A 72,089-nucleotide genomic window follows, 5' to 3' on the forward strand; every position below is an offset into this window, starting at 1 on the left:
TTCCGTCTGGCAGGCTTCAATGGGGAGGAAGGGGGAATGGCCTTGGATATGCCCACAATGGTATTTTCCTCGTGCGTTGCAGATTATGTGGAAGAGGCATAAACATTCATAAAATGTACAGTACTCATTGAGTCTTTTCAAAGCTTATGTTTTCTACATTGTTAGTGCCTTTTACATGGCCATTTGAAATGCGTTACCTATATGTTAAGTCTTTAACAACCACAACATTTTGTTACATTTCTATAAATGCACGGTAAGCGAGGTAGTAGTAAGTTTGGTGGAGCACGCAGGAACAACTGGCCAATGAGACTGATGGCAGTGACACATGGTGAGCTTGGACATACATATGGTGCATTTTCGTGCACCATTTACATGAGCTCCCAATGGGGTTGAATTTGTCTTCATTTGCACTCTAGCAGCATTAGTTCAGTTATGGCATGGGACCTTGGGGTGCATTCTTCTCGTCGAAACATATAACATAAAAACCCCGGGACACTTTTACCATTTGCGCATAGCTACGGGGATGTGGGTACTTCAACCAGAAGGCCATATAAACACACATTCTGCCATCTTCATGGAGGTTACATGTTTTAGTCAAAAAGGTCATGGAGGGAAGAGTTTCATCACAGGTAGTTTGCTCATTAGTATTTGGGGGCTCTGCTTTTGTCAGGGGACCATTTTACAGTTCTTTTCCACCCCGGCCCTGCTGGCCGGGTCATACTGAGAAAAGTGATACACTGCGGAAGGTGAATGTTACAGTGTTTGCATCTAGCGCTAGCTCATGTCCGTCTGTTCGTGGGAACGGGCTCTCAGCGGATCTGCCGGGGAGCTGCGGCCGCAGGGACAAGTGAGACTCTCCAAGGGTGGGGGCCGCGCTGTGGTGCACAGGGCTCATGCCATTTTGATTTCACAAAATGGTTTCCAGGGCCTAGCTTAATACAGCACGTTTGTTCAATGTCTTCAGCCAGTGGTCCACCCGCCACCTGAGCCCTGGTGGCAGGGGGTACCCCCGACGAGCCATGGACTTCACAAGGGGGAGAGGCAGCAGGGGAGGGGGGTCTCTTGGACCAATCCTCCCATACACTTTCATGGCTCGAATAATGTTCTGCCTGGCCACTCAATTGTGCACCTTATCCTACCCTTCCCCTTCTACCTCTTTCCTTCCATCCTTCTCCCCTCCCTTCCCTTTCCACCCCACCGTCCTATCACCCCCTCTACTATCCTCTAGTATTGTCAATGTATTCCTTCATCCTGTTCTACCCCTCCCCCCTCTAACCCCACCACTCTACCCACCCACTCCTCATACCTTAACCTCCTATCCTGGAACCAGTAATACCTACTAATCTACCATCCTACTCTCTCCTCCATCCTCCCTTCTTCCCAGCACCCCTCCATCGTTTTTACGTTTCACCCCACTATTTAATTGTATGTATTTGTATAGTAGTTTTTCTGTCCCCCCCCAACCCCTTTTCTTTTTTACCCCATTTTTTTTTAAGGCACTTGGAAAAATTAAGGACTGTCGTCAGACATGAACGACAATGTTATATGTATCACATGCACTTTTTTTCTGCACTTCCCTGCTTTTGTTGCAGGCTTGTTATCATACAGAAATTCAAGGGCTCTGGATGACTGTTGTTTCTCCCACTGTTCCCCACCCTCCTTGAGCGCTTTGAAACACTCTTATGTGTATAGGCACAAACAAATAAACAATAAATAAAATGAATAGAAGCTCCTGATATTAGTATAGAACTGGGTCCTCGTGCCGTTGAAGCCAAGAGTGTGCTATGCTCGAGTGATCCGCATTGTCCCGTGCTGAAAACATGGGAAAGGGAAACCTACGATCTGATCATCCTGACTTACTCTTTGTGAACACTTCTTTATTATTCTTGAACATTATCCCACACACTTTGTAAATTAGTAGGAAGGATTGGCAATAGGTGTTTTAGTATAGGCCCTTTTATTTTGACCAGACACCACCAGGACTACGTTATTATTATTCGATGGTCGTAGTTTGCTCCCATCTTAGTTTTAGGTTTAGATAGGTGTTTATCACACCCTTGTTAAGCGTTTAATAAACACCCTGGAACTGTGGTCACTTGCGTCTGTCTTACTTCCAATACCATGCCTTCCTTACACTACCTTCTGAGAGGCGCCGCCTTTTGGGTCCACCAAGTCGCCTCTCGCTTGTGCAACCTCCGCTTCCGTAACCAAGTGGTATCTTTTCTGATCCCACTCAAAAATCAGCGCAAATGGATGCCCCCACCTATACTTTACCCCTTTCTCCTGCAACCACCTGGTCCACATTTCCTATGCCTCAACAGCGTATTGGCCAACCGGTCCTGATAATAATGGCCACCCTTGATTCTCCACACTCAACATTCCCCATGCAGTGCTGTTTCTCCAGGACCCTCACTGTGTCACTGTAATAACGCAATCGCGGCAAAACTGAACACGGACCCCTGCTTCCCCCCCATCCTGGTGCACCCTGTCCAAAGTTACTCGCTCTCACTCTTTGGAACCCAGCACCATTCCCATATTTTCCTGGATTTTCTGCTCCAGGCTCTGGGGGAAACCCAGTCCCCCTCCCTCAACCCAAAAAAACAAAACTGAGGTTATTCTGCCCCTCCCGATTTTCAATGTCCTCCACCTTGAGGCGCAGATCTTCCTCCCTTCGCTCCAACTCTGTGCCTCTGTCTGTGCCTCTATGATCCCCACTGAGGCCTGGTTGGCGTCCACCCCTTCCACTGGACCAGTTCTGGAGGATCACCTGGGTGAGGGGTCTTCGGGGAGTGGAAGTGGGACACAGAAGGGTGAGACGCGGTACCCCCTTCTTTATGACACCTTTTCCCCATCCTAACCCGTAGGATATCTAGAAACTCAACCCCCCCTTTCTTGACACAAACACTTTCTCACAGAACGATTACCATGAAAGACATCAGAGCTGTATACCTGACATGTCCCAACACACCGATCAGGCAGAGTCAGGCAATTGCCGATAATTACACACACCTAACTTCCCCTCTCTTTCCCCATATGGATAGATGGCGGAGCATGAAAGCACACTCTGTGCAAGACCAAACGCACGAGGAAGCAGCTATTCCAGAATGGCAATTCAAACTGAAGAGAAAGGCGGCGAGACCTGAAGGACAACGAGGAGGGAATTGCCCTTGCTCTTTTCAACCCAGACCCGCAGAGCCTCGGAGTAGGGAAACATAAGACTCGGAATTGCAACTGGCGAATGGTGCGAAGGATGTCAGCGGTACATGGGACCCTCCCGCACTGATAGCCAGGGCGGATGAAGCGGTTGCCATCGTGGTACCATCCTTGACTCCAGAAGCAGGAGACGTCAACAGAGGTTGCCACAGCCGGTGAGTCGGAAAGAGCTGATAATAGACTGGACTGTGTTGGGCTCAAGGTTGCGAAGAGCAACACTGTATGAAAAAAGAAGACTAAAGTACAAAGGTCTTTTGTGAGTAAAATTGGCATCAGAGTTAGAGTGGTCTGGCGTCACGTGGGCGCTCATTTGAAGGACTCTAACTGGCGCCCGGCTCCTGAACAAGGAGAATGTGTTGAACTGAGATATCGAAGTGGTCCTGCAGCAGGTTATGTTAAATCTTGGGCACAGTCTAAAGTCTTCGGCTGTTGTAGAAACTAAAAGTACCAAGAGCCAGCCTTAGGGGAGGCTGGCATAAGGTGTCAAAGTGTCATACGAGGGTCAAGCCAAACCCCTTTGACACGTTGTGGAAGCAAATGTGAACCCAACTGAGGGATGCCTGCGAATAGAAGTGAGCAGTAATACACCGGTGAACATTGTGACAAGTATGAACACGACTGAGGGAGGCTAACATTGAAGGGTCGGAGCCCGGCTAAGGGGGATCAAAGGGTGAAGAGTAATCACCCGACGTGAAGATTAACAGAAGAAACTTTTTTTTTTGTTGTTAATGGCAAATCAAGCCCTCTGAAGCAAGAGACTTTGCATGAAAGAGACTTGGACACAGAAGGGCCTGATATTGAGGAAAGGAACTGTAATCTCATGCCGGAGAAGCCCAGGGGTTTGCTGTGCTCAAGAATCCTGCCTTGTCCCGTGCTAATAATGTGGGGAAGGGAGACCCCGGCCATAACATCCTGACTAATCCTTTTTTGAACACTTCTTTCTTTGGAACGTTATCCCACAATCTTTTGTAGCATAGCGGAAAGGATTGGCAATAGGTTTTCTTAGTATAGGCCCTTTTATTTGACTAGACTCCACTAGGACTGTACTATTATTATTTTTTGATGGTCGTAGCTTGCTGCCATCTTAGATTTAGGTTTAGATTAGGCGTTTATCACACCCATTTTATAGTTTAATAAACACCCTTGAACTGTGATCACTTGTGTCTGTCTTACTTTGATACCATGACTTCCTTAGAGTGGTCCCTGGGGAATTCATCATGAATGGCTCGAACCACACTAGCAGGTATTACTCGTTGAACGCAAAATCACAGTCTTCCATGAATCCACCATGTAAAGGCACGATATGCCACAAGTCTGTACCACCTGTGTAAGAGATACAGAAATAGTTTACTTGAATGAACCAAATAATTGATTTTGTTTTTGTTTGCACTACCTTGTAAAATGTAAGGCATTGTTCTGCTTTAAAAAGTACTTTTTCGATGCAAAGTAGTACTTGTGATTTCAAGTAGGGATCAATTAGAAATGTGAACGCACATTCCAGCAAAACGGTTTGGAAGATACTTCCAAGTGAACGAAATGTAATTGTTTGGACGATAAATCTAAAGATGAACACTTTGGTTTCAGATTAGAATGAGTAATGTTTTCAATTCACAGTAAAATTATTTCATCAGTGATCCATCTGAGTTATATTGATTTAGGAGAACAACATATTATGTTAGCGTTTGTTCCTCAAACACACAACATATATAGAATGAGCTTACACGTTAATTGGATTACGAGGGCTAACTGTAGCTTGAAGTTTGTGCGCAAGGACCATCATCATTCGCAACACGGATCTTGTAAAATAGGCGGCACTGAAGTCATGCAGCTCGGTAACGCATAGCAGTGGTGACTTCTTCAGCAATGTAGGCCAAGCAGCCGGAGGTTCCTCTGCAACACAGCAGGCATAAGCTCACAACAATGGCAGGGACACCAGGTGGAAACGTCTTCCAAGCGACTGGGTTCAGGCTCCAGTGATTGATCCTCATGATTTTCTTCTGATTCCACATCGCCTCGAGTTTTTTCTCTTTCAAGGATTTCCTCTTCTGAATATTCGGGCTTGTACAGGTAGTGCTGAATTGTTGCCATAGTTCCTGAATAGTGAAGCGGCACTGAATCAACAGTAAGGTAAATAAAACACGTGTTTGTTTGTATACAGTAAAGAAAAGAGGTTTCCCATTAACATTGAATGTTAAAGAAAGACAAGCGCAGAAACAGCCAGAAACACATCGGGAAAAGACAACAATAGGCTCAAACTTTAAATGTTTGCAAGGACACATGTTTAAATATGGTTTGGTAAAGACATTTGTCCATTATATAAGAAATGAAAAGCAGCTACTGAGTTCATTCATTTTTAGGTATAAGTATTAGTTTCTCAGTGTGTCGTACTTGGCAGATAGCTTAACAGAGCAGTGACAAGACAGGGAAGTTCGAAATTAAATACACTGACACGAAGGAAAAAGAAACTCCAATGTTGTGTGATCAGAAACGGTTTGTTTTTGCTTTTTGAGGTATGCCGCTTCTTGACATTTCCATGGAGACACATCAATAGATTGCGCACAGAGGATGTTGTCATGAGACGTGCGTTGGTGTTGTGAAATGGGGTGTGAGCGTCTAGTGATGTCAGCGTTAGGGGCGGGTGATCTGAATTAGTGCTGCATGATGTCTTGAACACAATCTAATTGTGCGTTTAAAATATCCAAATCCCACAAATTTTTGTAGGATTTCTTGCTGAGATGGGCCTCACCGATTCCTGGAGGCTTTCCCATCCTACACAGTTAGAGTACACTTTTCACTCATCTCCACATAATGCACTCTCCCGCCTAGATTACATCTTCTCCTCCAAATCCGATACCAGTACTATTATCGATTCCTCAATCTCTAATATTATTATTTCTGATCACGTCCCTGTTTGCACCTCCTTTATCCTTCATGATATTAAAAAAATTTCATCCAAATGTAAATGTAAAAATTACTTTTTACAACAACCCCAGTTTATTCACTCTGTTCAGTTGTTCCTACAACATTTCTTTGCCGTCAATCATGATAGTGACACTTCTGTAATGAACAACTGGGATGCGTTCAAGGCTGCTCTTAGAGGCCATATCATGGCATATTCAGGTAATTTAAAAGAATTGCGCAGAGAACGTCTTGACAACTTTTATATTCAGCTATCCTGTGCTGAAAAACAGTATTATCAAGACTCCAACACTACTAACCTTCGTCTGGTTATGGCCCTTCGTTTCCAAATCAACAAGGAGCTCACCGAATTGGCCGCTGGAACTATATTGAAATACAAACCAAAATCTATCAAACTTTCAATAAAGCCGGTAAATCACTTGCCTCTTTTCTCAAGAACAGAAAAGAAAGAACATATAAATCTCACATTAAGGATTCATCTGGCACGTCCCATAAACACCCTAATGAAATTTTAAAATTGTTTTAAAACCTTTTTCACTGATTTATACACTCCTGACAACTCTGTCCCTCCTGAAAATATTAATTATTTTCTCAACAATATTAACAGATCTTCATATCCTCAAACTAACCTATTTCATTTAGAAGGCGATATTGAACCTTCTGAAATCTCTTGCACCATTAAAGGGCTAGATAAAAGTAAAGCCCCTGGGGCGGATGGTCTTTCCACAGAATTCTGTGACAGTCTGGTCCACTCCCTCACTCCTAAACTTAAATAGCTATTCTCCTAATTTATAGCTAAGAATTCTCTTCTGGCTCCTTTTCTGAGGCTCTTCTCATATTGTGCCCTAAAGTGGACAAAGATCCCACTCTTCCCAGTAATTATCGGCCGATTTCTCTCATTAATGTTGAAAGTAAAATCTTTGCTAAAATCCTCGCCAAAAGAATTGAATCATCTCTCCCAGCCTTGATTAAATCTGATCAAGTTGGATATGTGAAAGGGCGTAACATCTCTGCTAATGCCAGACTATTACTTGATGACCCTGCACATAGTCTCCAAAGATAGGAAAGACCAACAAGGATATGCTGCGATCAAACTTGAAAAAGCTTTTGACCGGGTCAACTGGGACTTTATGTTTCAGTCTCTCCGATGGCATGGGTGTGGCGAACAATTTATTTCCCTTGCCAAACTACTCTACTCTTGTTCTAACAGACTATCCTCATCCTTCCTTCCCCTACGTAGAGGAACTCTACAAGGCTGTCCTCTCTCACCCATTCTTTATATCCTCTCCCTTGAAACCATACTAGAACTCATTAGAGCTGACAGAAACATCCCTGGTATATCGTGCGGGAAATCGCTTACTACGGTTGCAGCGTATGACGATGATGTTCTTATCCTAATTAAGAACCCCAAACTTCATCTTCCTCATCTGCTCAACAGACTCCATAAATTTGCCTTAGTATCTGGCTATAAACTTAACAAAGAAAAATCAGAGATATTACCCCTCAATTCCTTTTGCGTTATGCAAGACTTGGATGTCTTTGGTTTCAAGTGGCGTTATGATTCTATCAAATATCTTGGTATTCGTCTTGCTCCCACAATACCTGACACTATTAAACTCAACATGCAAATACTACTAGATAGACTTAATGGATTAACCTCCATATGGGCTCCCCCCTACCTCTCCTGGTGGGGTAGGCTTGACACTATTAAGATGATGCTGTCCCCTATTGTTTTATATTACTTACAACTTCTTCCGGTCCCATTATCCCCCTCTTTCTTTAAATCCATTAGCTCTGTTCTTCTTAATTTCTTATGTGGTCATGGTAAATGTAAGAGGATTGCGGTTGCTAGGTTAAAAGCCCCATACGACAAGGGATGGGTCAGGTTCCTAGACTTCAAATCAATCATATCATCAGCATTCCTTCTTAAACAATCCCACTGTTGGTTTTCTTACCCTGATACTTCAGACATCCCCTCCTTGTGTTTGTTAGAAAAATAACTGGTTCATTCCTATGAAATTGGTGACCTCATTTATGTATTGAACTACTCCTCCATGACCATATCAGATCCCATTAAGGCCTCCATCTCTGCTCTAAAAGCATTTATTTTCCCCCCACACGAAAACCCCTTCAAAGTCCCTCTCCCCGCTGCTTTGGCACAATGAAAATATCAATATTAACAACAGAGCCTTGTTTCGTAAATGTCCATCCCAATGTCAGATTTCAACTTTTATAACAACCTGGTTAATTCTTGCCTTGTCGCACTCCACCATTTCTCGAATACAATCCTTATACCCAAGGCCTCTAGACTATTACAATTGACCATGGTTTCCGATTCCAAGGCCTCTAAATTTTACAATGTTTTGACCTCAGAGATTAATATATGGCCTGCACGTTTGCTATGATATGATATGATATGGCATTTATAACGCGCCTATACACAAGTGTTTCAAGGCGCGACGAGGCAAGGGAGGGGGAACAAAGGGAGGGCAGACAACCATAATACTAGGCCAGGTGTCATTCAGATGGCGTAAGTGCATGGGAGGGGAAGGGGAAAAAGTGCAGGGGGGAGAGGGAAGGAACAGTGCAGTACATGGGAATAGAATAATAACAATAAGAAAAGGTAACGGCCAGCAGGTGGCAAGTGCAAAGGTGAGTGCAGACATCAGGTGTCAAGTGCTGGTTGTGGGACTGTAGGGATACAGAAAAGGTCCCCGAGTGCGGGGGTTGCCTAAGCAGGCAGTGCAGGTGAGTGTGACTGGCGGGCGGGGGACCTAGGCCCGGGATCAGAGGGTGGCCAGTTAACCAGTGCAGGTTCGGAATCAGCCAGGAGGTCAGCAGGGGAGAGAAGGAGAAAAGGCAGAAGCAAAGAGAAAGGTTTTGAGGTGCCTCCGGAACCGCAGATGGTTCTCCTCAATTTTCACGGAGGCTGTTCCAGAGGGAGGCCGCAGCCGAGGAAAGAGATCTACCACCAACTCTGGGTCTCATATGCTGATTGGTCAGATTGGCCAAATAGAATTGAAGGGCTGATTTGGCTGAGAATATTGGGGCTTACATCATATACCCCAGTCCAAGCCATACGACTTGAGCTGGGTCTTATCTCCTTGTCCTCTCGGGTTGAACAAAATAGAGCAATGCTTGATATCAAAATTATATATGCACGGCCTGATACCTTATTAGCTATACTTCGATACGAGAGGGCTTAGAGGGAGGTCATAATAAAGCCCTGAATGGCTTTCATGAAAGAACATAGGAATATGGTGAAGGTGCAGTTAAGCAATCCCACAAAAACTCTATTGAGAAGTCGGATTAGATGGTTAGTAATGAGAAAGTATGCTAAGATGCCCTGTGAATTCCTAAAACCTCCAAACGACCTGAAACTGTGTCCTTCCCAATCCACACACAGAATATTCCTGGATATTATATTCAATCGACTTAATGTATTAACTATTAGAGGTGCTTGGACGAACATCCCGGCTGATAAGAGGACATGTAGATTGTGTCTTGAAGATAATATCCTTGAATCGGCGAGACACATACTTACCTGCTGCCTGAAGATGAGCCTGATAAATGAAAAATATTTAGCTAAATTTGAGTTTGAGCAAGATTACATAAAAAGTGAAACTTTTTGGCTTAGATGCTTAACGGGATTTAGTAAAAAGTCTTATCATTGCCATAACACAGATATGGAAGAAGACTGATGAATATTTACGGAAATTTGAGGATGAGGTTAAATTACTGACTGATCTCGACAGGTAGCGTTAATTAATGATTAATAATCCTCTCCTTGCATGGTGATCTGGGTACAGGGCTAACCCTAAGGCCTAATGCCTATGCCAAAGTGTTCTATCTATCTACCTACCTTTTATGATCCAGGCATCGTGTTTCTGACTGCAATGACAGGTTATATAGTAATATCTATGGATGATTATGCTCATGCGATATGTATGCACATGACTTGTCTGGGTGATATGTCTACTTGTGTGCTAGATTTGAGCGATACTATAGATATGAAGTTTTATTTCTGTTTGATGGATAACATTTATAAGCGTACATATATTTTAGCTTTTTTTTACATGAATTCAAATGTGAATTTGGTTTTATCTAATTTGTTATATAACTGATAATTATGAATGTGAACTGTGAATTATGAGATGTGTCTAAAATTGTAATTAGATATTATCGATTTTGTGTTAAAGTCTAACAACTATATACACTAATAAATAAATAAATTTAAAAAAACAAGATGAACTTTCATTTTGTTGAAGGAACTTTTGTTTTGTTATTGAATACGTCAGGCCCGCGAAGGCAAGAGACTTTCAAGAGAAACGAGACTTGGCCATCGACGGTAGCTGCAAGTGGAACTGTCGATGCTGGGAAAGCTCGACTGTGTGCTATGCTCCAAGTCCCATCTTAGCCCGTGCTCAATACGTGGGGAAGGGAGATCCAGGCTACCGCATCTTGACATATTATTTGGGAACACTTCTTTCTTTTCTTGAAACCCGACTCACACACTTTTTGTATTAGTTGTAAGGTTTGGCAATAGGTTTCTTAGTATAGGCCCTTTATTTTGACACAACGCCAGTAGGACTGCCTTGTTTTCATTTGATGGTCGACGCTTGCTGCCATCTTAGGTTTAGGTTCAGATTAGACGTTTTTCCACCCTGCATACAGTTAACAAACACCCTTGAACTGTGATCACTTGTGTCTATTTTACTGTTGACACCATGAATTCCTTGCAGGGCAAAGTATATACGACTAACAAGCAGGGTTATTTGCCCGGTAAAAACACAAGTAGGTACAACACAGTGATGCACCCCTAGTGAGGGCTTGGGATTGCACTCATAAGGGGGAAAAAGGTTAGCACAGCAGAATAGGAAAAGCACAAATGTAGGGGGATCATGCACATTTTGAAACAATGATGAATCCTTTTTCATGATTTTAAAAGAAAATCCATAGAACATAAAATGCAGCCATGCTCTGGCATAGAAAGGGCATGACGATGGATTGTGCAGATGTGTTCCCCCTTTTCAGATTTTCCAGGCGTTTGGCAGGGCCGCCATTTGCCACCTACTGTCATGTACCCGGCAGAGGGGCCTGAGAGATAGACTGGAAGCTCTATGGAAAGGGACTCACAGAGCATGCAATACTGCAAATGCATCCACTCCAGGAGGCAAAGCAGCGCAAATACAGGTCTTGTCTTCTTTGCATTCACTTTGCCATTACAGGAGGAGAAACCCTGCAGCCGCACTTCTTTTCAAACCCATAGTCTTGCCTCTACCCCAGCCTTAACCACAACCCTAACCTTACAGCTAACCACAACCATATCCCATGCGCCTTAAGCTTACACCAACCCTACCCTACTCCCTTCTACCCCAACTCTCCTATCCCCAGTCCTTTCCTTGCCCCTACCATTAAAATCTAACCCCAACCTGATATGAACTGTAACCTTGATCCTATCCCTTACCATATCTCCAACTTTAAATCTTACCCTAAATTATACCTGATACTAACTCTAACCCAGATCCTTACGCGACCACCCCTCTTCTAAAATGCAGTTTTTCATCACAGGGGGAGACCACCTGTAGCCACCCTTATTTTTTACCCATATTCTCACCCTTAACCATACTCCGGCTAACCTTGTCCTTACCCTTACCTTTAAATCTAAACTCTTACCCTAATTCTAGCCCTAAGCTCCTCTCTAGCAGTAAAATCAAGCTTGAGACTGTGAAGATGCGAGGGAAGTCAAAGCAAGAAAGCGTGACCATCTGAAGAAGGGGATACAGAAGACGATGCCATGCTGATCACCCGCTGAAAGCAGTAGAAGAGGGGCAAAGCGTCTCCGGTCTTGTCTAGTTGCTATCGGGTTAGCTACAAAAGGATTGGTGTCTCAAAATGTGAGCATTAACTTCCAACAAAGTACAGTGGAGCCAAAGGACTGCAGGTGGATACCCCTAAATAATGTCAAAGTAAAAGCCAACTCCATTGGTTATGGCAATGCTGGTATCTCTTCTTCAGTGCAAGTTCCCATCAGCCTGAAACACTCCTGACTATCTGCATCAACAGCAGTGAGCATTACGCTTCTAACGGATCCTTCGGATAAGCTCTGAGCTGAGTGAAAATAATCCTTAGAACAACCATTCAAGCTAGGACTGTGTATAATAAGATACAAAGCACAACTTGATACCGTTCAGAGAGCAATACTGAGGTGGTAGCAGGCACAAAAAGACAAAGTGTTAGAGGCTTTTGTCACCTTCCATCCAGTAGCACTGAAGGTCTTTCCTGCGCTCCCAATGGACACCGTCCGCTCCCACATTCCGGGCAGGGATGCTGCATGGAGAAGAGAAGTGATAACATGATGGAGCAAGGACAGAGAACAGCAGAATGGGACAAGGTCACACATGTACCTCTCACCCCAGACACACACCCACAACCTTCCCACACACACACCCACAGCCACCCTCAACCTCCGAGCCCTGCTCATACTACCTGCCACTTCATCGGATCATGTGGAGGTTGGAGACTGCCTGACCTTGTGAGCCCCCTCAAGAGCAGGGGGAGGACTATGCACAATGCAGGGTGATGAGTTCATCACCCAGTGGCAAGGCATCCTTCAGCCAAGCGCTTCTACAACAATGCTCCTTCTCATTCTTTTTCTAGAAGCGCAGAAATAGTTTGCATTTGTTCACAGCTCTTCCCTGTGTGGAACTGATGAAAGAACCACTTTGTGATCATGTGTAGGTAGTTGGTGAGCTTTCATCTCTGTGGGGATTGTGGAAGTGAGATTATCCCCTCCCTCCTACCCCTCCTCAGAAATAAGTACCTAAAAAATGTGTAAGGGTTTATAAACCAATGCAAGACTTAAAGATCTGCAACAGTACCTAAGCAAATAACTCCTGTGCAGAAGGAGTGAAGCTGTGGTTATTCCCTGTTGAGTGGCGGGCACTGCTCACAGGCAGCGCAGAACATGTTCTATGCCACTAGAAAGAGCAAATATCACTTCCAAATGTATGTTTATGATATGCTTTACAAGATGCCTTTGCAATTACATACAATGATTGTTAAAACACACAATTCAAGCCATCAGTGAAATATATATAATTCCAGGAACAGTATTCCCATTTAATTATTTTAAAATCAATTCCACACATTTTAAAATCGATACATCCAAAGAAATGTCATTGCCGTTTAAAATCTTAGACCAAAATGATTCTGTAGTCAAAAAAAGCTCATTAAAAAGAAATTGAGCAACAAATTGAAAACGTAATTCATGAAGTTCACTGCAGACAATTCCAAGCACTGTTCTGGCTTTGAAAAGATTCATGGAAGAGAGCGTGGAATAAAAGATGGCAATGAGTTCAGGGGCCTGTGGTGCATGGCGCAGGGCAACTGATGCAAGGATGAGAATGGCAATTCCTGCGCCATTGATAGTCATAACCAGCCACTTTAACACGCCCAGCAAAAGAATGGGCAGGGGAAACACAAGGCCACACAGAACCCAGTCACACAGGTCCACTGATAGGCTGGGCTGCTGGCAGCGAAAGGCCAATCTTTCAATAGTTGTGCAGTAGCAGCTGGAAATAATGGAACATAACAAGATACCTGTTCTAGAGTTAACTCCCTGAAAAACCATTTTACGTCGAAGTTGAAAAAACAGGAAGTAATACATTCCCACTGCTTGTAACCCTGCTATAGAAAGTGAAACGACTGGGCACACACAATCTGGTTTATCGCTTTGCCCAGCCTTCCTCAAATGAACAGCCTCACTGAGGTCGCACAGGGTGCCCCTTAAGACATCATTTAATATGTACATATGATTTCCTCAGAGGTTAAAATCAGCACTGTTCAGAGGTATAAGGGATGGCATGCCTTTTCCTGACCCCGTGGTCCTTCTGCAATTCACTGATAAGATGGGTAGAGTCTCTCAGCACAGAACAGGTTACTCTGCAGAAAGGCCTGCAGCAGCTGCAAGGGATGGAGGGCCTTCTCCTGTATCCCGGGGTCCTTCTGCAATTCACTGATAAGATGGGCAGAGTCTCTCAGCACAGAACAGGTTACTCTGCAGAAAGGCCTGCAGCAGCTGCAAGGGATGGAGGGCCTCCTCCTGTATCCCGGGGTCCTTCTGCAATTCACTGATAAGATGGGCAGAGTCTCTCAGCACAGAACAGGTTACTCTGCAGCAGCTGTAAGGGATGGAGGGCCTTCTCCTGTATCCTGGGGTCCTTCTGCAATTCACCGATAAGATGGGTAGAGTCTCTCAGCACAGAACAGGTTACTCTGCAGCAGCTGTAAGGGATGTGATGCCTTCTCCTGTATCCTGGGGTCCTTCTGCAATTCACTGATAAGATGGGTAGAGTCTCTCAGCACAGAACAGGTTACTCTGCAGAAAGGCCTGCAGCAGCTGCAAGGGATGGAGGGCCTCCTCCTGTATCCCGGGGTCCTTCTGCAATTCACCGATAAGATGGGTAGAGTCTCTCAGCACAGAACAGGTTACTCTGCAGCAGCTGTAAGGGATGGAGGGCCTTCTCCTGTATCCTGGGGTCCTTCTGCAATTCACTGATAAGATGGGTAGAGTCTATCAGCACAGAACAGGTTACTCTGCAGCAGCTGTAAGGGATGTGATGCCTTCTCCTGTATCCCGGGGTCCTTCTGCAATTCACTGATAAGATGGGTAGAGTCTCTCAGCACAGAACAGGTTACTCTGCAGAAAGGCCTGCAGCAGCTGTAAGGGATGGAGGGCCTTCTCCTGTATCCTGGGGTCCTTCTGCAATTCACCGATAAGATGGGTAGAGTCTCTCCGCACAGAACAGGTTACTCTGCAGCAGCTGTAAGGGATGGGATGCCTTCTCCTGTATCCCGGGGTCCTTCTGCAATTCACTGATAAGATGGGTAGAGTCTCTCAGCACAGAACAGGTTACTCTGCAGAAAGGCCTGCAGCAGCTGTAAGGGATGGAGGGCCTTCTCCTGTATCCCAGGGTCCTTCTGCAATTCACTGATAAGATGGGTAGAGTCTCTCAGCACACAACAGGTTACTCTGCAGAAAGGCCTGCAGCAGCTGTAAGGGATGGGGTGCCTTCTCCTGTATCCCGGGGTCCTTCTGCAATTCACTGATAAGATGGATACAGTCTCTCAACACAGAACAGGTTACTCTGCAGAAAGGCCTGCAGCATCTATAAGGGACGAGGCGCCTTCCCCTGTATCCCGGGGTCCTTCTGCAATTCACTGATAAGATGGGCAGAGTCTCTCAGCACAGAACAGGTTACTCTGCAGAAAGGCCTGCAGCAGCTGTAAGGGATGGGGTGCCTTCTCCTGTATCCCGGGGTCCTTCTGCAATTCACTGATAAGATGGGTAGAGTCTCTCAGCACAGAACAGGTTACTCTGCAGAAAGGCCTGCAGCAGCTGTAAGGGATGGGGTGCCTTCTCCTGTATCCCGGGGTCCTTCTGCAATTCACTGATAAGATGGGTACAGTCTCTCAACACAGAACAGGTTACTCTGCAGAAAGGCCTGCAGCATCTATAAGGGACGAGGCGCCTTCCCCTGTATCCCGGGGTCCTTCTGCAATTCACTGATAAGATGGGCAGAGTCTCTCAGCACAGAACAGGCTACTCTGCAGCAGCTGTAAGGGATGGGATGCCTTCTCCTGTATCCCGGGGTCCTTCTGCAATTCACTGATAAGATGGGCAGAGTCTCTCAGCACAGAACAGGTTACTCTACAGCAGCTGTAAGGGATGGAGGGCTTTCTCCTGTATCCTGGGGTCCTTCTGCAATTCACCGATAGGATGGGTAGAGTCTCTCAGCACAGAACATGTTACTCTGCAGCAGCTGTAAGGTATGGAGGGACTTCTCCTGTATCCCGGGGTCCTTCTGCAATTCACTGATAAGATGGGTAGAGTCTATCAGCACAGAACAGGTTACTCTGCAGCAGCTGTAAGGGATGGGGTGCCTTCTCCTGTATCCCGGGGTCCTTCTGCAATTCACTGATAAGATGGGTAGAGTCTCTCAGCACAGAACAAGTTACTCTGCAGAAAGGCCTGCAGCATCTGTAAGGGACGAGGCGCCTTCTCCTGTGTCCCGGGGTCCTTCTGCAATTCACTGATAAAATGGGCAGAGTCTCTCAGCACAGAACAGGTTACTCTGCAGAAAGGCCTGCAGCAGCTGATCACCAGAAAAGAAACAGAAGGTACAAGAGGCCAGTCTCCTTCAATGCAAATGCATGTTTCCTTAACTATACTGTACTGCCTGCATTGCTCATTTGTCCTTGTTAGGGAGAATTCTCTTATAAGGCTAATTTCCCAAACCTAGTGAGTCCCCCAGCAGCTTTGCTGGATTTTTGGGGTTTGTTTTTTTCTCCTGCTAAGAGTGAGGCTCTTTTCCTCCCACTCTTAGGCATGATTTGAGGTATGTCTTTGACTTATTGTGTTCTTATGGGCTATGGGGTCTTTTATTCCATAGGGTATCATCTGTTTTAGTGTATGTGTTACACAGCACCCTCAGTGCAGTAACACAGGGGTTTCATAGTGACCCCCACACATAGTCTCCATACCCTGGGACTGACTACTGTCTCCCAGGGCATGTAAAGTCACCATTGGCTTTACTAGTCCAAAATTGTGAACAGCACCAGTACAAACCATCATATTGTGGAAGTACTGGAAGGGGTTAATCAGATTGCCCCTGGGTCTGTTTCCAAGGGGGCACTGCCCAGTCCCCCCTTGTCGAGTTTCTGCCTGGTGGCAGTGGGTACCACGCAAAATATTCCACCTGAATATTTCCTATGGGATTTTCCCATTGGTTTTAAGCGCACCACTTTTTGGTGCAATGTTAAAGAAACTGCCGGTTTATTTATTTAATATAAAGTTTAGTTTAGTTTAGTTTAGTTTATTATTTGATAATGCGCTCCAAAACCCAGGGGTAGCCGGGCGCAGCAGTTACAAGAATACTTAGGCTTAACGTTGAGTACATACAAAAGGATACATACAGAATATGCATTATATGAGTTATTAACATATATACAAAACCAATATACAAATATACAAGAAATACAGGAATGTGAAACCCTCTCATAGGTCTGGTATCGGGGGCGTCAAAGGTGCTTATGCGCAATGATAGGGCCAGGTTCAGTGGGTTAGTTGTCGTTACTCCAGAGCCAACTTTTCACCTTACTCCCGAAACTAGAGTAGGGTAGATTAGCTCTCAATGCCATAGGGAGTGAGTTCCAACCACAGGCCGCTCTAACAGGGAAGCTAGCTCCTCCGGTCGGGTCTTTTCGCCAGAACTCTTTTCCAAAATGGCGTTTGTGTCCGTCTCTGTAACTCCAACCAAGGTCGGGCCCTTTGTTCCACTTTTAGGCGGGCTTCTCCACAGAAGCCCTCCAAGTGGTGCCACTCTGTCTGGGTTCCACAGGATGTGTGGGTGGGGGAATTGGCACCCTGGACTGCGTTGCCTTAGCAACTCAAGTCGCACTCTGTTCTGATTGGCCCAGTGGTGAGCCGCCCGGCTCACCACTTAGCATGTATGAGTGACAGCTAGGCTGTTGAATGGGGGTTTTTCTGCATAAAAGCAGGGCTTTTGGGACTGGAACTTCAGAAGTCGCCAGAGGACCTAAGAAATACGAAGAGGGGAGAAGCTGAGCCATCTGCAATGACGACCTCACCACTTTCCCGACGACAAGAGAAGATCTTCTCCCTTTGAGCTGGTGGGGACAACCAGTTAGACATTCGCCTTCCAGGACGCCCTTTGATCGAATGCCAGTGCCAAGCACCCGGCGGCCGGATAGCCAAGCTTCAGTCCAGCCGGACCACGAATAAAAGGAACGCACCTTTTAAACGAACAAACTCCGCTATGGTTTCATCCCTGGGCAGTGCAACGACTCCATGTTTCCTCCTTGACGAGATCTTCTCCTTCCCTGGTCGAAACCACGAATGGCACCCACTGCCAGGAACAACTGCCACCGCAGGAGCTTCCTCACTTTTAAAGGTACTGTGTTCCACCTGGCCTCACTTTCTACGGTTTGCTAAAGGTGAACCTTAAATCCTTGGCTTTCCAACTGGGCTGGCCCCCAGACCCTCTAACTTTATCTTTCACACCGAACCAACCCCTTTTGAACATTTTTGCAAAGACTTGAGTGCATTTCTAAACTGTATGATCTTGGGCACATTTTGCCGTGCTCCATTTAAAGTGGGCCTGGCCTATGAACTTTGGCTCTACAGTAGACTCTGCCTTCACTAACTTGCTCTGGTCTTAGACAAGTGTTGGGAACTGTTTTATTTTCATGACCTGCCTTTTTCTCTCCCTTTAACTTAATTATTGGGGTGCCATCTAAGTTACGCGCTCACATCTGTTTTTACAAATAGTGGTGTTTTGACCTATACTTGTCTGATAATTATTAAGGGAGGTGTGTATACTTTTCTGATTGTGTTTGAACTTGCTTTGATCTATAGTGCTTAGTGTATTTCCTAAAGTGTGTTAAATAAATAATTATATACTTTTGATACCAAGCTCTAGTCAGTGTTTGTTTGCTCTACTGTGTCTTTAGCCCTATTGTGTATACTCTGTATACTGTCCTACTCTTCTTGAGAGAGGTCTGACTGCTCAGCCACAGCTACCAGGTAAATCTGGGTGGTGCAGACTGCTACCAATTGGGTTTACTGCTTACTCATGTAGTCTTAATCTCCTTGCAGTGTTCCCCAAGGGAACCGCACAGGATTCTGCCTAACACTCCTTCACCCCAAGGAATGTGCTCCTGTGCCCCCTACTCCCAGGAACTCCTGTGGCTGGCCTCCAATACCAGTGGGCAGAGCTCGGCAGAAAGTGAGGTAGGCACCTCTGGGGTCTGCAGCAGAAAATCTCACAGGAATATTTGCATAGTCCAACCCTATCCTAGGAGAGTCTCACAGAGTCAAAGGGGGCACTGGGGGCCCAGTGGCCAAGAGCTGAGGGTGAAAAGGCAAATAAGCAACTATAATGCCCTGAGAGCAACACTAAACATCCCCTACAAAGAGCATGTCACTAAATACAGGAAAGAGGCTAACTGGCTAAAAACAACTGATAGAATCCTACTCGAAACAGCCTCCCTCACCTCTAAATGTCTAAACAACCTAGCCCCCCCGTACCTTATGGAAAAAATCAATAGGAAAACCTCCACGCGATCCTCGAGATCTGCCAACACCTTTAAATTAGAGACACCTAGGTTTAAACATGCCACTGCGGGAGGAACTAGTTTTCCGGTCAAAGCTGCTCACTGTTGGAACAAGTTACCACTCGAGCTCAGAACGGAACAACCGTACCCTACATTCAGACTCAAGATAGTCAAATGGCAGCGTGCCAATGACACATAACCTGACCTACACCCAGCATACTCCCACCGTTGCCCATACCTCTTCTTCTGCTCACCTTGACCTCCCCACCCCTAAATTAGCCGAGTACACATCCCCCCCACCTACCTAGCTTATATATGACTCTAGGCTTATAGCCTGACCTATAAACCTGAGCATACAGCCATCTGCTTAGACAGCCTCGCTAGAGTGACTCGGACATCCTAAAATATGCCCTAATCTCGTACATATGTGTATATATTCCTGTATATATTTGCTCTGTCTTGCCTATGTGTTGTACTTACTCATGCCAAAAACAAACAAGCTTAAGTTTTCCTGTACACTCGGGTTTGGTGCGCATTACCAAATAAATAAACAAATAAACAAACAAAATAAGCTGTGGAGCAAGCAGAGTCTATGAAGAGTTCTTTAAGTTATAGGTGAGTTTCAGTTCGTTTTTTTGGTAAGGAGCACAATGCGAGGTCCACCCCAATGTAGGCCTGGGAGGGGATGCAAGTAACAGCATAAGTGCAACCCTCCAAAGCACAGGAACAATAAAGCAGGCCCCAGGTAAGTATTAGCGGCTGAACAGTACATGTTAAGCGAAGAAGCTGGTGGATTCGGATTCGTGGCCTTGGCAACTGAAGAAAAGAACTGGCAATGGATCTGGAGGTTGCTCGAGTATTGGCTTGTTGGTGCCTCTTTCAAGGCTCGGTTGAAGAACGGTTGTTGTGCGGTGGAGTGTACGCCCTTCCTCAGTTCTAATCATGGCTAAGGGGACTTTCAGGAGCGAGATCCAGTTACCAGGGGTCCAGAAGGATGCCTACCAAGTTTCAGACGAAACCGGGCTTTGGAAGACATTGCACTGCATAATGGTGCAGGACCCCGGGCAATGAGAAATTGCAGGGCGTGGAGAGCGCTGTTCGTACACGGATGGTGCAAAATGCAGATCGTCTTGGGACTGGTTAGGCCCACCAGTCCGGGAGGACGTCGTCCACTTCGGGGATTCACTGTCACACAGAAGGTGAGGTCTGGACTGCAGCAGCTCTGGCGGTCATTGGAAGTGGCTGCTGTGACGAATCCTTGATGTCGCCCCTTCTCCCCTAGGGGGAGACTCTTCTCATGAGGCCAGGGAGGTGAGTTTGCTACTCCATGCTCCCCCTGGGGGTGGTACTCAGCGGGTCGATCTCATTGGGAGGGATCCTCCCTATGGGACTAGGGACGACTATGCAGGTAGAACATGGTATGCCCACACTGCTCCACAACCTCCCTCATCCTCTTACCCTATACAGGGTACACTAGTTGCCCACACTTCTTTGTATTTCTGTAGGGTAGATAATACAACCCTCATGAGAAACACTGAGACAAGGAAGAGTAGGGACTACGTACCTGAAGTACACTGGAAGACTGGTACGAGGAAGAGTCCAACTAACCCAGTCGAGATTGACCATACCATACTGGGACGAAGAAGAAGTGCAGAGCAATGAGGAACTCATTGGAACCAAAGTAAACATTCCAGCCAATGTGGACACTGTATGAGCATAACAAGTGTGGAGGGACTCAAAATGTTGATCAACCCTCCCTGGAGGAATCCAGAGAGAAGTCATCCCTGGAGGAGCCAGGATCGTGAGAGCGGGAAAGCGGAGGAACTCTAAGACGATGTCTGGGACGCTTACAGACCTGCTGGGAAGATTACTCACCGTTCGCTGAGGTTGGATGGCCCGAAAGGCTGAGACAGCCCACCTCCAGATGACGAAGACCGCTGGACGTCACTGTCAGAGGTAGAGACGCTGCCAGCAAGGGGCAGAGTGCTGCAGAGCTGCCACAGCACACAGAAAGGCGAATGAAGACCGCAGAAGCCTGGCCGGGGACACGACAAAGCCGCACACCACTCAGCTGGCATAGGCAAGGCCCTCACAAGTACCAAGGTTGCCAGGACACTTGGTAGGGCTTTGGAAGGGTCCAAGAGACACAGCATCCTTAGTTCCTTAGTTGAGGCAGGGAAACCCCTCCTAAAGTTAGCGAGAGATATGTTTCCGCTCTATTTTACTAAATGAAAATGCATGCTACCTGTGTGTCAGCCTCCTCCTTCTGCACCCTTACACTGCGGACGTCCTTCTTCTTCGGATCTTCAGTTCCAGGGGTCGACTGAGTTTCTGCTCCAGGACCCTCTACCTTTATGCAGGAAAACTGGCTGAGCCCACCAATCACCAGACATGCATTCATTCAAACCTGGGGTTGAGGGGAGTAGCTGTCCAATGGGAGCAGCCAACCTCCTGACACAAACTGTTTCCAGGCAGGCACACTGCAGGACAAATACCATGGGAGTTTCGTTCACCTCCTCCACTTCCTGTCCTTCCAGGCACTCAGAGTCTATGCGGGCTATCCAAGGGAAGCCCGCCAAAGACAAAAGATCCATCAAGACCTCTCCCACCCAGGCATTGTAGAAGAAGGCTCAAGAAAGACCGAATAATCAAGAACAGGGCTTGGAAAAGTGAAGCCACCATTTTAGACAAATGGTGACCTGTGTGTCCCTTACTGCAGCTACAAAGGCAGCCTGCCGTAGAAGTCCACAAAACATCGTGCAAAAAGGTACACTGCCACTAGCCTGTCAGATGAACTTGGAACAGTAACTAAAACTTACTGGAACTAGCGAGAAAAAGGAGACTATGTTTCCCTTTAGCACTCCACTTAAGGTGTCAGAATTATCAGAGACGCTAGTTGATGATACAATTTCCCTGCTGAACATTACAGGGGAAATGAAATACACCACTAACAGGATTTTTAGAAGAACAAGGAATATGAACAAGCCTAACACAGGAAACGACTTTAAAACCTACATCTAAATTCATACCAGGTCTATCGTGAGAAAATGTTATTGACCTATTTCATAGGGCAGTTAGCAAAGATTTACGCAACAACTACCTCAAAAATAAAAGAAACTAGGACACGAGACAACTTAACAAAAAATGAAAAACTTGCCCTGGAAACATTAGCCAAAGATGACACCATAATAACTAAACCTGCAGATAAGGGCGGCAAAATCATCCTAATGAACAGGAAGGATTACATAAAAGAAGCAGAATCACATCTATTTGACAGGAATTGTTAACAGATATTATTAAATGACCCCCTTTTAGATCTTGAACAGCAATGGAAATCCATGAGCAGAACCTAGTATGAGAAAGACCTTCTGGAATATCTCTACATGCCAAGTAAAGACTCTGTTATGGCCACCATTTACTTCCTTCCAAAAATCCACAAGCAATATGCCAACTATCCATCATTTCACCCGATAATAAATGGAATAGAATCTTTAACAAAAAAACCCCAAAAAAACGCCCAATATATCGACATCCATCTCCAGCCACTTGCATCTGGACTAGCTTCTTTTGTCAAAGATACTAAACACATCATACAGCAGTTACAATCCATACCCTGGGAATTAAACTTCCGCTTCACAACCCTAGATGTAGTATCGTTTTACACAAGCATACAGCATGAGAAGGGTATAACAAGTGCAAGGTATTTTCTAAAAACACGATCTGTATCCTATAGAGAGCAAAATGAAATGATTCTCGAAATGTTGACATTTTCACTTGAAAATAGCATTTTGTTTTGACAAAGAAATATTTAGGCAACTCCAAGTCACTGCGATGGGGTCTAAGTTTGCCCCACCTATGCCAACCTATTTATGCGGTTCTTTTAAATCAAACATGCCTGGAATCATGCATCTTTCATCAACAACATAAAGTTTTGGGGCAGGACAATATTCTGATTATCTGGGACGCAGATAAAGACACTCTAGATGTATATGTAGACTACTTAAACACCACCAATGAATACAACCTTTCCTTTACAAAAAAAGAGCACAAAAACATAGAATTCCTAAATTTGGAGCTCTACGTGGAAAACTCAGAAATTCAAACAACACTTTATTCAAAGCCCACTGCCGGGAATAGCCTATTTGCGACCTCCAATCACCCAAAACATGTCATAAACAATATGCCGTATGGAGAGATCCTTAGCATCAAAAGAAATTGCAGCAAGAATACAACATATCAAGAAAACCTAGCCAATACTGTGTTTAAATTCAAGCAACGTGGATATCATCCGAGAGTCATAAATAAAGCAGTGCGCAAAGAATAAAATGTTTCTAGGAACTATCTACTGACTGAAAAACCAAAGGTGGCCATTAAAAATACTAAACCAAAGTTCATCACAACCAACACGGAAGCAAAAATAATTATCAGAATACTAAAAAGACATTGGGCCTCATTACGACCCAGGCGCTAATGGGTTAAGGGCGCAGTAAAAGGCTGCGGCGCCGTTAACCTATTAGCGCCTAATTACGAGGGCCCTTTGCGGGACCCAACCTTAACGGCTGGTGTAGACCAGCCATTAAAGTAGGGACCCGCAAAGGGACCTTGGTGCTAATTACGGTGCCGCAATTTGCGGCACCGTACTTAGCGCCTTCCCATTCCCATTGAGCCCTATGGGGCAAAAATGCGAATGGGAAAGGGACATGGAGGAAGGGGGAATTACCGCCCCGCCAACCTTGTAATGGGGTGGTAATTTCCCCTTTCTCCATGGCGGAGTCGGTAATTTACCGGCATGGACCATGGTGCTAATAGCACCATGGTCTTCCGCCAGGGTCGTAATGAGACCCATTGGAACATTCTCCAGACAGATCCTAATGTAAGGAAACACCTGGACAGCCAAGTATTTGCTAACGCCGGGCAACAACAATTAAGAATAAAATCAGCCCAAGTTTCCGGTACTCCACAACACCAAAGTTACCATCAGAAATATTTACACAGAAGGCGATCATAGGAAACTACAAATACGGAAATTGTAAATGATGCCCTCTGATATTTCATGGAATGAAAGACATAACACTCCCGAATGGACATTATTTTGATGACAGCTTATTTTGATGAATGCAGTTGGCGCAAAATACAACTATCCCCTCTCTATAAATATTGAAACTTTGTAGTGAAGCAGCCTCACTAGTGGGATATACTATTTTTGCATGACAACTACCCTAAAACCAACAAGTGTGGAGTCTCAATGTGCCAGCTATTTAAGGCTGCAAACTGTTAGAAACACGGTGGGACAAAGACCATGGGAGTTTTGGTCACCTCCTCCACTTCCTGTCCTTCCAGGCACTCAGAGTCTACGCAAGCTATCCAAGGGAAGCCCGCCAAAGGCAAAAGATCCATCAAGACCTCCCCCACCAGGCAGGTAGAAGAAGGCTCAAGAAAGACCAAATCATTAAGAACAGGGCTGGGAAAAGTGACGCCACCATTTTAGACAAATGGTGACCTGTGTGTCCCTTACTGCAGCTACAAAGGCAGCCCGCGGTGGAAGTCCACAAAACATCGTGCAAAAAGGTACACTGCCACCAGCCTGTCAAATGAATTTGGAACAGTAACTAAAAGTTACTGGAAAAGCGAGAAAAGGGAGACTATGGGCCTCATTACACGGATGGCGGTAGGGATTTAACGTTACCGGTAATGTATACCGGTAACGTTAAATCCCCATGTGGATTACGACCCGGCACACCGCTATTAGCGGCACCGCTATTTACGGTGCCACTAATAGCGGGCAGGCCGCGTGTGCGCGACCCTCCATCCCGTAAATTACGCTATGCCGCTATTAGCACAGCATCACAAGGCCAGTGCACATGCTAATAGCGGCATGGTAAATCCCCCCAAACCCCTTACCGCCATGGTGCTAATACCGGCATCGCGGACCACCCGTTAAGGGAAATGAGCAGTGTTCCCACCTGCCATAGGTGGACCAAATCAGCACAAGTGGAGGCAATGGAGACTGTGGCAGCTCAAAAGGAGCACACCACACCCCTTCCCACACCAAGATGTTTCCAATACTGGCAGCATTACATGGCCTGGAGGACCTCATTGCAGCGCAGCTGCTACAACAACAGGCAGCACAAAGGAGACGCAGGAGGAGGAGGAGGAGGGCAAGACAGGCACAGCAAGCACCACAACGGCACCTAATCATACCACAGAGGCACCCACCAATACCCAGGATCAGAGCCAGTCCATTTAACCTGACCCCTGAGCAGATACACACCCTGTACTGTCTGGACAGGGTTACCATCACCAGCATCGTGGACATGATCCACAACGACATTGTGACCTCATAGACATCAGAACTGCCATCCCCCCGCTACTGAAGGTGGTGAGTGTGCTCCACTTCCTGGCCACAGGCACCTATCAGCATACAGTGGGACAGATGCATGGCATCTCACAACCAGTATTCTCACGGACGCTGAACCAGGTACTCGATGCACTCCTGAAGCATGCACCTGAACACATATCCATGCCACAGACTGCCCAGGAGATTGCAAACACAAAAGTTGGCTTCTATTCACTGGCAGGCATCCCAAGTTGCATCAGGGCCATCGACTGTACCCATATGGAATGGTGGTCCCACATCACAATGAAGTAGTGTACCGAAACAGGAAGCAATTCCACTCTATCAATGTCCAAATAGTATGTGACGCCAACAAGATAATCACACATTGCTGTGCCAGATTTCCAGGATCAACACATGATTCCATGGTTCTGCGGAGCTCAACTATCCCACGCTACATGAAGCGACACACCGGACAACGTTCGTGGCTACTTGGTGAGTAGCAGGGCAAGCACATGGCAACGTGGTTTGGGGGGGGAGAGATACATACACCAACTGGGTGTGAATGGTGGGGGAGAGATACATACACCAACTGGGTGTGAATGGGGGGGGATACATACTCCAACTGGGTGTGAATGGGGGGGAGAGATACATACACCAACTGGGTGTGAATGGGGGGGGAGAGATACATACTCCAACTGGGTGTGAATGGGGGGGAGAGATACATACTCCAACTGGGTGTGAATGGGGGGGGAGATATACATACTCCAACTGGGTGTTGACTGGCGTCCGTAGGGAAAATGGACATACAGATGTACGCCAATGTCCATCAGGGAAGGCCACGATGTACTTGAGAGGAACCCACATGCAATTCGAAGGTGCACAACATTGAGAACAATGCAGGTTGCAAAATATTACACATCCATCCACATTGCACATCATGCCACGCCACATATTACACAAATCAGCAACATGGCGTCAAGACAGTAATACAGAATCAGTGCAGCACAACATCAATCCAGCAATGCGCCCTTGAATGCATGCAAAGGGATCACCCCTAGACATAGCACTGAACCACACACCTATGGCACCACTGAAGTGATGCTTCACAGCATGGCAACATCGGTGTCAGGATGTCAGTACACTAGCAGTGTGGTACCAAATTTGGCTGGGCCAGGGACACCTAAGACCTGGCCTCACCCAGGACATGTCAATTACTGTTGGAGGCATTAATGTGGCATTTCTACTTGCAGGGTCGACCTCCCCCTTGCACGTTGCTGTCACACAGACCATCTGCATGTATGCTGTCGATTTAGTACTTGAATTACAATGCAATGTCAATTTGTGTGATGTGAACAGGCCGCTCTTGAGGTGAACAGTAACAGGACCCTGTTCATTCCCCCATACAGGTGATGCGGGCTATCCCCTGAAGACCTGGCTCCTCACACCTGTACGGAACCCACAGAACAGGCACGAGGAGGAATACAATCGTGCACATACCCGTACCCGCATCGTGATCGAGCAGACTTTTCGACTTTTGAAGTCACGTTTTAGGTGCATTAGCAGGTCTGGTGGTGCTCTCCTATATGGACATGAGAAGGTGGGCAAGATCACCATGGCATGTGTCATGCTGCACAATATGTGTATCAGACGGAATGTGCCACTGCCCCCTGACGTTGAAATAGAAGCACCTGATGAGGATGATGATGGTGATGAGGATGGAGGTGAAGGGGATGCAGGTGTTGCAAGAGGGGATGGCCAGGAGGGACGTGCTGTGAGACAGCATCTGATCAACCAAATATTCTGAGGAACATGTTTTCGTACTGTCACATGGATATGGGGGGTAATGCACTGGTGTATGTTTCGAAGCACCCAATGGACCCTGTCGCCAATAAAGTACACACACACAATGAAGATGTCCAAGCCTGTGTTTTGATCAGAAACCAGTGTATTGAGTGACATAAAGGTGTAGAAGTGCAAGCCCCAAAACATCCCACCACCCTTCCCACCACCCCCCACAACAGACCCATAACACCCTTCCCACCACCCCCCACAACAGACCCATAACACCCTTCCCACCACCCCCCACAACAGACCCATAACACCCTTCCCACCACCCCCCACAACAGACCCATAACACCCTTCCCACCACCCCCCACAACAGTCCCTCATGTGTCTGCCATGTTTTCCCTGGCCAATGCACACAGAGGAATCTCCATCAACTCCCTATTTTCCATTGTCCTTGAAAGGATTTTGAGGGTTGCCAGACGTGCGCCTGGTGGGGGCTTGTTTGTCTCGACCCGGAAGATGAGGACGGGGCAGACTGGCCTTGTTGGAAAAAGTGGCGGTCCATAGTGTCAGCCATGCGAACAAGGACCTCCCTGAGCCTCGCTATCTCATTGCATAGCCTGTCGGTGTTGGCGTCCATCCGCTCAGTGGAGTGCCTCGCCGTCTCGACAATGTTCTCTCTGAGATTGGCAGCCTCCTCAACATGCTGGCCAACCAGCACAGTCAGCTCGTTTTGGCGCTGCAGGATGGTGGTGAGTTGGGGGGCAGTGCTGGGTGACCGTGCACTGGATGCTGTGCCCTCCGATGCATCCACTGCAGCAGGTGATGGTAACATGGGGGACATGATTGCAGGGTTGGTGTCCTCAACAGTCCCATCAGACCCAGGGGTCTAGAATGGCACAGGCTCTGTGGTTCCAGGGGGGCTTGGGGTGTGCATCTCCATGTGCTGGACTAGGGTGTCCTCCGGATCGGATAGGGGGGCAGTGGCGGCTGCCTCACCAGCGGAGCTTGCCGCAGCTGATGGTGGGCCCTCGGTGGCTGGAATTGGTGCCAGTGGGTTCACCTCCGGTGGTGGGGACGCGGTTGGTGGTGCAGCTACTGCTGCCCTGGCAGTGGCACTGTGACGTAGGCTGCCACTCTTCAGGTGTGGCCTTCCCCCCTTGCCCCTGGATGTTGCAGGGGTTTCCTCCGGCTCCTGTGCCCTTGGCCTCTTGCATGTAGCTGGTGCCTTTGATGCATCAGCGGCATCCTCCCCATCTGTATGTGAGACTGTGAGGGACGAGAAGGGGGATATCATTGGTTGCGATTCAATTTACTTAATGAAGATTACATGAATGATGCAGTTGTGGCCATTGGGACTCAGTGGTTGTGGATGCAGGTGATGTGCCAGTTCAGTGCCTCATCCATGCATGGGTGTGTTTGGGACTTGTCTCTGGTGATGTGTGCATGTGTGTGTGTTTGGGTCTGACACTGACATGGTGAGGGATGGATGCATGTGTGGATGTGTGTCCATGCATGAGAGGAGTCTGTGCTCACATATGGGGGTAACAGTACATTCACACCGCATCCTGTCATGTGTACACTCACCTCCATCTGAAGTGGTACCCACGCCGATCTCCATGCTGCCCACTCCCTCAATGGATTCAACGGCAATCATGTTTGCGCATGTCTCCTCCCATTCCTTCATCCGGATTGGTGAGCCATCTCCACCGGCACTGGCAATGCGGTGGTTCTCAGCCAGGATGCCCCTCACCCGCAGCCTGAGGTCGTCCCACCTCTTCTTGCATTCGCGCACAGTGCGCGTGCTGGTGCCCACAGCACTGACTTTGAAAGCTACCTCCTCCCAGATGGCTTTTTTCTTCAGCAAGGTTGGCCGGCGCCTGTCATTTGCAAAGACTACCTCTGCATGCTCTGCAAGGGTCTGTGTTAACATGACCAATTCCTCATTGGTATATTTTTCCTTGCGCTGCCTGTCACTGGTTTTCTTCAAAGCCTTGGGCATGATGCAGGTGTCCCAGATGAATTTGCACAGCTCCCAACTCAAAACAGGTCCAGCGTGCAGAGGATGGCAATGGATTGTGTTTTTAAAGATGGCCGCCGTGCTCTTTCCCGTTCCTGTGCGATGACGCTATTTCCGGTTCCGCAATTTAACAGTCACCGCTAATAGCGGTGACCGCTAATGGCGCGAGGGCGGAGGTGCTATCTGCACTTTCGCGGAAGGCGGTAAATGACTTTTTGGGGACTATAGCGGCATGGCGGTAGGGTCATTAACGGCATGGCGCTATGCTCGTGTCCACGTACTCGTAATGGTACGCCATTAGCGCCCTCTTGCGAGGGCGGACACGTTAATAGCGCCATGCAGCTAATTTGCGTTTTTTAGCGCACAACGTGTAATGAGGCCCTATGTTTCCCTTTAGCACTCCACTTAAGATGGGACAAAAAGTGTCGCCCCGCCCTGGTAACATGTGTTAACACAGTTAAAATACAAAGGGAAGCCCACGGAGCTCCCAGAAATTCTGAACAGAAAGTGCTGTGGGCTGCAATAGTAAAAGGTAGATGCCAGAAAAGATGCAGGAAAGAATAACTCCATTAAAAAGTACCAAAAGGTGTGCAAAGGGTTCCCATGGTTACAAAACGGGAGAGTGTTGAAAAAGTTTACGCTCACTCAGGAGAATCAGTCCAAACATCCAATAGTCCAGCAAAAATGCTGGGGGACTCGCAAAGTGGGGAGAATTTCCCTCAAGAAGAAAAATCTACCCAACATCATGCATGAGTCCTCTGTCACAATCTATCTATGCCAGTAGCAGTCACTTTAAATGTCATGCATGAAGCATTTCAAACTTCATGCATATGATTTAAAGTGACCATTACTGGCATAGATAGGTTGTGGCTGCAGCTTCATTGATTGTTAATTATAGTGACTATTACTGGCATGGATAGGTTGTGGCAGCAGCTTCATGCATGTGATTTAAAGTGACAATTTCAGGCATAGACCCATCTATGCCAGCAAAGGTCAATTTAAATCCAGTGGCAGCTGGTGAATTTTTAATTGGAGTCATGTAAATATTTCCCTCCAAATATGCCAGACCGCCCAAGAGTCGTGAAGAAACTCGAACCAACCTAGGGGTTCGGGGTGCTTCTCTCCCGTCTGGAGAATTCATTTTTAAATATAAGTTAGGGTACGTTAGTACGGCAATGTTTGGATAAAGAGCAAGGGAGTTGTGATGTGCTGTTGGCAGCTTCATTTCAGTTAACACTGGTCACTGAACTTTTTGGTGTGGTATCCGGTCGGTGTCCGTCGTGTGCTGTTGTGCAAGGCTCTGTGTGGTGTGTTTGTAGTTGCAGTGTAGTGAAGTGCATGCGGGTTGCTGTGGTTTAAGAGGTATGGTTGTGTTTGATTAGGGTTTGAGAGGTGTATGAAGAGGGGTGAGTACAAAGACTGGAGGGGGTATCTGTACTCCTGCTCTCTGTATGGCAGAGTAGAAGTACAGAACACCGCAGCCAACATTCTCTATGCGGTAGCGAAGGACGAGCAATCAAGGCTTAAGCTCTCAGGAGGTGATGCAGGCAGGTTCTTAAGTACTGTGTAGTCCCCAAGCACCCACAAAGGAATGTCCACACATTATGTTAGTGAAAGACATGCATTACTCACCGTAATAGCATTACTGATGGTTGTATCTGCTTAGATTCACATGCTGTGCATATGGTCCAACATCCAGTGGTAACCGCAGAGTATTGAATCTTGTCTTTCGGGACCGAAAGGGGACATCGGCATAGACGTGTCTGTAACACTATCCCTATCGTGACGTGTAGTGTAGTGTACCGAAAATCGCTCACGTGCCAAGGTCCCTCCGATTGTATTTTTTCTGCCATGAGGTAACCCAAGGCTATTGTGAGTGAGTACATTAAAGGATAGTTCCGGGACTTTTTTTTTATTGTCCCTACGGTTCGGCCATGTGTTTTTAAGCATAACTCGGTAGATCGTAGAAAACTTTCCTATGGACCTTACCCGACTTTTCGTCCATTAACGCACTCAAAATCAGCCGCCATTTTCTGATAATCCTATCATTTCCCCCCATCGCCCTGGCTCACCTGCTTTTGCGGCACTAAATCAAATCCCCCGCCCCTGAAACAGACTTTATCAAAACATTCATATTCCCCGCCTCTATCCGTGACGTGACTGTGCTGCGTAGGCAAACGCGCCCAGGCGTCTTCTACGCGATTCCACACAGAACCCGGAAATCAACACAGATCAGCTCACAACACAGCGCGCCACAATTGGGAATATGAAACTGTACTTTTAAATCAAACCGCAAGATTGTAAATTTGGTAAAGTACATTTATTTGATATCAAATGTTTTGAGAATATTCAGCGATTTTCATTTTTATTTGCTCACGTTCCAAAAAGTTCGTTTTGAGGCACGCGATGTTCCTTTGCTGTACACAGGGTCTTAGATCATCTCACAATACAGCGCCACAATTCGGAATATGAAACTGTGGTTTAAAAGCAAACGGCAAGATTGTACATTTGGCAAAGTACATTTATTGGACATCAAATGTTTAGAGAATATTCAGCGATTTGCATTTTTCTTTGCTCTCGATCCAAAATAGTTTGTCTTGAGGCAAGCAATGTTCGTGTGCAGTACACAGGGTGTTGGTTTACGATAAAATAAGCTCTTCGGTCGCACTGATAATCGCATGGCTGTTCCAACAACGAGGCACTAGGCCACCACAACGGTCTGTATGTTGCATCTAGCCGTTAGTACCGCGTAAGGGCATACTTGTACTTGGCGATCGTCCCATAAAATGGTCAGGGTGGTAACGTTGTTCACGCGGAGAAGCAACTGGCGGTTGAAAAAGCCATCCGCCGGTGTCTGGTACTCGTGACACATACAATAATGAAGGATGTACCTGTTTTAAAAACATAAAAAATGAAATTAGTCTCACCATCAGATCTTTATTAAAATTATTCATTTTATATATTAGGTCGGGAAATTATTTCATAGCTAGGACAGTGCAACTGGGTATTATACGTCATTTCCAGTAACCCACCCCCTCTCCTCCGCCTTTTTCAGAGCCGCCTGAGCGCCAGTGGACCACTTCGTCACTGATATGATATAATATGGCATTTGCAACGCGCCTATACACAAGTGTTTCAAGGCGTGGCGAGGCAGGGAGGGGGGTGGGGAACAAGGAGAAGACAGACAACGATCCTACTAGGCCAGGTGTCATTCAGATCGCGCAAGTGCAGGGGTAGGGGGAAGGTAAAAGTGCAAGGGGAAGGGGAGGGGTGAAGTGGAGTACAAGGTAAGTAGCATAAAATAATAAATACATAGGGCCAGCTGGTGGCGAGTGCAAGGTAAGTGCAGAACAAGTGCTGGGAAGGGGGGGCTGTAGGATACTGAGACAGTCCCCCAGTGCAGGGGTTGACAGCGAGGCAGTGCAGGTGGAGAGTGGAAGGGCCCAGGACCGAGGTCGCAGACAGTGGACCAGTTGTAGCAGGGGAGAGGGAGAGAGAAAGCAGAAGCAAAGAGGAAGGTTTTGAGGTGCTTCCGTAAAAGGAGATGGTTCTCCTCAAGATAGTGCGCGGTACAAAACAATATGCCACATAGAACGAACAAGTACAACTTAACCCGTCTTTAAAGCTACTGTATAGTAATTAAATTGCGGTATAAACTCATCTAAAGAGTTACTTACATTATATTTGCATTTTCCATTGTGTCTGTGCGTAGGGCAGCCCCGAAATACCACTCCTTCTATGCCGACGTTATTTCTTCTAATGAACGAACATTAAATGGCTATCGTTTCTGAAATTTTATTCATTATCGTTTCTTACGTTATTGCACCACACCCCCAAAAAGAAGTCTTTCGGGATGGTCCCGGCCTGTCAAGGTCAAATAACAATAGAACCTTATACTGAGTCGTGGGCCATTCCGGCACCCGAGCAAAAAATCAAAGCAGCTGACCTTCACTTTGAACGAGCACACATTCCTAGTTAGCTACATTCAGTGTAAGGCCATCTCACAGGACTTGAAATTTACACTCCATCTTTGCATTTTGTCTGCGTGCTTTGCAGCCCCAGAGAACCATAAATACAGAGACATTCTATATTTTTTGAAAAATGATTTATATTACTGTTTGGTTTAATTTAATGCGCAAATGAACAAGGTTGGATAGACACATTGCATGTACACTGAGCAATCACTTTTATTTACACAATACATAGCTACACATATTCAATGGGCCTGCAACATGAGGAGACTCGAGAGAACAGACAATCAAATTACAATCATTTAAACCGTGATGTGTATTTCTCAATGAGCTCTGCTTTAGGTGGACATGGAACAGAGGCAATGTTGGGTGGCAATGCAGTTGTCCCCTGCACAGGTTCGTTCACAACTCCATGTATGTGCCTATCTAGGACATCAACAATAAGTCTCTCAATAAACTCATATTGCATATCCTCAAACACTGGTTTGATCACCCATTGTTTACTACTTTTAGTGAAGGCCTTATTGTAGCGAAGCGTCCCTAAAGTTCCGGTCGTCCTACTTTGTTGACGGCCAACATTATGGTTATGTGCCAAGACCGCTAGAAGAGTCCGATTTATCATGCCCTCCATGCCGAAATGCAATCCTTTTGGCCTGTACTTTAGGCACATATTGTGGAACACCTCCAAATCTCCTGTGTGGCAGAATTCCGTGAGTCCCCTCAAATCTCTTGTTATAGTTTTATCAAATACAATCTTTTCAATGGCTTTGTGAGTGGGTGATGAAGGAATCAACCACTTCTTCTTCCGTGCCTCCTCTGTGGACAAATGGCCATGTTCACAATTGTGGAAATGTTGGTTTGTGGTCCAGCGGTGAACGTTGCTACAGTGTAGCATTACTGACCGCCATTTTTCCAGTAGAATTTCCAACGACCCTCCACATGTTTTTGAGCTCCACCAAAGATGGTTGCTGATTGACTTGGACCACTGTGAAATACCTTGCATATCTTTTTTTTTACCTGCAGCCGACATTTTTTTATTGATTGTTTTTGCAAGATGCCAAACGTCAAATTGGTGATTTATATTTTTGTACTCTTCTCTCATTGTCTTGGCAATTGAAACGTATCTGTCCGTGGCTATCAGGTCGATCACCATTCCCCGCGATTGTAGTTCTTGCAATGATGCTACAAAGCCAACTTTCTCCATGGCCACTGAGGATGTGCTTTGTGACACCTGCACGACCACCGAACTCACAATATTCTTACTTTCCATGTCCTGAAAGTGGTAGGTGCAGTACTTGGCTGAAAATCCTGGGCTGTCGCACTGTCCATCACCGGCTAGCCTGAACCGTTTGCCCGCGAATGTACTATCAATAGACATTTTTTCCATTCTCCTAGCTTCGCTAATGGCTGGAAATAGATAATCGGTTTGGTATTTGTAGAACTGAGTTTTCGCAATGAAATGGATTCCCACAAACTGAAAGAAAGACTCTAACTTTTTAAAACTTGAACCACTAAAAAGTGCAGCCGCTGCACAAAGTAGATTGCCTGCTGGCAGTTGCCCCAGCATGGTTTGTGCAGACCATGAGAAAGGATGATATTTTGTACAGGTGGCATGTATTTTAAGGTTAGTGCCTCGAATTGCACGAGTCACATTAATCAATGGCTCCCCACATACTTCCCCACCAACCGAATGCCCACATTTCATCCGAATAATAATATCAATCAAACAACTATCGAATACAATGAATTTGGCCTCTTTCCTTATACTGTCACTCTGCATCCCAGCTGGTTCGGCCTGTAACGTTGAGGACATGTCACTCACATGAAAGGTAGAATCTCTGATATCGTCTTCCGCTATGTTCAGTGATATTGATGGTGTTTCATTGTCGTCCACTTCATTCTCTTCCATTGCAACATCTGTTCCTTCTCCGGCGATGGGTGAATAAAACAATTTCTACAACTTTCTCGCGGTCTTAGTTTTTGCGGGTGTGGATTCTGTAAATTGATCTCCGACTGCATCCGAACTACCAGGAGGACATTCACTATCAATGGCTGGTGGTGGTATAGCTCCGTTGTCAATCACTTCATATTCTTCCCATTGGCACGATGCATCTCCAGTCTCAAGTCCCTGCCAAAAGGTTTGACAAGCAACATCTCTCGTTCGCTTCACTGTATGTGTAGATCTAGTTCGTACACCCACTCGCAACTAGAGGACAGATTGGAAAAGGGATGTTCAGTTTAAACACAACTTACAGTTTTGAACTATTAACAGTGAAAAACAACATAATATAGTGACCAGGACACTAACCTTCTTTTGCTTTCTTTTCTTTGAAACTTTCTTGCCTCGAACTTCAACATCAGGACGCTGTTGCTCCGACTCGTGTGTGCATGTCTCCACTTCCTCTTGCGCTGCAAAGACTATATTTTCATGATAAGCACATCCATCACGCACTGACGCTCCATCGACTCCCTGAAACATAGAACTTTTATTAGTATGTATAATAATATTGAAACCACAAAATGTACTTGGGGACCAATACCCACGTACATCTCAATAGCAAAACACGAATGAACGCTTTGTGTAGAACATTCAAACGACAATTATTCACGCATAGTTGATCTAGTTAGATGGAACTGTCAAGATCCATACCTCGGGCTCCTCATAGACTTCCATTGATGATATTATTGAAGATGATGCTTCAGTAACTCCCTGAAACACAGTAATTGCATTAGTATGGTTTTCTATTTTGTTAAAAAGAACACAAACTTTGTGCAGGCGTCAACGGCTCATCTAAATAGACCTGCACAAATGATCAGTTGTCTAAAATAAATAATGGATATGTAAATAGGATTCGATTTGCTTGATCGTATGAAGTTTCACCACCCAGAGATCTGCATCAACTACTAGGGGTGATGTTCTTGTAGAAGAAGCTCCGTCATCTCCCTGAAACATAGTACTTGCGTTAATAAAGAAGGAAGTATAGCGGAGGTAATCACGTCATATGATTTCGCTTGATCGAACTGTCAGTATCCATACCTCGAAATGCATAAGAACATCAAGGGACGATGTAACTGCGGTGCACACTTCTGCAAGCTGTTGCGCCGACCCGTAACTGCATGCTCCCCCTTCTTCTTGGACTAATGCTCCATCGACTCCCTGAAACATAGGACTTTCATTAGTAATGAACACAATATTGAAAAAAGAAGACACATAGGAGGGCGACGACAGAAGGACATATCAATGGCTAAAAACGAAAGAAACATTGTGTGTAACAATCACGCTACAAGAATGCAAGATCTGATGATCTCCATCGATGGAACTGTCCGGAAACGTACCTCGAGCATCTGAGTGACATCAACGGTTGTCGTCAATACGTTGGACTCCTCAGCATCTCCCTGAAAGACAGTACTTGCATTATTTTGGATAACAATAATTATAACTGAAAACAAAGACTAGAGGACGAGTACAAGGGTGTACCATTAGGTAAAATAATTACACGATAAATTAAAACTATTGATTTACATGCCTAAAACAAGTCAGTGGCAGAATAGCCAAGTAAGATTACCCGATAGGCGCTTGAAGTGGCTGATGACTGCAATAACGACACGGATGGAGAATCTTCCGCCTTCATATTGAGTGGATACATAAATGGGGAAATTAATGTTAGCTAATGCTACACACTACCGCAAGGCCGAGAGATAAATACGTAAACTTGACTCACCAGTGGAGGGATGTGGACGAATAGAGTGGGAATAGCGGTTGAGAGCAATTTTCGCCTCCCTCGCGGTGTGTTCTTCTTTATTAGCAATGATGTGGAGTATATGTCTGAGCTAAAGTGCCTGCTGCAGATGCGGTATCGATCACCCCTCTTGTCCGCAAAGACTTCTAGGACTCTACTTTCAAGCTCAGTTGGTGGATATCCGCAATATCGGACCCATTCTCTTATCTGATCTATTGTCTTAGGGAAAACATGCATTATAGTACCTTCAGATTTATTATGGGTCTTCGAAGGGCAACCGCCAATGGAACAGGCAGGCATTGTGGAAAGTTCTGAAAAGTAAAGAACAACAATTCTCTATGAATACCAATGTGTTAAAAAATTAAATGACACATAAAAGGTTCAATGCAAGGTTTGTTTTGGTTCTTGGAACTATACACGTTATTCACATGCGGATAAGTATTTGAATAACTTTAAAAAAATAGAAAAATAATTTGACTAAACTCAGAACATGTGACTAGTTCGTTGCATGTACTGTCTTGAACGAAAAGAAAACATGGATGCAATTTGATGACTACTAGCAAATAGATATAAATTAAAAAATTGGACGCAAAATGATTATGGTACATGGCCTTACCTTGACGAACAAACAGTTAGATGCAGGGATCAGAGTAGTTTCTTGTCGTAGAACAGGGAGCAGTTCACAGGTTGCAAACTGACGAGTTTCCTCGAAGTGGTCACGGAAGTTCACAGAGACGAAGAGCAGATAACCAGCACCTTCACGGGTTGACTAGCAAAGCGCAAAGAAGTTCTCATTAGAAATATGAAGTGGGTTATAAAGAATTCGAAACAGGGGTGTGTTTGTGAATGACGTGTATATGTCGTGGCATTATGCGGTTTGCAGGGGGGCGTCCAGCGTGAGGGGGGATGCTTGGCAGGAGACACGGGGTCTGGAGGTAGACATGGGAACAACAACCCACGCTCTGTAGACCACTTTGAAGTGTACATGCTATTTGGCACCTCTTGGCCTTTATCGCTCCCTGACAGCTCCACTTGCCAGCACAAGTACCCCGGTGCGAACTGCCTTTGATAGGGCGGGGGGGGTGGATTGGGGCGGTGGTCGTGCAGACAAGACACAGGAAGACTCGTGAATGGAGACACACTTATGTGGATTGCAGGGGGGCGTCCAGCGTGAGGGGGGATGCTTGGCAGGAGACACGGGGTCTGGAGGTAGACATGGGAACAACAACCCATGCTCTATAGACCACTTTGAAGTGTACATGGTCTTTGGCACCTCTTGGCCTTTATCGCTCCCTGACAGCTCCACTTGCCAGCGCAAGTACCCCGGTGCGAACTGCCTTTGATAGGGCGGGGGGGGGGTGTGGATTGGGGCGGTGGTCGTGCAGACAAGACTCGTTTGCCGCAGGGCCTCACCAAGGAAAGGCCATCTAACTGCATGTAAGAGGCAGGCTGCAGGATCTAGTACATGGAAGGCAGGGGGGTGAGTTTATAAATACCTCACCCTCCCAGGAGAATATATGGGTGCAGTTCACCCTGGAGACCCTGGATGCCTAGGCAGTTAGTCAGCAGCAGGCTGGCCTGTGGTGGCAAGGCGGCACGGGCCAGAGGGGGTCATCTCTGTACCCGGTGCCCAAAAGGATGATTTATTATGATCAACCATATTGATTATTTACCTATAACCATGTTTTGTATCAATAAAATCCAACGGCCTTTTATTGCCAACGCTTGAACAAAGTGGTGTGGTAAGTATTTTTGGGGGAGGAGGCAAGGCCGGGAGGCTTGATGCCAACCCGCAAAATAACATATGTATGTCTGCTGCATATGGGTTCAACGGTTATGTGGATTGAAGGTGGGCGGCCAGCGTGAGGGAGGATGCTGGCCGGAGACATGTGGTGTGACAAGACAAGGCACAGGAAGACTATTCAATGGAGACACACTAGATTCATTTAAAAAATCAAAACAACCATTGTTAAAATATATGTTGGGTTTTATTTTAGATCTTAATTTCAATTGAACATAAATAATAAACATTACACATTGTAAAGTTCCAGTTGCAGCACAACCAGGGAAAATCCGCGGTATTGTCCACTGTCGCTGGGGAAATGTTGTCTAATGGCAAGTACCGCACAGGCAGGTATTACTCTCCGAACGCGGTGTCCGAGCCTCCCGTGAAGCCACCAAGTGAAGCAACGATAGGCCACCAGCCTGTACCACCTGTGAAAAATGTCATTCTGCTTTGAAAAAAAATTCTATCTAGAAAATGCACAATATGGAACCAATTTACATGCATTCGAATGATATGTAGATGTAATTTTATATGTGGGAGACGACCATGAAATAGTAGTGGCATCACTGACATCACAACCAGAGTATACTTACTCGTTACTTGGATTACGCGGACGAACAGTGCCGCGAAGTTCGTGCATAAGCACCATCATCATCCTCAACACGGTCCGTGAGAGGCAGGCTTCCCTGAACTCTGGCAGCTCGGTGATGCATTGCGGACTTGGCTCGCCTTCCGAAATGTAGGCCAAGCACCCGGAATTTTCACGGCAGCAGCAGTTCTCCTCCTCAGTTGGCATTAGCGCGCACCGATTGCACGTGCACCAGGTGGAGACGCTGTCCATGCGACATGGTCCAGGCTCTTCATCCGTTGACTGGTCCTCCCAACTGCCGTCCGAATCCCCATAGTTTTCGCGTGCTTGCCTTTCCAGTAGTTCTTCCTCGGTGTACTCGGGCTCGTACATATACGGCATTATTGTAGCCATTGTGTGGTAAAGAAAGTAAAATAATTTACAGAGATGGTACAGGTGTTCACAAGGCCTAGAAGCGGCGAAGGTAGCTGACCAGAGCACAGAAACGAGTCACAGAATACTCAAAGTAACACAGAGAGAGTAATGGAATCGAAAATCTGCTGCTGTGTGTTGTGAAACGGTGTGTTTATACTTATTGAGGAAAGAGGCGTCCTGCCATTTCCATGGCGACACTTCATTAGCTGAGGCGCAGCGATTGTTGACACGAAACGTGCTTTGGCGTTGGGAAATGGGCGGTACGCGTCTGCTGATGTCAGGCTCAGGGGCGGGGGATTTGATTTAGTGCCGCAAAAGCAGGTGAGCCAGGGCGATGGGGGGAAATGATAGGATTATCAGAAAATGGCGGCTGATTTCGAGTGCGTTAATGGACGAAAAGTCGGGTAAGGTCCATAGGAAAGTTTTCTACGATCTACCGAGTTATGCTTAAAAACACATGGCCGAACCGTAGGGACAATAAAAAAAAAGTCCCGGAACTATCCTTTAAGAGAGAAAGTAGTAAGACATCTATGTTCCTTCCACCCGGAGTGGGGAGGCAGGGAGGGAGCATGTGAATCTAAGCAGATACAACCATCAGAAATGCTATTACGGTGAGTAATGCATGTCTTCTGATGCTTGTTAATCTACTTAGAATCACATGCTGTGCATAGACTAGCGAGCAGTACCCGGAGTTGGAGGTGGGTTATGAGAAGGAACAATAGTGAAAAGATGTCTTAATACTGCTTGTCCCACCTGAGAGTTAGATCTAGAAATAGTGTCTAGGCAATAGTGTTTTGTAAAGGTGTGTACAGAACTCCAGATTGCCGCTTTGCAAATGGACTCTAGGGGAACATTTGCAATGAATGCTCTGGAAGCCCCAGTGCCCGAGTAGAGTGTGCTATAGGCTTGATATGATATGATATGGCATTTATAACGTGCCTATACACAAGTGTTTCAAGGCGCAACGAGGCAAGGGGGGGACAATGGGAGGACAAACAACGAACCTACTAGGCCAGGTGTCATTCAGATCGCGCAAGTGCATGGGAAGGGGGAAGGGAGAGGGGAAGTGCAATACATGGGAAGTGGAATAAATATGACACATAAACAGCAAGCTAGTGGCAAGTGCAAGGAAGTGCAGACGTAAGTGCTAGTAGGGGGGGACTGAAGGGATACCGAAAACGGTCCCCAAGTGCAGGGGGTGCCAGGGAGGCAGTGCAGGTGGGTAATTGACGGGGTCTGGGCCAGAGATCAAAAGGGTGGCCAGGTAGCCAGTGCAATTTAGGGCAGGAATTCAGCAAGGGAGAAGAGGAGAGAAAGCAGAAGCAAAGAGGAAGGTTTTGAGGTGTTTCCGGAACCGGAGATGGTTCTCCTCAAGTTTCAGGGAGGCAGGAAGGCAGTTCCATAGAGAGGCCCCTGCTGAAGAGAATAATCTGCCATCAACACGTTGCTTGGAGAAGCGACTGACCCTAAGGGAGGTGGAGGCAGATGAGCGAAGAGCTCAAGAAGGGAGATATTTAGGTAGAGAGAGTTGAAGGTATTTCGGTCCCAGACCCCAGAAGGCCTTGTGTACAATGTAGAGGGTTTTGAACTTAAGCCTCGCAGCAACTGGGAGCCAGTGCAGAGATTTCAGTCCTGGAGAGATACGATTCCTGGGTTTGAGGTCAAGGACAAGTCTCGCAGTCCTGTTCTGGATAAGTTGCAGAGGGCGGAGAGAAGAGGCAGGCAGATTTATATAGAGGCTGTTACAGTAGTCCAGCTTGGAGAGGACCAGGGCTCTTGAGACAGTGAGCTTCTGGGCGAAGGAGAGGAAAGGAAGAATACTGCTAAGGAGGTGCAGCTGGTAGTGTGACTTCTTGGAGACGTCAGAGATGTGAGGGGAGAAGGAGAGTGCAGAGTTGAAGATGACGCCGAGGTTTTTAGCCTTGCAGGTGGGAGTGGGAGGAGGGCCAAGAGAGGCCGGCCAGAGAGCTGCAGGGAAGGAGGGAGTGGGTGTGCCGATGAGTAGAATCTCAGTCTTACTGGCATTAAGACAGAGGTCGTTGGTGGCACACCATTCCTGAATGGCAGACAGACAGTCAGAGATGAAGGAAGGAGAGGAGGAGGCTGAGGGTAGCCTGAAAATGAGCTGGGTATCATCCGCATAGCACTGAAAGTTGGGTCAAAGAGTGGCGATGCCAGGTATTGGTTGAACAGCCAGGGAGAGAGGTTAGATTCCTGGGGGACACCACAGGTAGAGAAAAAGATGTCGAAGAGGAAGGACCCAAGTTGGACCTGGGAGGGTCGGTCGGAGAGGAAAGAAGTCAGCCATGCCAGAGCCTGACCAGTGATAGGTTATCACGGAGACGGTTGAGCAGGATAGCATGGTTGACCGTGTCAAAGGCAGAAGAGAGATCAAGCAAGATAAGAACGCAAGGGGTGTTAGAGTCGAGGTTGGTGATCAGGTCTTCATGGATGTTCAGGAGAGCAGTTTCCGTGCTTCTGGCAGCTCTGAAGCCAGACTGATGGTCATGAAGACAACCAACAGATTCAGTGTGGAGATTGAGCTGGGAGATGGCCGGTTTCTCCAGGAGCTTGCCCAGGAAGAGAGTGATGGAGATTGGGCGATTGTCATGTGTGGCCGTACCGGCACGATCAAAACACGGGGTCGTAGCCCTTTAAGGACTCTGCAGCCAGGTGCCTGGAAGTTGGCATGGCAACGCTGGTGTCCTCTCTTTTCCTCTCTCGCTCGACGCCGAGCAATACACAGCGTTGTCACATGACCCGCCCTTCATAAGAACCTTCCTCACTCTGCCCGGCACTTCTGATTGTAATTAGTGGCACTTCGTACCTTGCACCTTGTTATTCCTGTACCTTGTTCCCTGTTGCCCTTTTCCCCTTCCTCTCCCCTTCCCCGTTGGACTTCAAGACTTCCTGGCTCTTCGACCCGGACCGCTGATTTGGAACTGCTCTTTGGAACGTTTTGTACTTTGGTTTTGCCTTGACTCGTGTTTTGACCTCGGACCGCTATCGGATTTCCTCTTGCCTTCCCCTTTTGAACTACGTTACCTTGGCTGCTTCTGGACCCCGTCTGCCTGCTGCTTCACATCGTGGGATCGCTTCTGGACTTTGGGATTGTGTTTCATTCTTCTTGAACTATTGGGACTTGGGACTTTCCTGTTTGTTCAGTACACGGACTAGAGACTTCCAGTGTGTACTAAGGCGTCCTCGTGCCGTCGGGTCAGGTGGCTGGTTAGGCGTCCTCGTGCCGTCGGAATAGGTTGGACCTCTTCTCCTTTGGATTGCTACTTTGGACCTTCCTGTTTCCCACTGCAGGGATGTTGTCCTGAAGAAAGGAACAGGAAAACTACGGTAAGCCATTGTGACCTTCATTGAGTGTACAAGAAGGGGAGGGGGGACTTGTGATTATTATAGAGTATACCCGCATTCATGGAAAACACTATGTGATTGTCTTTATCTTGGTCTGGGCAATTGGCGCTGTTCTCACATAGGTTACCCTGCTACTGGTTTGTGTTAATAAGACCACTTCACTTGCAGGTCCAGCGCCTACACCGTTGGTGTCATCATCCGGTTCGCCCGTATCTTCTCAGCTGGCATCTGGCATCCTCCGCAGCACCTTGAACTCCATTGGCATACTTTCTTTTATCTGATTGACCGCTCTGGTTTCTTGTTCACACCTAAGCCAGAGGGGTACATCAGGGAGAAAAATTATTCGGCTACACAACGTGGGCAACCTGACTCCTGACAGAATCAGAAGCCTACAATGGATGCCAATGAGACATTGGCCACCATCTTGCAGTTGGTGGCCGAACTACGCAATGATATGACTGCTGCCCATACAGCCACGCAACGTCGCATAGACGATTTGCAGGCTGGTTTGCCACCTCGGGGGGCAGAGGCGTCTCCTTTGGTGGGTGTGTCTGAGGCTGGTTCTCTTCCTCCTCAACAAAGTACCGGACCCGTCTATATGACGGCCCAGTTTCCTTTGGCCCCGCCTGAGCGGTTCAATGGGGATCCTAAGACATACAGGACCTTCTTGAACCAGTGTAGGCTGCATTTTCTATGTCGCCCTGCCTCCTTTCCAGACGCCACTACTAAAGCTGCATTCCTGTTGTCCCACTTAGGGGGTACTGCAGCTGCTTGGGCCAATCCATTGTTGGAAGGAGGTAGTCATCTTCTGTATAATTGCGATGCTTTAATAGATGCCATGAGTCGTGTGTTTGACACATGTTATGCCACACAAGCCACTGATTTGGAATTGCTCGGTCTCTAGCAGGGCAACCTTCCCCTCTTGTCTTATTTAGCCAAATTTAATCAGTTGGTGGCAGAAACCGGCTGGCCCGAAGAAAAGAAGGCTTTGCTCTTCTATAAGGGCTTATCGGATTCCCTGAAGGACACCCTTGCTACAGTTCCTGTGATACCCACGGCATTTTCGGAACTATTGGATTTAGTTCTCCAGATCGATTCCCGGCAGGCGGCCAGGAAAGGCAAAAAAAGAACGGCCCCTCCGGTTTCCCTTTCTGTTCCTGTTTCTGCTTTGGGACCATTGGAACCTATGCAGATAGGGGCACTTAGAGCCCCTTTATCGGCAGAGGTAAGAGAACACCGCAAGAAGAATGGACTATGTTTCTATTGTGGTGCATCTGATCTTTTGCTTAGGGAGTGTCCTAAAAAACCCACCAAGAAACTCCAAAACCCGGTGACTGAGGGGATCCAGACCCTTGGTTTTTCGTCATTTGATCCCCCTTTGTGTAGCCCCTACTGTCTAACTATTTCACTTGCAGCACTTGGTCTCGAGAAACAGGAAGTAAGAGTGGTTCTGGATTCGGGAGCCACGGGGAATTATGTAGATGCTTCTTATGCCAGAGAGTTGGGTCTTCCGGTTGTCCCCACACCATGTCCTGAAATGGTGAACGCGGTTGATGGCTGCACCCCGGTCTCTGGTTTAGTGACAGAACGCACTATCGACCTTGTCATGATCACGGATTGTGGTCATCAGGAAACTATATATTTTGACCTCATTGCCGCACCACAATTTAGGGTCATTCTCGGCCTACCTTGGTTGAAGCTGCATAACCCTTCTGTGGATTGGCATTCAGGGGAGGTGTGCTTTCTCTCGGCTCATTGCAAAAGCCAGTGTTTGACAACCCGTTTAGTAACCACTAATCCTAGCCATGCTCTCTCTGAGACATCCCACATCGTGGGAGCCATCACTAATACCACGCTTCCTGTGGCATAGCAGGAGTATCAGGATGTCTTCGACGCCCGTGGGGCGGACGTGCTCCCGCCACACAGACCCTACGATTGCCCCATTGAACTGGTTCCAGGAGCTAAGATTGCATCAGGGCGTATTTATTCTTTAACCCCAAAAGAAGACCTGATATTGAAGGACTATATTGAGAAGTCACTGAACACAGGTTTTATACGTCCTTCACGTTCACCGGCTGCCTCCCCCATGTTCTTCGTTCCTAAAAAAGAAGGGTCCTTCGTCCTTGCATTGACTATCGTGCGTTAAACGCAGTCACGATTAAAAACCAATACCCGATTCCTTTGATCACGGTCTTGCTGGTTCAGTTGGCTTCGGCAAAGATCTTCACCAAACTGGATTTAAGGGGTGCATATAACCTTGTACGAATACGCGAGGGCGATGAGTGAAAAACACCCTTCAAAACTAAGTATGGTCTTTTTGAATACTGCGTTTTGCCTTTCGGCTTGTGAAACGCTCCAGCGACCTTTCAATACTTCATCAATGAGGTGTTTCATGACATGTTGGACCAATATGTTGTCGTATACCTGGATGACATATTGATTTATTCCCCTTCGCTTGACTCCCATGTTACTCATGTGTCTAACGTGCTGCAACGATTAAGAGAAAACCATCTGTATGCTAAGTTAGACAAATGCATGTTCCACTTAACGGAGGTGGAATTCCTGGGCTACAATATCACTAATCAAGGTGTGCTTATGAGCTGCTCCAAAGTATCGGCGATTCTGGATTGGCCCTGTCCCAACACTTTAAAGGCCTTGCAATCTTTTCTTGGCTTTGCCAATTTTTACAGAAGGTTCATCCAAGACTTTTCTGCCATTGCATCTCCATTCACTGCACTCACCAGCACTAAACGCCCGTTTAAGTGGAATACAGAGGCACAGAAAGCTTTCGAAGCTTTGAAGTCTGCATTCACCTCAGCTCCGGTGCTCCAACATCCAGTTCAAACCTCGCCCTTTGTCATTGAAGCAGACGCATCTGATATAGCCTTGGGTGCTATCTTGTCTCAGCATTGTCCAGAGACCAATTGCTTACATCCAGTGGCCTTCCACTCAAGAAAACTCACCCCCTATGAAAGAAACTATACGATCACAGAGCGTGAGTTATTGGCTGTTAGAGATGCCTTCATGGTTTGGAGGCATCACCTGTTGGGGTCTCCTGAACCAGTCCAAGTGTTCACTGATCACAGGAACCTCTTGGCCTTGCAGTCAGTGAAATGCACCACGGCTCGCCATGCCAGGAGGCATGAATTCTTTGCGATGTTCAATTTTACCATCACCTATCGCCCTGGCCCCTTGAATTCGAAAGCCGATGCTCTTTCCCGTCTCCATGGGGTTCCAAATCCCTCTAATCTCCAGGGCACCCTGGTGCTACCTAACCAAGTGGTGTGTGGCTGTACTTTACGCCCCTCTCTGAGGGTCTCGATCCAGGATTGGCTGAGTACCCATCCCTCTGAGGTAACTGCCTTGGACTGGAGGTTGTTCATTCACTACCCTATAAACAGGGTAAGATATACATCCCTGACTCGGATACAAGGCGTACCGCCATGCAGTGGTGTCACGACGCTGCCATAGCAGCTCATCCAGGAATAGGGAAGACCATAGACCTTTTAAGAAGGTGGTGCTGGTGGCCTTCCATGAACCATGACGTAAAAGAATACATAGCAGCCTGTACCATCTGTGCCCGGTGTAAACAACGACATGGCAAACCCGTGGGCCTACTTCAACCCATGCCAGTACCAGATACTCCATGGAAAATGATCTCGATGGATTTTGTTGTTGAGCTTCCCCTGGTAGATGGTTACAACACTATCTGGGTAGTCATAGACTACTTTACTAAAATGGCTCTGTTTGTACCGTGTCGTGGTATCCCTACCGCTCCAGTCTCAGCAGACTTGTTCCAAAAGAACGTGTTTAGAAGGTTTGGTCTGCCCTCTATGATTATCACTGATCGGGGACCACAGTTCACTTCTCGCTTTTGGAGGTCTTTAACCACGACCTTGGGTATAGATGGCAGATACTCCAGTGCATACCATCCCCAAACCGAAGGGAAAACTGAGAGACTGAATGCAACCATGGAACAATATCTGCGTTGCCTTACCTTCCAACGTCAGGGTACCTGGGTCTCCGTGTTGCCATTGGCCGAGTTCGCCTACAACAACTCTCTCCACACTGCGACCCGTTTGTCCCCGCTCTTTGCTTTGTATGGCAGACATCCACGTTCGTTACCTATTGGTGCTGAATTGCCATTTCACAACCCTGCCGCATTGAGCTGTATTAAGAATCTCTCAGATACCCATGCTATAATGAAGAGCCAATTGCTACTGGCCCAGAAACGTTCCAAGAAATGTGCGGATGCGCACCGTTCCGCGGCCCCTCGTTATACCCCAGGCATGAACGTCTGGCTATCCACCAAGAACCTACGCTTGCTGGGTCGATGGACCCTATTACCTCGGTTTGTGGGTCCTTACAAGATCCTGCAGGTCATAAATCCTGCTGTGGTCCGCCTGGCTCTCCCCTCAAGTTGGAAGATACACCCGATGTTCCATGTCTCCTTGGTAAAACATTGTCATCCTTCGGCTAGGTTACCTTTACGGCCTTTACCTGTTAAGGTGCATGGATTCAATGAATACGAGGTGGCTGCGATTCTGGATACCAAAGTACGTAGGGGTCAGCGTCTCTACTTGGTTGATTGGAAGGGTTATGGTCTCGAGGATCGCACCTGGAAACCCACTGGGAACATTCATGCCACCATTCTTTTGTCGCGTTTTTGGTCCGCTCGGGGGGTGAGGGCCCCTTTGAGGGAGGATACTGTCATGTGTGGCCGTACCGGCACAATCAAAACACGGGGTCGTAGCCCTTTAAGGACTCTGCAGCCAGGTGCCTGGAAGTTGGCATGGCAACGCTGGTGTCCTCTCTTTTCCTCTCTTGCTCGAGGCCGAGCAATACACGGCGTTGTCACATGACCCACCCTTCATAAGCACCTCCCTCACTCTGCCCGGGGCTTCTGATTGTAATTAGTGGCGCTTCGTACCTTGCACCTTGTTATTCCTGTACCTTGTTCCCTCTTGCCCTTTTCCCCTTCCTCTCCCCTTCCCTGTTGGACTTCAAGACTTCCTGGCTCTTCGACCCGGACCGCTGATTTGGAACTGCTCTTTGGAACGTTTTGTACTTTGGTTTTGCCTTCGGATCACTATCGGATTTCCTCTTGCCTTCCCATTTTGAACTACGTTACCTTGGCTGCTTCTGAACCCTGTCTGCCTGCTGCTTCACATCGTGGGATCGCTTCTGGACTTTGGGATTGTGTGTCATTATTGTTGAACTATTGGGACTTGGGACTTTCTTGTTTGTTCAGTACACGGACTAGAGACTTCCAGTGTGTACTAAGGCGTCCTCGTGCCGTCGGGTCAGGTGGCTGGTTAGGCGTCCTCGTGCCGTCGGAATAGGTTGGACCTCTTCTCCTTTGGATTGCTACTTTGGACCTTCCTGTTTCCCACTGCAGGGATGTTGTCCTGAAGAAAGGAACAGGAAAACTACGGTAAGCCATTGTGACCTTCATTGAGTGTACAAGAAGGGGAGGGGGGACTTGTGATTATTATAGAGTATACCCGCATTCATGGAAAACACTATGTGATTGTCTTTATCTTGGTCTGGGCAATTGGCGCTGTTCTCACATAGGTTACCCTGCTACTGGTTTGTGTTAATAAGACCACTTCACTTGCAGGTCCAGCGCCTACACCGTTGGTGTCATCATCCGGTTCGCCCGTATCTTCTCAGCTGGCATCTGGCATCCTCCGCAGCACCTTGAACTCCATTGGCATACTTTCTTTTATCTGATTGACCGCTCTGGTTTCTTGTTCACACCTAAGCCAGAAGGGTACATCAGGGAGAAGAATTCTTCGGCTACACTACGTGGCCAACCTGACTCCTGACAGCGATAGTTAGCCGGGCAGGAGGGGTCGGCAGAGGGTTTCTTAAGAAGAGGGTGCACAAGGAAGTGCTTCAGGGGGGAAGGGAAGACTCCAGTGGCGAAGGAGTGATTACAGAAATCTTCCAGGGCAGGCGCCAGGGAGTCAATGTGATCCTTGATAGTTTTGGAGGAACAGGGGTGAACCTGTTTCGACAAGACTTTCATAGATCGTACTTGTCTAGAAACCTTGTCTGGAGAGAAAAGGGGAAAGGCAGAGAAGGAGGGAGGAGGGGTGGCTGCAGAAGGGCCTATGGAAGAGCAGGGAATAGCGGGAGGGGGTGAGAGAGGGAGAGTGAGGACAGGGTGTCCTGAGTTTTTGAAATGAAGTGAGAAGCTAGTGCCGTGCAGAGAGCCTGGGAAGGGACAGGAGAGGTAGAGACTGCGGCAGGATTGGCCAGTTCCTTGCAGATTTTAAAGAATTCAGCCGAGTTGTTAGATGCCGCAGAGACGCGGGCTTGGATGTGGGCTCTCTTCTTGAAGGGCAGTTCTCTGTTAGCAAGAGTATATCACGGTGTGATGCATTTGACAATCCACCTTTAGATAGCCGATTTGGAGACATGATCCCCTTCTCTGCCAGCTGCCACTGAAACAAAAAATTGGTTTGTTTTCCTCAGTGGTTTCGTTCTTTCCGGGTGGAACATGACTGCCCTGCGCACATCTAGTGTGTGTAGGCTTCTTTCGGCCATGCTAGAGGGATTCTGGAAGAAAGTGGGTAGTTCAATCGATTGGTTCACATGGAACTTCAAGATGAATTTAGGCGCAAATCTGGGATGAGTGCGCAGAATCACCTTATCTCTGTGGACTGTAACAAAAGGGTCTAGAACAGAAAGGGCCTGTAGTTCGCTAACCCTTCTAATAAAAGTGATAGGCACTAGGAAGGCCGTCTTGTAAGTAAGGTCTTTTAGACTTGCTTTATGCATTGGCTTAAAAGGAGATCCCATGAGTCTGGTTAAAACCACATTTAGATCCCATCCAGGGGCCGGGTAAGAAATGTGGGGGATGGATTCTCTTAACCCATTCCATAAAGGCCTTAATAACTGGTATTTTCCACCATGACACTTTCTGTTGTGAGATGGTGTAGGCTGAGAGAGCAGCAAGATGAACCTTTAGGGAATTGAATACCAGTCCTGCGTCTAACAAATGGGTTAGGTACAGCACAATGTGAGTGGGTGAGCAATCGATGGGATTGATTCCCTTGGTATTGCACCAGATGACACAGCGTTTCCATTTACTGGAATAGCAATAGCGGGTGTTAGGTTTCCTAGCTTCCCTGAGTATGTCCATGCATCTCCGAGGGAGCTGTAGGTGTCCAAACTCTATTCCCTCAGGAGCCATGCTGCTAGTTCAGAGTTTGTGGGCATGGGTGTAGGGTCTCCCCCCTGTCCTGAGACAACATGTTGTACGGGCAAGGTAGTTTTACTGGTGGGGAGGGGGACATTTCCATTAGATGAGCGATCTAGGGTTGGCGGGCCCACATGGGGGCCACTAGTATCATGGTAACTGGTTCCTGGTGCATCTTGTGCACTATCTTGTTGAGAAGGGGAGTCAGGGAGAAAAGGGTAGACAAATTTCCCTGACCATGTTATCCAGGGTCCGTTCCCCTCGGAGCGGTTCTGGGGGTACCTGGAGGCGTAGTCTTGGCATTGGGCATTCTCCTGAGTTGCGAACAGGTCGATCTCTGGGAAGCCCCATTCTGCGAAGACGATGGAGATGATGTCTTTGTGCAGACGCCATTCGTATTCTACGGGCAGTAGGAAATCTCTGCTGAGCACATCTGCCAGAAGATTGAGTTCCCCTGGAACGTGTTGAGACAATAGAAACATCTTGTGTTTGAGAGCCCACATCCAAATGTTTTGGGACAGCTTGGATTGCTCTGGAGAGTGTGTGCCCCTTGTTTGTTTAGGTAATACATGGCTGTGGTGCTGTCTGTCAAGATCAGAACTGTCTTCCCCTGTAGCTGTGTCTGAAAGGCCTTCAGTGCTTTGAACACCGCTAATAGCTCTAGCAGATTTATATGGTTGGATGCTACTTGTGAGGACCACACTCCATGCACTGTCTGCTGAAGCAGGTGAGCCCCCCACCCCATGAGAGATCCGTCTGTCGTGAGAGTGGCTTCCACTGCGGGGGTGGTGAAGGACTTCCCCTTCAAGAGGTTTTCCCTTGACCACCACTGCAGAGAGAGAATGAGGGCTGGTAAGACAACTACCAGATCTTCCCATTGTCCGCTGGCCTGACACCACTGGCTGTTGTGCCACTCTTGCATGGGACGCATGCTCTGCCGCGTGTTGGAAACCAAGTATATGCATGACGCCATCATACCCAACAGCCGCATCGCCTTGCGTACCGTCACCTCCTGACTGGCTACATATTGAGGAATCTGAAAAAGCATGTTCTGAACCCTCTCGTTGGAGGGGAAGACGAGGCCGTCCTTCGTCCGGATAAGAGCCCCCAGAAATTGTTTTACTTGACTGGGGACTAGACTGGACTTCTTCTCGTTGATAGAGAATCCCAGACTGAACAGAAAGTCTACAGTCTTCTGGGTGTTCAAAAAGCATGTGTCTTAAGAGTCCCCTGTTACGAGCCAGTCATCGAGGTAAGGGTAAACCGGGACGGATAGTCTGCGCAGGTGTGCTGCCACTACTGTCAGGACCTTTGTAAACACCCTTGGCGCCAAGGCAATGCCAAAGGGGAGCACCTTGAATTGGTAGTGTCTGTCCTCAATCATGAACCTTATATATTTCCTGTGCGCTGGCAATATTGAAATATGAAAGTATACATCTTTCATGTCCAGTGTTGCCATGTGGTCCCCCTGTTTCAACAGTGGGATCAGTTCCTGTAGCATTACCATACAAAACGTTTGAGGTTTTATAAATGTGTTAGCTGGGCGCAGGTCTAGAACAGGGCTCATGGTGAGGTCCTTTTTGGGTACAAGGAAGTACACTGAATAAATACCCTTGTTTACCTGAAGAATAGGGACGGGAATAGGGACGGCTTCTATGCCGTCCTTTCCCAGAAATTCTTCCACCTCTTGAATCAGGATATGCAGATTGTCCGGCGTGAGGCGTCGTGAATGTGGCGTTCTGAACTGTGGTGGTCGGGCAAATTCAACGCAGTACCTGTGGGCGACCGTCTTTATGACCCACTGGTCTGAAGGTATCCCCTCCCATGCCGCAAGGAAAGATGTTAAGTGCCCCCCAACCGGGTTGACATGGGAGGATACCTGGATCCGTTGGTCATTTCTGACCAGAGGCTGCGGCTCCTCTGGAGTTTGCTGCGTCGTTGACCCCTAGGTGGGTAGTTTGCGGGGCTTCCGGATGCTTGTCCAGTGCTCCAGTTTCCCGTATTGTAGTTATTTTGACCTGAACAGGATTGGCTTCGAAAGGACCGACGAGAACCGCCTCCCCTCTGGCGGGAAGGCTTCTGTGTTATTTGTTGTAAGGACTTAAGAGTCTTGTGCTCTTTTTTGGCCATCTCCAGAGCATCGTCGACCACTTTACCGAAGAGATTGGTCTCTTCTATGGGTTTAATAAGAACAGCCTGTATTTCAGGCTTGAACCCCGAGTTACGGAGCCAAGAGTGCCGCTTGAGTAGTGTGCCCTGGGCCAGGGACCTGCCTGCTGTCTCCGCAGTGTCCAGAGTCTTTTTCATTATATTTTGATATACTTACCTGACCTCGGCCACGATGGTGAGTAGTCTGGACCTAGCGGGTTCAGGAACCTCTTGGAGACCTTCTTGGGCAAGGTTCCATTGTGTGTCTGCATAACTGGCAAGTAACGTAGTGTTATTGCTATATGTGTGTTGAACACAGCTGCCGAGGTAACATGTTTACCTAAGGCGTACAACCTTATAGATTCCTTATCCGAAGGTGCCTCCCCCGTAGCAAGGGGTACCCCTGCCCGTTTCCAGGTGGTAGTCAGTACCAAGGAGTCGGGGGTGGCGTGGCCTTTAATATATTGAGGGTGAATAGGAGATGGCTGAAATAGTTTCTTCACTCTTGGATTCACTGCCTGGGTCTGTGCTGGTGTGACCAGCGAGGGGGCCAACCTTCTTTTAACAGAGTTCAGGAGAGAAATGGCTTGGCTTGAGGGGGGTTTCTCTTTGAGAATGTCCTCCACAAAATCTTGTTCGGGTACCGCCTCCTGGGTGGTGATCTTAAAGTGCTCTGCTGCTTTCATTAAGATGGCATTGAAAGCCATTTGATCGTCTACAGGCGTGGCCTGGCAGGCCAGAGTGGTAGGAGGGGAGTCCAGGCATAGGACATCAGTGTCTTAACTTTGCGTAGGGAGTGCACATGGCTCTGTCTCCACTTGCTGGGTCTCCTTCCAGTTGCCCATGGCATCCGCCTGGTCATCAGGGTAGTCTTGTAGGAAGGAAGGGTCTTCTTCATCATAGATGTCTTGGTAAGTGTTCATCTGGACCACATCTTCATGGTGGACAGAAGCCAAAGGGTCTTGAGAGTCAAGGTTTTCAGGGAAACGTGAAGTCAACACCAAAAGAGGGTCTTCACGAGCTCTCATAGTGGAAGGATGCTCTGAACGTGAGACAATCCTTTCTAGGTGGTCCATGCACCCCTCAAACATTTCCCTCGTCCACTAAGACGGACCAGCAGGGGCAAACGGTGGAAAAACATTGTCTTCCTCTTGTTGGCGTCAAGTTTTGTCCCCAAGGGTGTTGGACTGAGGCTCCTGACTGTCCTCGTAGGTTTCGCGAGTATGGGGGTGCTGTGGCGTGTCTTTAGACTTGTCTGCGGGACGCTCCATGCGATTCGACGGTTTCTTAGGGCATCAGCCCAACCGCCAAACTAATCCTCGCGAGACTGTCCTCAATCTCTGCCGATTCAACGTGAGTCAACGGGTCAGTGGTAGATTTACTGCTTACCGTTGTGGCAGAGGGCCTAGTGGTAGATTTTTCGCCTGCGGAAAGGCTTGGAGGCCTAGGAGTAGGTTTTGGGCCTACCGGGTCCTTAGGGGGACGCCGGAGCGTCGGAAGATCACGCTTCGGCATGTAAACCCGATTTAGAGGTAGCGCCCTTAAGTTTGGAGTGCCCAGTCGCAAGACGCTGCTGCGGATGCAGGGAAGGCTTTTGATCTACCAGATCAGAGGATTCTGTCGAAATTATCGGCGGTCCTGTTGGCGCTTTCACCTTTTTTGACAGAACCATTGAAATCGGTGATGGGGTTGTGTGCTTAGTGTGTGGTTTCTGTACGCCCCTGTCGCCGGGTGTTGTCCCCAAAGCGAGACTCACGTCAGGCCTAGAGGGGTCGGGACGGGCATGGCGGACCTAGAAGTGTCCACCTCAAGGTCGATGACATCCGACACAGATGTCTGGTCATCATCAGTGACCCCGTCACTTTCGGCAAGTGTGACGGTGGGGGAAGAGGGTTGAGCCCGCGACGTGCCGTACGCGGCTCACCGCTTTAGACAGTGCTCCTTAAGGGTCTTAGGCCGAAGGAGTCTAGAGGCAGCACACTGCTTCTCGTTGTGATCTAGGGGTAGACGAGAATTACATGTACTGTGCACGTCTTTCCACAAGTACCTGACCCTACACTTAGGGCAGAACCTAAATGGTGTCCTTTCCATAGCAAAAGGTATAGACAAAGATGACCAGACCTAGAGGGCAAAGAGGGGGAAAGAGGAAAGACATAACAAAATATATGGCCACCCCGACCCCACTCTCCCTACTGTGTAGGCCGGCCAGAGGGCACGGCCACGTGGATGGCTCAGACGCCGGATCTTAGGTGCCGAAATCCACCGCCGTAGTAACTTCCCGCAGTCTTAATTCGAAGTTACTTATGGGGAAATAACCGACAAAGTCGGTATAAAGATGAACAATGGGCCTCATTACGACCCAGGTGGTAAGTTACCGCCTGGGCCGTGACTTTACCACCATGGCGTAAACTACGTTTACGCCATGGTGGATGGCGGATTTACCGCCCCATTCCAACCTTGGCGGGGCGGTAAATCCCCATTTTCCCATTTACCCTTCCCCATTCCCATTTTGCCCCATAGGGCATAATGGGAGTGGGGAAGGCGTTAATTACGCCACCGTAAATTACGGTGGCGTAATTAACTCCATGGTCCCTTAGCGCCATGGATTTTAACACCTGCTAAAAGCAGGTGTTAAGTCCGCCATGGCGCTAAGGGACCTCGTACTCAGGCGGTAAGGGTCGGCGCTGTTTACGCCGCCGTAAAACCCTTACCGCCTGAGTTGTAATGAGGCCCAATGTCTCTTATGAAGAACCCTGCTATAGGGCGACCAGTTATCTGGGTGGAAAAAAACAATCTGAGGGACCTTGGCACGTGAGGAATTTTGGGTACACTACACCTCGCGATAGGGATAGTGTTACAGACACGTCTATGCTGACGTCCCCTTTCGGTCCCCGAAAGACAAGATGCAATACTCCGTGGTTACCACTGGATGTCTTACCACTGGATGTCAGACCATATGCACAGCATGTGATTCTAAGCAGATTAACAAGCATCAGAAACACAGTTCTTTATATAAATAAGGCTTCAATTATGTACACATACAACAACACACTATGTGCTCAGGCAATTCTAAAATGATAAATATATACAGTCTCTATGTGGTACCACAATTACTTCTTAGATTCCATTAAAATACATCACCAGTAGACAGTTCAAATGGCATACAAATCAATTAATAAAGTGTATCAACAATAGATATAGGAGGAAAACAAGTAGTTAAACAATTGGCAGAATACTGGGTCCCTACCAACTAGACATAATACTGGGTCCCTACCAACTAGACACAGTTCTGTGTGAGAATCCCCCCACCTGGGCAACCTGTAAATAAAGATATAAAACAAGCCCAGTCCATATAATGCTTATAAGAGTCTTCTTTTCTTCTATAAGGTTCTACCATCCCAATGTACCTGGTTTAGGAGAGTTCGACGTCGGGTCGTAGACGTATCGTTCATGAATGAACTCCTTTTAAGGCAGGAGCCACGGATCGTCGAGATCCCTTGAAGAAAATGTGAACAAAGTCGTTGAGGCAGCAGCTTCGGTCCTGGCAGTGCTCGTCGATGATTGGTCGTGGACGCCCTGCAAAGATGAGGCGTGCGGTGCACCTCGACAACAACGTTTCTTTTGCCGCAAAAAGTCAATGAAGAACTTTGGCCCAGCAAGGGCATCGGATCGTCGGTGCCTTTGTGGTCTTCTGGTGGTGGGAAACCCACCAACGGATTCTCCTCGGTTCATCTGCGACCTTGACTTTCTCCGGCGGGACAAAGCGGTTGACGGTGATGCGAGTCCTTGATTCTAAGTGTTCTTAGGCAAAGGTGGAGCGTTGCGGCTCCGGTCGTCGGCAGCACGGCATTAAGCCGTCCCTGCTTCTGGGCAACACGGCTTCGACGGGCCTCCAGCAGTTACAGCGGTCCTCCGAACCCGGGTCAATGACGGTGGACGGAATGTCCGGGCACTTCTCTTCAGTTTCCTTGGTGGTCCCCGTCTCCGGTTGGCAGCCTTTCAATGACTGACTTCCAGGGAGACTTGGTGAAGGTTCGCTGGTGCACGGTGTTCCCTCGTAGCTCGGGAAGAGATCTCCTAACCAGGTCCTCTCTTGGATCGGTTCTTGGAGACACAACAGCTTTCGGATTGTGTCAAAGGAAAGCAACAGCAAAGCCTTCTTCTTCCAGCTGGGCTTCAAGGTAAACATCAAGTTTCGACTTCAGCTTCTGAACGATTTCCATCAATGAGAGGCCCCCGGATATACTGTTTGGCCTCCCATTCACTCAGCTGGGTCACACTCAGGCAACCAATCATTCAGAATGGCATTCATGCAGACAGGAAGCCAATCAGGCTCACAGTGCATTCAGGCCATTCACTTCCCTCCAGACGCTCACAACAAGGAATGTGTATTGGGACAAATATCCAGCCATACAGCACTCCACAGTGCATTTATACCAGTTCCGGGCAGGGCTGTCTCATTCATTGTGTTACATACCAGAAACCAGACACCCATACCATGAAGTGCATATTGGTCACAGACTCCATTCACCCAGGTCCCACCCCAAGGGTGTACCCGGAACATACAGTCACTATGAAGGCTCCAGCCATCTAGCCTGGACTTACCCACAATACCATATATGGAACTTCCACCCAACAGCCAGACAGGGGAAGGGACAGAGTCAGGGCTTCCCAGGACTTTGTGAAAACAAAGTAACAGGCAATAGAAAGCACGAGGCCACAGGGGCCATCTTGTCTCCTATCAGGAATCAGCTGATTCCAATGGCAGTGCCTGGGTATTCCAAAATGGAGGATACTCCGAGCACCTGTCAAATTCAGCACGGGGCTGCCACTAGCCCATACCTTGCTCTGGGGGCACACACAGGTGCCCAAAAACATACACTAGGAGTACAGGGTTGTACCCCGACCCATGGGTGCCGTAAGGGTATCCCAAGGGTCTTTTCACCAAACCAAAAAGAGGAAGAGCTGCACTACCAGGAGTCCAACATGAACTCCTACGCGGTAAACAAGACAGAACATACATGATAAAGGCAAAAAGGACAGGGATACGGAGGCCCTGTCCCTCTGATGCATTTCCAGCATCACAGTGAGGTTTTAGTAGGGTTGGTTATTAGCATTGTTGTCTGAAAGATGTACATTCATTTGTGTGTCTTTCAAGGCTTAGATGAATTTCTTCCTTAAAGTGATTTTGTTTCCGCACGACACAAGGCTGTCTCTCACCTCTCTGTCCATGCGTTGCCCTATTCAGTATCCACAATTCTATCTTCGTTGTTTCTCAGGCAAGCCCTTGTATCGCAATATGTGCCATTTGCAAACTATTCCCTGCACATCTATCTAGTTGTGATATGCGCCCATACCCATAGCTCTGTCTGTGTCGGACGCAGTTCAATCCTTGCCACCATGTCAGGATGGGCGGATGGGGTTCACCATATTCAAGTCTCTGTTGATTTTTGTTTTGTGTGTCGTTTCGGATGTCAGTCCATTTCTTTCACAAGGTCTGCTAGGGTTTCATGTGTGTCAGTCTAGTTCAGTGGTCTTCAAAATTTTTATGCCATGGCCCCCCTGAGCAGAAAATAAATTGTTCGGGACCCCCCTGCCCCGCCCCTCTATGTTGGTGTTATTTTTTTATTTTTTTTATAGAGAGGGCTGCAGAATGTGTGGTGCCATAATTATGAAGGGACATGCTGTTGGGGTGACATTCCAAGACACTGGGACAGTCACATCCAATCCAAACATAGAAACCGTGCAAGTAAACACAAAATTCTCCAGTAGGGCTTTTATTTTCTCAAAATACATTCCTTTTAGTATTTTCAGCAGAAGGCAATTTGATTTTACAGAGCAAGCACTAATGGGAAGGGTGGGCCTGTCTCTCTGCAGAAAGTGAGTCAATGTGTGGCTTTATTTTTGAGACCGCCACTCTGAGGTTGTACTCCACTTCCAGCCTTGTGCGGTATTTAGTTTTCAGTACAGCCAAAGCTGAAAAGCCTATTTTCCACAAGTAGGAAGACCCAAAGAGTAAGAGAGACTGTATAGCAGACCTTGTCAATGTATGATACTCCAGGATTACCTTCAGCCAAAAGTCACCCACTGCAATGTTACTAAATTCAGATTGCAGAATAGTGTCCGACTGAACCTCAATCAGCTCCTCCTGGGCATCAAATGGAAGATGCACCACCTCCTCTGCCAGAAAAGGCTGCATCACCCAGTCATTAATGCCAGCATTTTCTTCAGGGAAGTATTTATCGAAGCTGGACCTTAATGTTGTTAGGTGACTCGTGATTGGTTCTAGGACATGCAGCAGGTTGTACTCTGTTTCCTCAATTGCTTCTGCATGCAATGGGAACTGAACTGCTACCCCAGCTCCAATTGTTCGTTTCCATAGGTCTATCTTCCTCTTGAAGGCAAATACCTTTTTATGCATTGTGAATGAATTGGCATTGGCTCCTTGCAAATACATATTGAGGGTATTTAGCTTATGGAAAATATCAGCAAGGTATACCAAGAGCACAAGCCAGCGGGGATCACACAGATGGTTTGCTTTGCCAGTGTCCACATCCAAAAGGAATTGCCGCACTTCATTTTGGAGTTCAAACACACGTTGCAGCACTCTTCCCCTGAACAGCCATCTGACTTCTGTGTGAAAGAGCAAACCATGTTCTGACCCCATTTCTACGCAAATAATTGCAAAGAGACGTGCTCTTGTTGGCTGTGCTTTGATGGCATTAACTATTTTTACAGCTGAACTAAGTACATCAGAAAGTTCATTGTCCATATTCCGAGCAGCAAGTGCTTCACAGTGAATTATGCAGTGTGTCCATGCAACATGTGGAGCGACTGCAAACACTGGCCTTCAACCCCGATCTATCTCCACACATTGAAGGGGCACCATCTGTGCAGATTCCTACGCAGGCTTCCCATCTCAAACAGTGGCTGCTCATAAAATCATTTAAAATGTCAAACAGTTCTGATGCTTTTGCCCTGGTTTTAATGGCCTTACAAAACAAAAGGTCTTCCAATATTGTAGCTGCCCCACAGTACCTTACATAGGCTATTAAATGAACCTCTCGGATATATCTGTTGCCTCATCCAACTGTAACGCAAAGAGACTCGTTTGCAGCTGTGTGATTAACTGAGCAGTGATATTTTCTGCCATCTCAGACACACGTTGGCTGATGGTGGTGTCTGACAGAGGAATTATTTTTAGCTTGTCCGCTACACTTTCAGCACCCATTCTCCTGCACATTGCCATGGTGAACGTTTTTTTATTTTTGGCAAGGAGGTAGGCAACATCATAAAATGCCTTCAGTGCACTGGCGGGAGTAGAAGCAATATTTTGCACTGTACTTTTCTGCTGACTGATGACTTTTAACTTGCGAGCAAAGAAGTCTCTGCTCTTGCCAATGAGATCCCCATGTTTTGTTTCCAAGTGGCGTCTTAATTTGGCTGGTTTCATGCTCTCATTGGCTAAAGTTGCTCCACACACCACACACTGAGGCCTCGTTTCACCTCCGATCACAACAGAAGTAAATCCAATGTCTAAATGTGTGCCATCATTCTTCCTGGCTTTTGCAGGTTTTTTTCCTGTGTTAATGTCACAATTAACAATAGTGTCGAACAGGAGAGGTGGGATGGTAGGTATTACGGTATTACCATCTGCGTCGCCTTCCTTTTGACACTCCCGTTTCTGGGCAAAAAGAAGTGCTACATTTCAAAATGGGTTCCTCACCTATGAAAAATGTAAACTCCCGTATTAATGCCTTTTCATATTCTTTGTTGATAACTTCATTTACATACCGAATGAGGTACAGTGGGATTTGAAAACGATAATTCAAAAACAAAAATGCAAAACATGTAACTGTGACAAAATCACACATGCACCTGAAGGCTTTTGAACAAAAATTAGGGGCTGAAAAAAACATGGTCCTCCAATAGTGCACCACATGTGTTGTGGTGTTCTACATGTACTATGGGTCCTGACTTGAAGATCTGGTTAGTTTGCAGAATCCAAAGAAATGTAAGGGTCATTGCTAACTGCTTGTGCTGGCCACAATCCATTGGGGCATTATGTGGTGGTCCTCTAAGAAAGATATTCTACCTTTGCCTCCAATAAGCCTTCAGACAACCATAGCCGCTTCACCCAGCCCTTCACAACTCACTATTCACTTGTACAGAGACCTCATTTCTCCCCCGCTTAGTGGAACCAGTCTGCGGCATACAGCTTGTAATGCAAAGCGCACATATTAAGCAGCATCACAAAAAAACAGAGGACTGAATACATCACTGAGCTAAATTAATTCTGACTGGCAACATGGGGCAGTTGCTCCCCCTCCCCCAAAACTCAATGAAGGCCCCTCTCGTGTGAAAAGTTTGAAATCCCCTGGCGCCTCCAAATTGAAAGGGATACAATGCCCTGGCGCTGTCCCTGGCCACAGCTGCTGTAGGAGAAATAAGGACTGTGGGGACCTCTGTTCTATCAACTAGAACAGAGGCCCCCACGCCTCGATTTTCCTTGTGTTTCTGGGCACTTTATTTATTTATTGGGCATGTATGTAAATACCACTTACCTTTTTGAAAGTAAAAGATTAAAAAAGCAGGAACCTCGTGACAGCATGCAACTCCGGAGTTGATGGACGCAATCTGAAGCAGGATCACTGAAGCTGTAGTTGGGTACTATTTATTGTTGGAAGAAGTGGGGCCTTCCATCCTCATTGGCTGTCAGTCAGCCAGATTGAGCCCGCAGCACAGCTTGAGGCCCTTGCCAAATGCAAGTTTAGAGAAGCTGGTTGCCATGGATTGGCCCACTCTCCCTACCACCCCTCCCATCTGAAAGTAGGGCAGTTTGTCACTAATGAGCCATCATTAGTGGTTTCCTGCTCTGCATTCATATGGGAGAGGCTGGTAATCCCTGCAAAACAAGGTGTGTGCTTTACCTTGTTTCATGAATAGGCTCCTAATGGAGCCTGCTGGGCCTCACAAAAGCCAGGCCCCTGTCCTCAGTGTGACAAGGGCCGGGCCTTTGTGGGGCCTCAGGCTCCATTAGGAGCCTATTCATTAAGGCAAAAGAAAAAGTACACACCTTCTTTTGCCGTGATGACTTGTCATCACGGCAAACAAAGTGTGTGCTTTTTTTTTTTTGTCTTCCTAAATAGGCATCTAATGCGAGCCTGAGGCCTGACAAAGCCCGGCCCCTGTGGCGCTAAGCATGTGTGGCAGGGGCCGCGGATGGGGTAATGCAAGCCTGAGACCTGACAAAGGCCGGCCCCTGTGGCACTAAGCATGTGTGGCAGGGGCCGTGGATTGGGTAATGCGAGCCTGAGACCTGACAAAGCCCGGCCCCTGTCTCACTAAGCATGTGGGCAGGGGCCGTGGATCGGGTAATGGAAGCCTGAGACCTGACAAAGCCCGGCCCCTGTCGCACTAAGCATGTGTGGCAGAGGCCGTGGATCGGGTAATGCGAGCCTGAGACCTGACAAAGCCCGGCCCTTGTTGCACTAAACATGTGTGGCAGGGGCTGTGGATCGGGTTATGCGAGCCTGAGACCTGACAAAGCCCGGCCCCTGTCGCACTAAGTATGTGTTCATTGATGAAGCAACAGCCCGATCCTTTTGAAATGGATGCTAACGTTTACTTTCAAGCTGTAGATGCGCGGACCCCTGGGCATGAGGCTGCGACCCACCAGAGGGCCTCGCCCCACAGTTTGAATAACGCTGGTCTAGTTCATATCATCTTCTTACCACTAGCTTGGGTGGGGTTTCTTAGTGTAGTGCTATTGGTCTCGTTGAGGCTGTTGGGTTTGCTTATACAAAGGGGTAGATTTGAAGATGGTTGTCTTGTGGGTGTGGGGCAGTAGTTGGATAGTTTGGATGCCAAGTTGTGCAGGGTTTTACACTTGGGGTTAAAGTTGTCATGTCTGTCAGGGGATTCTTGGTAATGGGTATAGTTGATATCCTGACTGGATAGTCGCTCTTGGTCGGTTCAGTCTTGTCTTGTCTCTTCTTTTCCTTTATCTTTTCTCTTCTCTTCTTGCCAGTAATCTCCTTCTCTGTTGGTTCTTGGTGTTGTCTGTACCGTCATGGGTTCTTGTCAACTAGCTCTTCTAGTATTTTCGGTTTATTGTTTCAGTTGTCTCCATCTGTTTCTGAAGCATTGAACAGCCATGTTTTGAGTCGTTTTCTGAATTTTAGGTGGTCTTTTGTGTTTCTTATTTCTTTCGGGAGGTTGTTCCAGGTTTTTGCGGCCAAGTGGGAGAAAGAGGATCCCCAAGTCTTTTCCTAGCACATTGCTTTGGTTCCAGGCGGATTTCTTTGCTAGATCCCTAATGAGTCTCGTTGGCTTGTAAATGGTTATTTTCTTTTATAGGAATTCTGCTCCCTGGCCGCCGATTGCCCTGTGTGTTATGCACATTGTTTTGAAAGGGATATGTTGTCTGATTGGAAGCCAGTGTAACATTTTTAGCGCTGGTGTGATGTTGTCTCTTCTAGAAAGTTTGACGAGAAGTTTAGTCTCTGCGCTTTGGATGCTTTGCAGTTTCTTCAGCAGGCATTCCAGCATTTCGAGGTAGAGGCTGTTGGCATAGTCGACTCTTGACATGATGAGGGCGACGATTGTCAGTGTTTTGTGTGTGAAGGACAGGAATGGTAGGATTATTTTTGTTGAGTGAAGGAGGAAGAAGCATTTCTTAATTATTGCGTTTACTTGTGGTTCTAAAGTTAGTGTATTGTCCATTAGGACTCCCAGGTTTTTGACTACTTTTGATGGTGTTGGCATCGTTCCTAATTCAATCATCTAATGACTCATAACCAGATCCTCCTCATCCCTAATTGCTACTCTCCCCTACCTGACACGACTACCGCACCTATTGCATCTGTCCAGGCATCACTTAATATGTAAGCACCTGCCGCCCCCATGCTGTTACCCCTGGCGTTAGTACTATATTTTGCCTGGTTGCCTGTATGCACATGAAAGCATATGCAAATATTATGCACTGTATTAAGTATGTATGTATATGTATGCACATGTGATATGCACTGTAACTAAGCTTTAAGGGGGCGTGGCTACACACGTAGGAGGACGTGTACCCGGAGGAGCTCCTGCTGATCCTCCACTGATCCGGCACAAAAGTGCATACAAAATTGCCAGAAATATATGCAAACGCCAGCGTACACGTGTGTTGCAGCAAGGCTGGCCCGCAGCGAGTTTGCGCTCCACTGATCAACATACTTTGGAAGAACGGTGCCTTGAAAGATTTGGACGGCTCGCCGAGTAAGGACCCAAGATGGCGACCGGCCATAAACAAAGGAGCTGAGCAAGACAGCATACAGCTGGCGGCCTTGGTGCAGATACAGGCACCGTAGTGGGACTGGGAGTGGTGAGAAGGCGGCGCAGTGAAACTGGCGTGGGGGCGAGAACGGCCTGTGCTGCGAACCAGGAGCAGCACACCGCCGGGACGGCACCTACGGCCGCCCGCAGCTGAACTCCAGTCCCGCCAGGACCGCTTGCCGGCACACAGAACAGTGCCATAGTGCGGGGCCACAGCGCGGCTCCGACCACCCACACGGGGGGGAGCAGACACCGCATGGAGCGGAATCGAAGTGCCAGGCATGGAAATATAAAACAAAAAATAAACATTTAAAAAAAAGGTAAATACCCAAGTAATAATGGAAACGGAGCGAACAGCCCCACAGCGCATCATACCTGAGTAGGCTGATGTAATGGACATGTAAGGAGAACTCCGGCGTCAGCCGCACACCGGAGGATACAACGAGCTGAGACGCTTGAGCTAACAAAGAAAGGATGAGAACAAACGCGCAATGCCTACAGTAAACAAGATAGCAAGCGGTCGCTAGCCTGCAGCCACGTTCCACACACAGGAACAAAGGCACCCAAAACACTTCTGAGGGGCACCGGAAAGTAGAACACGACTGGGCAGACACACCAGACACCTTGCCTGGACAAAGACATTGAATGTAACACGGTAAAGCATAACCAGTGAGGAGCTGGAGACCGCACTGCCCTGTGAACAATGGTGCATAGTGCCTCCCCTCAGATGTAGGAGAGGGCGCTCGTGGCGCACTGTAGAACGACAAGTGAAACCTCACCGCTTGGCACCGGCAAGAGCCTGAAGAACAAACTAAACCCAGGTGTGCAGTATAGGTGAGGGGTGGCGAGAGGAGGCAGCACGCAACTGGGAACACCGGCTGGAGCCTGTTTCTTATAACAAGTGGACTTCTGGTGAGGGAATAGGAGCCGGATGAAAACGGCCTCCTTTAGCCCAGGACAAGGGGGGGGGGAGAAGAGGAGGCGTGAGGCGCACCCAGCGGAAAGTACTGCTGAACACCATATAAATAAGCAAGCAGCACCTGCGACCAGACAACACTTACTGCTCGAGAGTGCCAAGCCCATAGCAAAACCCAGAAGGGTCCACGAGCACTTGGGGGCGCAGGCATAGAAATGTACCAGCAGTAGTCGAGGCACATTGATGACAAGAAACGATTGCGCACAATTACGTGGGAGGTCACAATCCACTCTAGCCCACCCAGGCTCCATCGCACGACCGTGGAACAACCCGGTGGAGCCAAAGACCATATCCCGGGGCGCCTGCATACAAATGTACAGTGACACCAAGATGGCCAACAAACTGGCTAAAACAAAGGGCAAACAACCCACGCTTGAAGAATACGCCAGAACACCGCCTGTGGCAGAAGGCGCCAGGAGCAAGGACAGGACCCCCACTGGGGGCACTGACGCCACGAGCAAAGATCAGCAGATCCTTGAAGCAATTTCAGACCTGAAAGTAGCATGGGAAACCAAACTGGAATCGGCTATGGTCGAACTGAAGGCGGCACTGGACCTAAAAGTAGGGGCAGTACAGGAGGAGGTGAATCTCTTCCGGCAAGATGTCAGAGCGCTAGCAGAACATACAGGCGACCTGGAGAAGGAAGTGGCCCTGAACACAGCTGCATGTGCGTCCCACAAATCTGAGATCCATATCCTAGAACAACGCGTGAGCAATTTAGAAAACAGGGCAGAGAAGGCGGAGGGACGTGCCCGGAGGAACAATATACGCATTGTGGGATTGCCGGAAGGAGCAGAGGGACCTAACCCCACAGAGTATATTGAAACAATGATGCTGCAAGAGATAACCGCAAGAGATAACCGGAGGGGTGCTGACCCAAGGATGTGGAACGGGCGCACAGGGCCTTGACGAGAAGGCCACCACCAGGAGCCCCCCGAGGCCGATAATAGCCAAGATCCTTAACTATCGAGACCGGAAAAAAATCCTAGAGCACTTCCGGAAGGGAGGAACGATACAAAGGGCATCGGCGAACATAACGGCATACCCAGATTATACTTTGCTGGTACAAAGACGACACATGAACTACGGGGCAGTGAAAAGAAGATTGCCAGAAGCAGGCTATAAATACATGTTAATATACCCTGCGAAACTGAAGGTGTTCCGCAAGAACAGAGCATTCTTCTTCTATACACCGGAGGATGTGTCAGAATGGCTTGACACACAGAGCTGTCCCCCGGAATCGGGCACCCAGAAGGAAGATGGCGCAGATAAGTAACATGGAGACTGCAGTACCTAGGGAGTTGCAGCCCCAGACACTGGGACTAGAATATAAGACAGGGCAAAGACTGTCGGAGCAGGGTGACCAGGGCTGTATATATATGATCCTCTGAGCAGAGAAATGTAATGCAAGGTGTAGGAGCCTAACAAAACCAGTCCTCACACCCCCATGAATAGACCAGTTAGATCACCGGTAGATCGGTGACACCCTGCTGGGTTACTGATCTCGGCATTCCGTGGCAGGACCAAATGCGGGGGAGCCTGAGATCGAGGGATGGAGCTGGGCACCAGTATTCATGCCAAATTAGACTGGATAGGACAACCGGGAGGGAGGGAGGAGGGATAAACCACGCATGGCAATGGGAAGTCTTAGAATAGTAACCTGGAACGTGAGAGGCTTCATCAGCTACCTGAAGAGGAATAAAGTAATGATGTACTTGAGAAGGCTGAAAGTGGACATAGCATTACTACAGGAAGCCCACCTTACTAAAGAGAAACTAGAGGTGGTTAAAAAATAGTGGAGACGGACCACCACGGGAGCTACATATTCTGCTTATGCAAGGGGGGTGGTCACATGGGTTGCACCTCAAGTACCGTTTCAGTTGCTTAGGCCACAGCAGACCCAGATAGAAGGATGGTAGTGGTGCGAGGGATGCTGGAAAACAGAATTGAGTATCATAAATTTATATGCTCCTAACCAAGACATGGTGGCCTATTTCAGGACCCTATAAGGTAAAATTAGCCCCCTACTGGGAGGCGCAATCTTATGGGGAGGGGATTTTAACTGTACGTTAAACCCCAAAATTGGCAATAAACTAGATAGACCCACCCCTGCTGCGAAAGCATTACAGGCCCTGCTGAGAGATTTCGGACTAGAGGATATCTGGAGACAGCAACACCCGACAGAAAGGCATTATTCACACTACGCTATCCCACACAACCTTTATACGAGATTGGATTATGTTTGTTGCCTCAGAACATGTAGGGGAAATGATAGGCTCAGAATACAAGGCAAGAATACTATCAGACCACTCCCCCTTGGTCTTGCAGTGGAGACACCAGCCCCCTAGAGCGAGAATCCTGACATGGAGGCTCAGAGCCGAGGCCCTGCAGGACTCGGTATTCCGTGAGGATTTAAGGGAGGCGATTACCAAGTACTTTGATACCTACACAGGGAGCGTGCAGTCAGACAGAACCGTATGGGAGGCATTCAAGGTGGTGGTACCTGGTGCAGCCATAGCCAAATCCAGAGGGCTCCAAGGGGGCATAGAGCGAGAGCTACTGGAGATAGAGAAGGAACTGGAAGACATGATGCAGAGGGTGGCCACCTCACAGGAGGACGCCGAACGGGTGCATTTATTACAACAGATTAGCAGGGACCACTGGGACAGACTTTGTAAACTGAACTATAAAAAATATATCGAAAGGCAACATGCAGGGGGTGACAAACCGGGAAGGCTGCTGGCATGGTTATATAAAAATGAGACACCAAGACCAGTGATCAGACCTGGGACACCCAAGAGGGAGTTAATGAGGGGTTCCTCAGATTCTACAAACGCCTCTATGAGGACATGGGGAGGAGATGGGTCGGGAGATTCAGGAAACACTGGAAGACATAGGATTACTTGAATTAAACGAGGAAGAACCGGAGGACCTGGACGCCCCAATCACAATATAGGAACTAGAGACCGTGATTCAGCACCTACCCACGTGTAAGGCTTTGGGGTCGGACAGGCTCCCTAGCGAATTTTATAAAACATATAAGCAGGAAGTACTCCCCCCGCTGCTCACCATGCTAAATGAAGCGCTTGAACGGGGAAGGTTGCCGGAGTCTCTGAGGGAGGCGGTGATTATTCTGCTCTTAAAACCGGGCAAGCCAAGCACGGATTACGGGTCATATAGACCCCTATCTATGTTGAACCAAAATAGCAAAATTCTCACAGCAACGTTGGCAAACAGATTCAAACGAGTAATTGGCAAACTTATACACCCTGATCAAACAGGCTACGTTCCAGGCAGAAATATAACTGACAACCACAGGAGGCTCCACCACCACATCATAGAACAGACAGAGAAGGACCCCGGCGAAATGGCAATAGTCGCGTTGGATGCTATAAAGGCCTTCGACTCTGTGAGGTGGCCGTGGCTGTTGGCGGCCTTGAAAGAATACGGGATGGGTCAGGGGTACCTGAGGTGGGTCAGGATGGTATACAGCTCCCCAATCACCAGGGTCAAAACGGGCGCGATAATCTCAGACAAATGGCTACTTAGCAGGGGCACTAGACAGGGCTGCCCCTGGTCGCCCATGCTGTACATTCTCGCATTAGAACCATTGGCAATCTGCCTCAGACAACAGTACGGGGAGATAGGGATCCCCACGAAGGGGAGACCGCACCTGATATCATTGTACGCCAATCACATGCTGCTATACTTGCGCTTCCCAGAAGAAAGCATACAATATGTCCTGGAGGTGATGGAACGCTACGCCACCCCTTCGGGCATACCGTAAACCCTAAGAAGTCAAGCATGTTCCCTCTGGGGAGATATAAAGGGGCCCTGTATGGGAACCTACCGGTTTTGCCGATACCCTGGCAGACCAGGACATTTCGATACCTGGGAATTAATATATACCACACGGATGAGGAGGAATACAAATACAACACAGAAATGGCAGTGGATGGCATCAAGAATAGTATGGGGTTTTGGTCCAAGCTCCCACTGGCCATGGTGGGAAGGGCGGCTTTGATTAAGATGGTGGTTCAGCGAGGTTGTTACACTTTTTCACAAACATCCCATGCATGCTCCCCAGACGCTTCATCACGGAACTCCACAGCTTATGCAGGGGCTTCATATGGCACAACTCCAGGAACAGGGTAGCCCTTTGGAAGTTGCAAAACTCGTGTGACATGGGGGGGCATAAATCTACCGAACTTCGAGATATACTACCTAGCGGGACAGCTCCAGTATGTGGCTAGATGGCTGTACGAAGAAGAGACGGCTGAAGCCAGGCTATTGCGCAAGGATTCTGCCCCATTCTTTCTAAGAGAAGTGGTGTGGTTGCCTAAATCAGAGATGCATGGAAGAGCGAGATTGCTGGAAAATATGGAGCAAAGCATGCCAAATAGTGGGAAACCCGACCCCATGCTCCCAGCAGGTGCTGCTAGTGGCGCTATGCGGAGAGGACTCGCAAATGATAAAAGGGATCCGTAAATTCTGGGAACCGATGGGTCTTGTTACCCTCTGAGACATATGGCAAGAGGGGGAGGTATTTGATTTTCAGAGACTAATGGAGGACAGCGGGGTACATAAAGGCCAATACACTACATATACGAGAATTATCAAACGAGTGCGAGAAAGGTGGCGTGAGGCAGAGCTAGCGGTACAACCCGATACAGTCATGGAGATGATGTACGATATTTCAGAGTGTGGGCACGAAATATCCCGCATTTATGAACTATTGATGTCCAGGGTGGCAAGGAGTTGCTCCAACTGAGGCGGGACTGGGAGGAGGAGGAGGTAGGAGAACCTATGCAGGATGGGCAATGGGATAGGGCTCAAAAAGTATCATAAGAAGGTGTCCCGAAATGTGAAGCTACAGCAGATCCAGTTACACGTTACCCAGAGGGCATATATGACCCCTACCAAGATTGCCAGGTTTGGATGTCCCGAGACACAGAAATGTCCCAGGTGCGGGTAGGTGGATGCTGGGATGATACACATGTTCTGGGCATGTCCGGAGGTGGGCAGATTCTGGACGGAGGTTAAACTACGCCTGTCCCAAAAAGGGATTAAGCTAGAGGTGGAGTCCGTTTGGGCATGCATGCTGGGGGGTTTTGTCAGACCACGCAACCTGCAGCATATTAGCACGATGAAAGACCTGGCCTACATCCTGGCCAAACGGAGAATTGCAATGGGCTGGAAAGCAGCCCACCCAGAATAGAGATGTGGTGGGCTGACCTCCTGAAATGGGCAGATGCGGAGACGGCAGCCTGGTATGAAGCAATCATTAGGGGAGGGGATGAGGAAGCGGAACCCCTGATAGCGTGGAGACAACTGGTGGCCACGATGGTGGGACCTTCCCAGGCCGAACTCAGTGAAGACGATACGAGTGGGAACAATGAGGGAGACAATCCCTGAGGAAAGACAACTATGGTATTGAAGTAGGGGCTTGAGTTAAGAGGGCGGGAGGGGGAGGGACTGTGATGCATAATATGTGAATATAATGACGTGAAGCATATACGTGAATGTCCTAAATGTTTGTAAAGTTTGGTGTGTTGTTTATAAAATAATAAAAAGTGTTTAAAAAAAAAGCTTTAAGACTATGTGTACTGCTGCGCCCAGCTACCCAAGGGTTTGGTGCGCATTACCAAATGAATAAACAAACAAATCGGCCACGATGTAGGTGTTGTTTTCTTGGTTTTTGGATATAATCATGATTTCTGAAGGATCGTGGTACAGTCCCTGATTTCTGTAGTATTCTAATCGTGTTCCTTGTGTGAGGATTGATTTGTAGATGTCTGGTGGGCAAGGGTCCATGGGCGAGCCTGCTTTCTTGCTATCTTTTACCAGCTTGACAAATGTCTCCACTGATATTGGCAGGGAGTTTTGGAGCTTGTGCTCTGGCTCCTTGTTGGATCTGGTTGGTTGTGTGCTAGGATTTGTCAGTCTGTTTCGTATGATTTGTAAGATGTTGTTGATAAAAGAAAATGTAATGGTCTGCTAGGTTGTTGCATAATTTCTTTGTAGGTATGCGTGTGTTGTCACAACCCGGTGGGTTTCTCATTTCTTTATGATGTTGAACATTTCTTTTTGTGTGTTGGTGGCTTTGGTGATTCTGTCGTCATAGTGCATTTTTTTTGCCTTTTGAATTTCTTTTTTGTATGATCGGATTTGCCTTTGGATTTGAGTTTTTTTACCATGGTCATATTCTTTCCTCCATTCTAGTTCCAGTTTCTTGTTGGTCTTTTTCATGGCACTCAGTAGTGGGGTGAACCATTTTGCCAATGCTAAATGGTTTTTCCGGGGAGATGCCATTGATTGTATCAGCTATCGATTTGTGTAATAGGTTCTTTTTTTCATCTAGGTCCGCTTTGTCCATTTCGGTTGCGGATGGTTTTGTCAGCTCATGTTGTTCTATTAGGTTACTTGCTTTGATGGTTTTCCAGTTGCTTTTTTTGTTGGTTGGCAGATTGAGAGGCTGGTTGGTAGCTTCAGTTGGTATTTTGATCATGAATGAGATGATGAGGTGGTCGCTCCGGAATATCTGTATTGGCGGTGCAGTGGTGATACGTTTTTTGTTGGTGGAAATTGGGTCGAGTGTGTCTCCTGCCGTATTTGTTGCTCCTTTGACCAGTTGTTGTAGTTTCATGGTTGATAGTTGCCTGATTCGTGAACTTTGTGAATTGGGGAGTTTTTCTTAAAACCATATGTTGAAGTCCCCTAGGATTACCAGGTGTTCATGTTGGATGGCTATGTTGGTGATGGCTTCTATGAAGTTGTCGATGAGGGTTGCATCGTATGTCAGTGGTCTGTAAACTAGTATGAATTTGAGGTTTGTTTTTGGGTTTGCTGATGGGTGTATGACCATAGAATCACAGTTCTCGATGTTTAGAGGTTTGTCTGTTCTTATTTTCATGTGTTCTCTTAATGCTATTGCAAGGCCTCCTCCTTTTTATCCTTTCTGCCTAATTGTAGGCATTTGAAGTTGATGGAGAGACAGCTTTGGAGTGTGATTTTGTAGTTGTCATTCAGCCATGTTTCTGTGATGAATAGGATGTCGATACTGTTGTCGTATATGCGGGTCAAATATCTCAGTTGAATGCTTTGACATAGATCTTGCGTTGATTAGGTTGCAGTGGACTTTTGTGTTATGATTTGGTTTGTG

The sequence above is a fragment of the Ambystoma mexicanum genome, chromosome 8, assembly GCF_040938575.1.
Source record: "Ambystoma mexicanum isolate Mex_15411 chromosome 8, UKY_AmexF1_1, whole genome shotgun sequence".
Taxonomy (NCBI): Eukaryota; Metazoa; Chordata; class Amphibia; order Caudata; family Ambystomatidae; genus Ambystoma; species Ambystoma mexicanum.